The 72,089-nt window shown below is 35.6% G+C and overlaps 1 protein-coding gene across 1 annotated transcript; it reads right to left on the reverse strand.

The window, feature by feature from the left end:
* DMRTA1 (DMRT like family A1) lies at positions 47,397-52,834 on the reverse strand. The gene is made up of 2 exons (XM_013965867.2): positions 51,914-52,834; positions 47,397-48,710 (listed from the first exon to the last, which is right to left on the reverse strand). The coding sequence occupies exons 1-2, from the start codon at positions 52,554-52,556 to the stop codon at positions 47,863-47,865; spliced, it is 1,491 nt and encodes a 496-aa protein (XP_013821321.2). The 5' UTR covers positions 52,557-52,834; the 3' UTR covers positions 47,397-47,862.

Consider the following 72,089-nt stretch of genomic DNA (forward strand, 5'->3'; position numbering starts at 1 on the left):
AATTTCATGGTAGATTTAAAACATCTAAGATGTTTTTATAATTTTTTCAAAAAAGATGTTGTCTCAGTAAAGTTGGATTGAAAACACTGTCTGGATATCTCTTGAGCCCTCGTTAATTATTTTTACTCTGCTTAGCAACAACTTAACCCAAATTCCTAGAGTTAATACATTATGTCTCGTTTCATCATTTAGTCATAATTTATTTTTTAAGCATGTATCATGTATTCTGTTTACTAAATACCTCATTATGGAGGTATTTTGTAAATACCTTCCCTTCCTACCATAGTCTTTATGATATTATATAAATTAGATATTGCATAAGAGGATGTGGTGAAGAATGGTATTTGAGGGTGATAAACTCACTCTGAAAAGAAAGATGACCACATTCAGGTCCCAAAAACATGTGAGACTGCATAATATGAAAACATCAATGCCCTAATGATAACATACAGTAAAATAAAAAAAAAATTAAAGTAATAGCAAGTGCTTTGCACACAATCAACCGTACAGCAGTATCTGTAAACTGAACTCAAATGTAGAACACTTGCCATCTCAAATGATTTGTGAAAAGTCTATATCCAAATACATAGTAATAATAATGATCACACATTGCATGTACACCATTTTTCATTAAAGAGTTTATTTCAATTGCTGAAATTCACTCAACTGAAGGTAGTCAACAGAACACAATTTGTCTAATATTAGCCTTCATTGTATGTAATCAAGGTGTTGATGCTGAACTGCTGGTGTTTATCACATTAGCTGGCAAGGAAATAAACCTTTCCATTATAATGTTAGATTGGATTAATAGTTGATATAAGGAGCATCCTAAACAAACACCCTGTTCAAAAGCAATCTATTGACTAAAACATTCATTTACTGAGCAAATGCAGAGGTTCTATTATGCTCCATGCTAGTCTAATTAAATATAAACTATGTAAGCTAATTAAGATAGCTAGAAAAATACATATTTCAGATTTATTAAAAGAAAAATTTGACAATATTTTAATGGACATCTTAATAGGAATTCCTCCTCTACACCTGACCAAGAAAATACTAATTTTCATGATCATCAGTATCCTCATTTACCCACTATCTATGCAGAGCTTCATCATCAAGAAAATAACCTTATAGCACTGTAATTAGAATGATGATAGTGGTCCAGGACATTCAGAACAGTTGATCAATCATATTTCATAGTTACCACAGTTCTTCATATTTTAATGTTTGTATTGCCTTTGCCTGAAAAACCAACTGGAAAACTCCTAATCTTGCTTCAGTGCTCAGTTCTATCCTCATCTCATGTGAAACTTAACTTGAGTAAAGCTAAGTTAGTATCTTTCTTTTTTTTCACTCTTTTTTCTTTATCTGAATTAGAGACTGCTGAGGCATTTTGCTTCTATTTAAATTGTAGGACAGGAGGACAGGACTTACATATTTTACTGTTTGTGTCCCAATTAAACTGTTTACTTATCTTTGTTTACCGCATATGCAACAGAATGCCAAACACACAAAGGACATGAAATCAATAGTTTTGAATAAATAATCAGTGATTATGCTTTCTGTTAATAATAAAGTTTATGTTTCAGTGTAGTCTTAGGTTCACAAAAAGTAAATGGAAAGAACAGAGAGTGACCGTAAACTTCACACTCCAACACATATACAACTTCCCGCGTTATCAACCTCTATACCACAGTGGTATGCATTACAATCAATGAACCTACATAAACACATCATTGGGCTTCCCTGTTGTGTGTGTGTTCAGTCACTTCAGTAGTGTTTGACTCAAAATCTGGCAAGAATACTGGAGTGGGTTGCTATACCCTCCTCCAGGGGATCTTTACAACCCAAGAATCTAATCTATGTCTCTTACATCTCCTGCATTGGCATGGGGATTCTTTGCCACTAGCACCATCTGGGAAGCCCGGGGTTCCTTAGTGGCTCAGTGGTTAAAAAAAAAAAAAAAAAAAATCTGCCTGCCAAGCAGGAGACATACAATACACAGTCTTGTCCTTTTGGCTTCTTCTACTTAATAATACACATTTAAAATTTTTCCATGTCTTTCCATGCCCTGATAGAAATGAATAATAATCCATTGTTTGGAAGTACTGCAGTTTATTTATCCATTCAACTATTGAAGAATATCTTGGTTCTTTAAAGTTTTGACAATTATAAATAAAGCTTCTATAAACCTCCTTGTGCTGTTTTTGTGTGGATTTAAGTTTTCAATTCATTTGAGTAAATACCAAGAAGCGTAATTTCTTGATCATATAGTATGAATGTGTCTAGTTTTATAAGAAACAAACTGTTTTCCAAAATGACTGCACCATTTTGCATTCCCACCAGCAATAGATGAGAGTTCCTGTAACTCCACATACTTGCTGCCATTTGTGTTGTCAGTGTTTCGGATTTTGGCCATTCTAACATCTATGCAGTGGTATTATCTCATCTTAAATTGCACATACCTAATGACATAAAATGTGGAGCCATCTTTTTAAATACTTTTTGACATCTATATGACTTCTTTGGTGAGGTATCTGGTTAGGTCTTTTGCCCATTTTTAATTGAGTTCTTCATTTTGTTATTGTTTAATTTCTTTTTTTAAAATTATGTTACTGTATTTATCGATTGATATATTTGCAACTATTTTCAACATGCTGTGGTGGTATAAAGAGAAAAGCAAATAGAAACTTTTTTTTTTTATTCCACAAATGCATTTTTTTAAATTTATTTTACTTTACAATACTGCATTGATTTTGCCATACATTGACATGAATCCACCATGGGTGTATACAAGCTCCCAATCCTGAATCCCGCTCCCACCTCCCACCCCATATCATCTCTCTGGATCATCCCCGTGCACCAGCCCCAAGCATCCTGTATCCTGTATCGAACATAGACTGGCACTTCATTTCTCACATGATAGTATACATGTTTCAATGCCATTCTCCCATATCATCACACACTCTCCCTCTCCCTCAGAGTCCAAAAGTCCGTTCTATACATCTGTGTCTCTTTTGCTGTCTCGCATACAGGGTCATCATTACCATCTTTCTAAATTCCGTATATATGTGTCAGTATACTGAATTGGTATTTTTCTTTCTGGCTTACTTCACTCTGTATAATCGGCTCCAGTTTTATCCATCTCATTAGAACTGATTCAAATGTATTTTTAATGGCTGAGTAATACTCCATTGTGTATATGTACCTCAGCTTTCTTATCCATTCATCTGCTGATGGACATCTAGGTTGCTTCCATGTCCTGGCTATTATAAACAGTGCTGCAATGAACATTGGGGTACATGTGTCTCTTTCAATACTGGTTTCCCAGTAGTGGGATTGCTGGGTCATAAGGCAGCTCTATTTGCAATTTTTTAAGGAATCTCCACACTATTTTCCATAGTGGCTGTACTAGTTTGCATTCCCACCAACAGTGTAAGAGGGTTCCCTTTTCTCCACATCCTCTCTAGCATTTATGGCTTGTAGACTTTTGGATCGCAGCCATTCTGACTGGTGTGAAATGGTACCTCATTGTGGTCTTGATTTGCATTTCTCTGATAGTGAGTGATGTTGAGCATCTTTTCATGTGTTTGTTAGCCATCCGTATGTCTTCTTTGGAGAAATGCCTATTTAGTTCTTTGGCCCATTTTTTGATTGGGTTGTTTATTTTTCTGGAGTTGAGCTGCATAAGTTGCTTGTATATTTTTGAGATGAGTTGTTTGTCAGTTGCTTCATTTGCTATTGTTTTCTCCCATTCAGAAGGCTGTCTTTTCACCTTGCTTATAGTTTCCTTTGTTGTGCAGAAGCATGAGTTCTTTTATATTTTGGATAACAGTTCTTTATCAGATGTGTCTTTTACCAATATTTTCTCTCAGCCTGTGGATTATCTACCCATTCTAAATCACTAAGTTTTTATTTAATTCTATAGGACTTATTTTGCATATTTCCTGGTATATTGCCTCATAATTAAGGAGTCTGGGGCTGTGCTATTCTAACATTTCATGGATCTACCATCACATAATTATTCCATAACTAAATATTTCTCAATAATTATAATTTGCATCTTTTATCAACTTCATAATTTGAAGAGTCATTACATATATATATATAATCTTGCTCCCATCTAAATTATTGATTAAAAGAAATGGAACAGCCATAGGACTTCTCTGGTGGTGCAGTCATTAAGACTTCACATTTCAATGTAGGGGGTGCAGCTTTGATTACTGATTGAGGAACTAAGAGCCTACATGCCTCATGGCCAAAGAATTAAAGCATAAAATAGAAGCAGTATTGTAACAAATTCAATAAAAAGATTTTCATAAATAAAACAAAACAAACAGCCACAGCCTTTACTGGTTGTATGTAGCTTAGCATCAACAAGCCTACTAGGCTCCCTTCCATTCAGAAGTGGCTATGTTTTAGCTTGTTAGTTATGTATTTGGAGATGCTATTCCTTCCTCTGATAATTTCTCTCTACTCAAATTAATCAAGCATAACAAATGGGATATAATCAAAATACATCTTTACATTTTACTCCCACTGCCCCTTTAAAATTTATTCAGTAGAAAGTCTCTTTTTCCCTGACCCTAAATTAAAAATCTCTAGGCCCCATGACTTCCTACAGTTACACAACCACTTTAAATCCAAAGTATAGTCTAGATTCAGAAATTAGAACACCCTGTCCCATATAATCAATACACTGAACTTAATTTAGAATAGAATCGTTTCCTTTCTTGCAGCCAAAGCTGACAAGCCTTGGAGAAGGGGAATAGTGGGTTTCTTCTCACTTTTTCTAATTCTTCTCCCACAGTGTGTTAACCTTGACGGTAGTCCTCTGTATTCTTGTAACACAGAGAGAAAGAAGGGAAAACAGGTTAAGAAAAACTAGAACTGGCACTCTCACAACTGAGTCTTGTGGCATCTTGATCTGTGGGATGTTAAAGCTGACTGCATCATGGGACATGTTTGTTTACTGAGAAATCCTACTTAATCTTCACAAAGAGATATGACAAAATCATTCATCATGAGGGATAGTTATAGCAGTATCTAAGCAAAGCAAAGGATGATGAAATAATACTGTAAAAGATCTATATGTGTCTAGTGTCTCCTTTACTAAGCCTTTCTTTGGCACATCTTTAATTCTATATGCTTATCTAAAGTATACTCTGCTCAGAAAAAAAAAAGACCTTTGATATATGCAATTTATGAGATTTTTCAAAAAGTAAAAGAGCCTCTGACAGAGTCATTTTGAATGACTGCATATTTGAGTTGTATGTGCAAAAAAAATATACTTTTTTACACTAAATTATACTTCTATTGGAAAAAGTTTGTTTCAAAAGTAATCACAGCTTCAATTCAATTTTATTACAGGTTATTTGCTTACCATTAAAGGGAAAACAATTTTTCCAATCCAAATCAACAAATATAGACTTTGATTATTGGTCAAAAAGGAGACAAATGATCCCTTCCCCCAAGGATACATTGGACAAAGATTCCTCAAAAAAACCTGGTTTAGTGTTTCAATGTAAAAATTCAGTGGCAAATGTCTGAAGGCATTAATTCCCATAATGCCTCACTGGATAAGAAATGCACTCAGTATCCCTAACCAAATAGTCACTGTGTAACACACACCAGATACTAAATTCAATTTTCTGCTTGGGTAAAATGGAATAATAGTTGGGCTCCTGTTTCTATATATGGCTAAGACTACTGATGACACTCAAAAAGAAATGTTAAAATCTCAAAACAGAGATATTATTGATAATAGAGTAATCATCATTTAAGAGACCCATAAATTTCAGATATCTTCAAGTAACTAGTCTTCAATCAAAAATCACAGCTGATACTAACTTTTAAATTCCAGGCATTCAAAAGCATTCTATAGCAGGCCAGTTCAACCATCTCCCCTTCCTCTATTAGCTTTCAAGGTTTAGGACCTTGCCCGTGAATTATAAACAAAGCAAAACATAATTTAAAAAAACAAAACCTATTATCCTGATCAGAAGAAATGTATCAGTTATATGAATAAAATTCAGAAATCTGCATATGCCAGCTATAAAATCTCAAAGACATTGTGTTAATTATTGCTCAGGTCTGAAAGTGTTAACCACTCAGTCCTGTCTGACTCTTTGCAACCTCTTGGACTGTAGCCCACTAGGCTCCTCTGTATGGAATTTTCCAGGCAAGAATATTGGAGTGGGCTGCCATTTCCTTCTCCAGGGGATCTTCCTGGCCCATGGATCAGACCTGGGTCTCCTGTATTGCAGGCAGATTCTTTACCTTCTCAGCCACCAGGGAAGCCCCATTGCTCAGGTCTAGGTACATGCTGATTATGTTCAATTTTAATTTGGAGTTCAGGAAGTGATAGATACTGCTTCTTATAAACTTAGATACTTTTTTAAAAATTAATATAGCACTTTTATTACTGGAGTATAAAAAAAGAGTACAAGAGTCATAGCTATCTTTGCCTCCATACACTCTAATCTTGTTATAGAGTTTGTCTATAGCCAAAATGCAGCTGTACAGCTAATTTCAGACCTACCAGCCTTGACAACATTCTCTTTCATAAGCATCTGGTGATTAACCATTTGAAAAAGTGTGATTGAATTCCAGATGGAGTTGACTTCATATAGCTCCAGACTAGTCAGTTTAGGAGCAGATATCTTTAGTGCTACTGACTATTGAATCACCTATTTATTTAAAATTATATGGTGCTGGAGGTGTTTGCTTATTTATCTCTAACTGCACTGGGTCTTCCTGAGGTACACAGGCTCTTTGTTGCTACAGGTGGGCTTTTCCTAGCTGCAGTGAACGAGGACCACTCTTTAGTTGCAGTGTGCAGTCTTCTCTCTTCAGTGGCTCCACTGTTGTGGAGCATGGGCTCTAGGGCACATGGGCTTCAGTAGATGCAGCTTGAAGGATCTAGAGTGCAGCTGAGGCATATGGGCTTAGTTTCCTAGAGGCAAATAGGATCTTCCCACACAAGGAATCTAACCCATGTTCTCTGCATTGGCAGGTAGATCCTTATCCACTAGATCACCAGGGAAGTCCTGGAGGTTTTTAATACGTTAAAGAGAAAAGTGAAAAAATCTAAGCCTATTGTTCTTTTCTATAACTACAGTAGTAGTCTAGGAGTAGTTTAGGAGTAATTATAACAAAGACAATATAATGTTGGGTAGCACTCTCCAGCACTGACTTTATGTAGTCATATATTTACACACATGTTCAGAGACAGAATTCCTAATAAGATAATAAATGTTCCACTATTTTCTTACTATATTGAGAAGATGAGTTTATGACCAGAAAAATTTCAAAAGATGTCACTGATAAAATAATTATTGTTGATCTGATCAAAATAATTAAATGTTTTCCCCTTTGGGGAACTCAGCATATATGGCTCAAAATGAATGCTTTCCTAAACAGTCTGTTTCTTCCAAACATTTTCAAGATGGTAAAGGCAATGAGATGGCAAAAGAAAACCAAGGCATCAAAATAACTTTTTTCCTCCTAGAACAAAATAATCAACTTACTACACTTAAAACTGTTAGATTTTGTAAACTTACAACTGGAGAGATCTTGTTCCTACTTTAGAACTTATCCAATATTTTCTGAATAAAATTTTACATTCCAAGTAAATATCACAGAGTCACAGAATTTTGCATTTATAAAAATTTTTATACTTATCTATGTTCATCATATCTGATGTACAAGACTGTGCATATTTTAGAGTAAACAGAGCACTTCAATTTCCGGCCAGATCTTCATACTATGATAACACACACAACACCTATAAGAGAATGTTTTTTCACTATAATTTTTAATTTGAAATTAAAATGATCTTAAAATTGAAATGGATTTTCTTTAACTTTCATCTTTTATTTAAGAAACCAGTACTTAAAACATGTATTAAAATGAATCCACCATAGGTCAAAGCTCAAAATTTAAAGCCAAATGCTCTTTATATAAAAGATCTGTATAATATAAGTGATAATTCATTTCTTTATTAAATCTGTCATGAGTAAGAACTTACTTTAAAGTACTTTTTTCTAGATTCTAAGTCTCTGTTCTAAGTAGATAATATTCTCTTGCTGCTTCACCATTTTATTTAGAATGCGGTTAATGGACTTATCACACACAATCTGGTAAACACATTTGGTACAACTGACCTCCTATCATCCAATATGCAACCATAAAGTACACATAGCTAAGAAAAAACAAAACACACAATTCACATCAGCAGTGGTTTCAATGATTAGGGACTGAACTGCCTTTCAGATGGAAAGAAAGTCAACCATTTTTCATACAACTAATTTACCACATGTAGAAATACTTAATGAAATCCATTTGTTATATGTGAATAATATGTGATCCTACCATAGAAAACATATGTAAATCAAACATTTCTAAATAACTTTGTGAGAAACCTGTATGCAGGTCAGAAAGCAACAGTTAGAACTGGACATGGAACAATAGACTGGTTTCAAATAGGAAAAGGAGTACATCAAGGCTGTATATTGTCACCTTGCTTATTTAACTTATATGCAGAGTACATCATGAGAAATGCTGGGCTGGATGAAGCACAAGCTAGAATCAAGATTTGCCGGGAGAAATATCAGTAACCTCAGATATGCAGATGACACCACCCTTATGGCAGAAAGTGAAGAAGAACTAAAGAGCCTCTGGATGAAAGTGAAAGAGGTGAGTGAAAAAGTTGGCTTAAAGCTCAACATTCAGAAAACGAAGATCATGGCATCTGGTCCCATCACTTCATGGCAAATAGATGGGGAAACAGTGGAAACAGTGTCAGACTTTATTTTGGGGGGCTCCAAAATCACTGCAGATGGTGATTGCAGCCATGAAATTAAAAGATGATTACTCCTTGGAAGGAAAGTTATGACCAACCTAGACAGCATATTCAAAAGCAGAGACATTACTTTGCCAACAAAGGGCTGTCTAGTCAAGGCTATGGTTTTTCCAATAGTAATGTATGTATGTAAGAGTTGGACTATAAAGAAAGCTGAGCGCTGAAGAATTGATGCTTTTGAACTGTGGCATTGGAGAAGACTCTTGAGAGTCCCTTGGACTGCAAGGAGATCCAACCAGTCCCTCCTAAAGGAGACCAGTCCTGGGTGTTCATTGGAAGGACTGATGTTGAAGCTGAAACTCCAATACTTTGGCCACCTGATGCAAAGAGCTGACTCATTTGAAAAGACCTTGATGCTGGGAAAGATTGAAGGCAGGAGGAGAAGGGGATGACAGAGGATGAGATGGTTGGATGGCATCACCGATTCAATAGACATGGGTTTGGGTGAGCTCCGGGATTTGGTGATGGACAGGGAAGCCTGGTGTGCTGTAGTTCATGGGGTCACAAAGAGTCAGATACGACTGAGCGGCTGAACTGAACTGAACTGATACACTGAAATAAACATTAACAACGTACAATAAAATACAATAATGCCTCATTAAATCCTGACGCACAATAATATGAGACAATAAATAGTACAGTTAAGTCTCTCCAGTCATTAAATTAATTTATCCCCTTATAAATATAAAAACACACAAAAGATTACATTGCTGACAGTCTAGGCTCCCTCACAAAGACAAAAATGACCTGAAAGAACCACTTATAATAACTCTTCTGGGAATCCAAAGCTATCATTCTGTATCATGTTAACTCCTACTTCTGTACTTTTCACCTCTTCCATTCTCTCAGCCTAAAATATCTCCTTCCAATGCCAACAAATCTTTCAAGCACCACCTCGTCTATGAAACTTTCTATCATAGTCACCTCCCAGAAAACATGCACTGAAGAATTTGAACATGTTAAAATAATAATATTTAAATTTTATTGAACACTTTGTTTACAAGAACCCAAGTTAAAAGCTTTATGTACATAATTTTATTTTATTCTTACATCAGCCATATAAGTTACATGCTGTTAATATTCCCATCTTACACTTTAGGAAACTGAATCTTAGAGTAATTAAGAAACATGCAGCATCACATAACTAGTGATTGGCAAAGTCAGAATACTAATAACCCAGACAAATCATTTGATTTACACTATCTTAAATTGCAAGCTGATAATTTTTGTCTAAACCTCATATCTGCTTAAAGCATTGACTTTGGACCTTTACATCCCTCACAGCAGGCAGGACATTGATTATCTACACATTTTTTTGTTGTTGTATAGTTTCTAAGCTGTGTCTATTTTGCAACCCCATGGACTGTAGCCTACCAAGTTCCTCTGTCCATGGGATTCTCCAGGTAAGAATACTGGAGTGGGTTGCCATTTCCTTCTCCAGGGGATCTTCTCAACCCAGGCATCCATCGAACCCATGTCTCCTGCATTGGCAGGTGGATTCTTTACCACTGAACCACCAAGGAAGTCGCTGTTGACAAAAAGTATATAGTATATGGCATCCTATTAAATTTAGGTAAGAAAGATGAAAAAAAAAATGTTCTTACTTCTCTAAGCCCTAAAATGCCCTTCTCCCTGGTCATTCCAGCTGCAAACTTCTTAGCATTTCGAATTATCTTGCTTGTTCCATACCTTTCAATTTGATTATGAAGTAAAGTGAGTTAAAATGCACTGTCAACTGAAACCATTTCATGTCCAAGAGAGAAACGGAAAGTATCTGTTTTTACAAGATATAAAATTGTCATAAAATAAGTATAGTCTAATCTGTGCTTGGCTTCGGTTCAAGACTTTGGTACATACAAACAGGAAACAAGTTCGCATAGAAGTTAAGAAAACATTCTCTGGTATCAAAGTGTCTGCTTTCAAATCCCAACTCTACCCTAGGTAGTTATATAATCATGGAAAAAATTATTTACCTCTCTAACCTGCAAAATGAAAACAAAAATAGCTCCTGTTTTAAATCTTAAGATTCAATGATTCCACATATAAGTGATACTATAAGTATTTGTCTTTCTCTGTCTGACTTATTTCACTAAGCATAATACTCTCTAGGTTTATCCACATTGCTGCAAAGAGGACAAGATTGAGACAAACTACTAAGAATAATATAGATGGCAACAAGGATATATTGCACAACACAGGAAATTACAACCTTTATCTTGTAATAACTTTTAATGGAGTATAATATGTAAAAATACTGAATCACTATGCCATACACTTGAAATTAATATAATATTGTAAATCAACTATATTTCAATGAAAAATAAGTTTAACTAAAGCAAAAGAAAAAATTCAATGAGATGATTTACGTATAGCATCTATCACAAAGTAATCTCTCAATCACTATTACCATCAGTATTATAGCACATGTATATAAAAATGTTGTAGAATATGGGCTTCCCTGGTAGTTCAGTGGTAAAGAATCTGCCTTCCAATGCTGGAGATGTGGGTTTGATCCCTGGGTCAAGAAGATCTCCTACAGAAGGAAATGGCAACCCACTCAGGTATTCTTGCCTGGGAAATCTCATTGTCAGAGGAGCCTGGCAGGCTACACAGTCCATGGGGTCACAAAAAGAATCAGACAGAACTTAGTGACTAAACAACAACATAATGATGCTATTTGCTGAAATAAGCACCTTATGAATGAACCACCTTGAATCCTCCAGTACCCAGCTGATCTGTCCGAACTGATACTAAATAGAACAAAAAAAATTGTTGTATTTCTACTGTATTTGTTTTATTTGTATTTGTATTTCAATTTATATGAATATACCACAATAAAGCATCTGCCTGCAATGCGGGAGACCCAGTTTGATTCCTGGGTTGGGAAGATCCCCTGGAGAAGGAAATGGCAATCCACTCCAGCACTCTTGCCTGGAAAATCCCATGGACGGAGAAGCCTGATAGGCTACAGTCCATGGGGTCGCAAAGAGTCAGACACAACTGAGGGACTTCACTTTCACTTTCACTTTCACCACAATTTGTTTACACATTCTGTTTCTAATGGATATTTCAGTTCAGTCACTCAGTCATGTCTGACTCTTTGTGACCCCATAAACTGCAGCACACCAGACTTCCCTGTCCATCACCAACTCCCGGAGCTTGCTCAAACTCATGTCCATTGAGTCGGTGATGCCATCCAACCATCTCATCCTCTGTTGTCCCCTTCTCCTCCTACCTTCAATCTTTCCCAGCATCAGGGTCTTTTCCAATGAGTCAGTTCTTCGCATCAGGTAGCCAGAGTATTGGAGCTTCAGCTTCAGCATCAGGCCTTCTGATGAATATTCAGGACTGATCTCCTTTAGATTGAACATGGTTTGATCTCTTTGCAGTGCAAGGAACTCTCAAGAGTCTTCTCCAACACCACAGTTCAAAAACATCAATTCTTTGGTACTCAGCTCTTGGACACAGCTCATACTACTAAAGGATATTTCAGTAGTTTCCAATTATTGAGTATTAAAAATATTACTGTGGTGAACATTCATATGCATGTTCTTTGGTTAACATGTGCTTCCATTTAGAGCTGGAATCTAGAGCTATATCAATTTTATTACTTTTTCTTCCATTTTCCATTGTCTATGGTGCCAGTGGGTATACCTTTTTTTTAACTTTTTCAGTTTTATTGAAAGTATAATTCATGTTACATATCTATTTCTCAAAAGTTTCCTTGCTGCTGCTGCTGCTGCTGCTGCTAAGTTGCTTCAGTCGTGTCCGACTCTGTGTGACCCCAGAGATGGCAGCCCACCAGGCTCTTCTGTCCCTGGGATTCTCCAGGCAAGAACACTGGAGTGGGTTGCCATTTCCTTCTCCAGTGCATGAGAGTGAAAAGTGAAAGTGAAGTTGCTCAGTCGTGTCTGACTCCTTACTAAATTTCTAATTTCAAATGACAAAACAAAACATTCCTCCAATCCAATTTTTATAGTAATCTCTATAGTTTATAAGTAGACACAAATAAAAAAGGACTCTTTTAAAGTGACATTTTACTAACAATTTCAAAATAAATATGCCCACTTTACTCACATAGGGCAAAGCTAGTGGTTTAGAAGATACAGCTGGAAATTTAGCTTATCTATTATTTATTTTGGTCTCCTTATTTCATTGTCTTATTTTTGTTTCTGTTTTGCAAAATAGGATTTAACTTCAATTTCTTTGACCATTTAATCACATGTATCCCCAAAAGAAAATATTTGTACAAACTACTAAATAAATCTCATTTATAAGCTTTTGTACTTTTAATTATCAGTAGGCAATAATAGCATGTTTTCAATGCTATAGATTTTGGCATATTTTTCCAGTGACCATATTAATGTTGCCTAATTTAGACAATATATTGAATTGGCCCACTCTAACTTAATAACTTAATTACCAGAGCTGATCACCATATATGGCCACACTCAGTACTGGTTGTTACTGCTTCAACATGTGAGTTTTGTAGGAGAAACAATTCAGTCTATAACACTCTCCATAGATATCTGATAAACATCTCTCCAAAGGTAAACATCTCTCCAAAGATACACAGATTGCCATGAAATAATGAAATAATGCTCAACACTACTAATCATTAAGGAAATGCAAATCAAAACAATGAGATACCAGTTAATATCATTAGAATGGTTATTAGAAAAAACAAAAACAAAAATGAAAATAACAAATGTTTATGCGGATGTGGAAGACAGGAATTCTAATGCACTGCTAATGGCAATGTAAAGTGGTACAACCACTGTAGAAAACAGTATAACAGTGCCTCAAAAAAATAAAAATAGAGCTACCATATGAGCCATCAATTTCACTTCTGGGTATATACCCAAAAGAATTGAAATTAGAGAGTTGAAGAGCTATATCTACACCCATACTCACAGCAGCATTAATCACAAAAGTCAAAAGGTGAAAGCAACCCAAGTACCCACTGATAGATTAATGAATAAACAAAGTGTGTGTGTGTGTGTGTGTGTGTGTGTGTGTGTGTGTGTGTACACACACAATAGAATAATATTCAGGTTTTAAAGGAAGGCAAATATGGTGCAAGTTACAACATGGATAGATCTTAAGACGTTATGCTAAATGAAATAAACCAGGCACAACCGGACAAATACTATATGATTCTACTTAATATACACATGCTTAGTCACTTAGTCAGGTTGACTCTTTGTGACCCCATGGACTGTAACCCACCAGGTTCCTGTAACCCACCAGTCCATGGGATTTCCCAGGCAAGAATACTGGAGTGGGTTGTCATTTCCTTCTCCACCACTTATATGAGACACCTAAACAGTTAAATTCATAGAGATATAAACAAAATGGTAGTTGTCAGAGGCAATAAGTTGTTTAATGTGTCTGTTTCAGTTTTACATGAAAAAATCCTGAAGATAGATGGTGATGATGGTTGCAGAACAGTGTGAATGTATTTAATGCCACTGAACTGTATGTTTAAAATGGTGAATTTAATGTTATGTATATTTTACCATAGTTAAAAAATATTTAATCTATACAGCAAATATAAAGGCCACTCAGCAAATATATATTCATACTTGGATTTTTCAGACAAAGTAACAAAAGTTCAACAAGGTAAAGTTGATATCCTTAGCAAGTAAAAGAATCAGGTTTCAAATGTGGGTTATATCTCACACTAGAGACGTGCATGCTCAAATACACCACACTGACCACACTTTCTCAACATGGTTCAAATATTTGTTGGAGAAATCACTGAAAAATTATAAGACACTTTACAATATAAAGGCATCTATTAAGAAAGTGCAATATATTAATGTTTTACTAATCTAAAGTGTTCATTTGAGCTTTTTCTGTAATGACTTTTCTTCTGGACAGCAATGATACACCTAACCTGTACTAGATAGCTTATCATTTCATAGAACTAACATAAAGTTTTATATTTTATATATCCATATTAAGGAGAAAAATACACCCCGCTGTTCCTAATTTTCCTTTAAAAATCAGTGAGAGAGGAGTCACTGAACTGCTTAAGAACATGAATTGCAAAATATCCCATGCTTTGCTCCAGTTTGTTGAAAAATTAGTGTTAATGCTTATGTAAGATATCAATATCAAGCTTTGTGCTTCATTTTCACACTAATAATCCAGACTGCTCTAAGGCTCCAAGGTTAGACGCCCAAGAGACATTGTTTCTTTAGCCAATTTCTGCTTGACATTATAGTTTATAAAACACCATCTGAGATACAAAGATAATAAAATTAATAAAACACAGAGCTAGAGCCTCATATCAGTGTGTTAAGGATTTATGCACATAAACTGCCAAGTACAGGTTTTGAAACAGACCCTATAGACTTCCAGTTGCCATAGTAACTGCACATTTTTATTGAATGTGAAAGTGTAAACAGATGAGCACAGCTCAGGTAAATCATCAGTGATGCCATTGTTGGCCTCTGAGTGGCAGAAAGAAGAAAATGCTGTCACTTTGTAAAATAAAATAATCATAATTTATACCCCTGATTTCTTGGTCTGTGAACATCCCCTCAGAAACTTCTTTCAGTACTACTTGACTAATTACTCATGAAGAGAAAGTTCTAATGAATTATTAATAATTTTGTTATTGAAACAGATTGGAGAATTACACAGCAAATCAGGTAAATATGGCAATTCTATCAAATGTTTGCACTTTGCTATCTCATTTTCTTGATCCTAATCTGTTCTTTCATTCACCCACGAAAGAAGAAGGGTAGCACAGCAACTAAAATAACTTTTCTAAACATAAGCCTTCCTCTGAGATGGTTACAGGTTTTTTTAGGGAAAAAAAATAAAAGAAAAAGGCTTTCAATTGGAATAATTGAAGGAAATGGTGGAGACAGATGCTAAAGGGCTATCACCATTAAAATACTTGAACACAAAACTGATATCCCTACAGTGGTTCTTTCTTTTTTATCCTATTTTATTTTATTTTATTTGACAGTGCAGAGGGCATGGCATGAAGGATCTTAGTTCCCCAACCAAGGATCGAACCCACACACCTTGCAGTGGAAGCACGGTGTCCCACCCACTGGGCTGCAGGGAAGTGCCCGCGAACACTTATTCTTAACGGTATGAAGCTGTTAGAGAAGGCTCTATTTGTTTGATCGTATAGTTGAGAATGAGAAATTTCCTAATTGTTTTGTTTCCTGCATAGGCAGGAAAATATTGCTAAAATTGCAGTACATAGTTTATGAATGCATATGATAAGAACAGAAATAGGCACGAGAATATACTCATTTTTTTTTAACCAGGCATACAAATCTTATGCAAAGACATTCTTTATGTTAACAAAACTGCTGTCACTTACTGAATACTTAATATGAGCTGAGCATTTTGTTAAATGCTCACATACTCTAAAGTTCACTGATTAAAAGCATAAATTCTGAAGTTGATGTTGGGTCTAAATTCTTATTCCACTGTTTATGAGTTATATAATCTCAAGCAAGTTACTTAATCTCCAAATCTTGGCTTCCTTGTTTCCAGAATGAAGATAATAATAGATCTTACTTCTTCAGTGTTCTTCAGTGTTTTCATAAAGGACCAAATGAAAATACTTATGTAAAATACTTATTTACAGTATTAGCACTGCACAAATGTTAGTAAGTTTATATTATTATCTCTCTAAATATTCACAACAGCAAAGGGCAGATATGATTATCTGTATTTCACAAATAAGAAAATTGACGCTTAAAGGATTTAACTAACTTGATCTTATACTTGTTAGATATAAAACATTGATATTTACCTTGTTCTTAAATCTATGCATACTGAATCAATGTAGGAACTAATACTTTGAGATCTGGTTGCACTTCTTATCCTTTCTTTGTCCTCTTGAAGATGCCCTTCTGTCAATCCATAAGTGTTTTATTAAGCTTCCACAATGTTCTATTGCTTTTCTACTCATCAAAGTGATACAAAAGAAAACAATTCATGACATCATGGAGTTTACAATTTATCTGAGAAGAAAATGTGAAAAAATTCAATAAAGGATTAAACTGAATGATTTCATATCTAAGATTCAAGATTTAGCTGCAGAAAGCAGAGGTTTAGGTATATGGGCATCATCAGAGAAGAATTCATAGGATTAAACTGATTTTAGAAGATGAATATGGATAGATAGATAGATAGCTATTCTTAGAGAAAAAAAGGAGGACATTTTGAATGTAAGAAATAGAATAAAGAAAGACATCAAAGTACTTATCAAAAAATAAGTTGGAAATGGATTGTGAAGCCCTGAATTATGGAGATGGAAATGAAATTAAATGATTAAGTGCAAAGATATAATTGGGACTTACCTGACCATCCAGTGGTTAAGATTTGGTGCTTCCACTGCAGGGGACACAGGTTTGATCCCTGGTCATGGAATTAAGATCCTGCACGCCATGGTACACAGCCCACCCCCTCAAAAAAAGATGTAGTTAATAGGAAAAATATAATAGAAGTTAGGAAAAGATTTGATAAAGAAGGAAAATAAAAGAAAATATACAAAATTGGTTTGGAATAGTCTCACTTGGACCATGAGAAGAAATTTCATGTACCAGAGAAAAGAGTAGAGAAACTGAAAATGAAAGCACTTCTACTGGGGATATTTTCAGTTGGAAACTTATTGTATAAAGCTTATTTACTATTGTTGACTTAATCTGAAGATGGTTGAAAATAAAGAACAACAGCACAAGTGATGGCCAATACCTACAAAAACTGTAATTATATGCATACAATGATAATTAAAGATATAATATAGTTTCTGTTACTTTGCATAAAGATTAAATAATCTTGGGAGAATATACTGAGTTGGTAGAGATATTGAAAATTAGAGTAGTCAAAATTCAAGGTAAGCAAATTGCAGGCAGATAAGAGGAAGATAAGAAAAGTAGTTTACAGAAGCCAAAGAAATGCTAGTAGGGTGTCAAGGATGATTTAGATAGAGATTTATCAAGACATTTCTCTTGTAATATCTGTATTCCCCATTTATGAATCTGAGAACAAATGCTTAGAATAACTTCATACACTTTGAGTACAAGGGTTCAGGTTTCAAAATGTATTGATAGTATTTCTGTACTGTCTTCTGCAACCTTGATTAAATCTAGGTCTCTGATATAGGAATAAATTTTATTCCTTCATTTGGAGATCAAGGAAAATCGTACAGTCCTCTGAAAATCATACAGTCCTCTGAAAAAGTCACAGCAAGCTACCTGGACAATAGTAGGTATTCAACAAATTTGAGTAGTATTCATTTCTGCTTTTATTTAAACAAAAAGAGTTGACTGAGGTGGTTATTCAGGGAACAGATACAAATAAGATATAGATATGTGTTTCTGCCTAAAAGATTTTCAATTTTCTGTGTCTAAATTTGGGCTTGTGAAATCTCAGCAGATATTTTATATACCGAAAACAATTCCCACTGCAACCTTAAAGGACGTTTATATGTCACTGAATACATAAAGTGGTAAAATATTATCTCATATTTATCCTTTATCATTCATATGCAGAATTAACTGTAATGCCCTTTCCATGTTTGTGCCCTCAAAAGTCCTCCTCATTCTTGATGACTAATCTTTAACACTCCTGATAAGTCTTCCTAGCCAAGGTGGAGGTTCAACCATTTTGTCCATGAGAGCTTCTCACCCAGTCTAAGCAGTATTCTTGCTCTCTGTTTTGGTATTGCTTAGCATAGACAATTTTAGCCCTGACCTTATACTTAACATACAGTTAATTCACAGCATACATAATATCAACATATGTGTATGCATGTATAACAACTTTCAAAGAACAGTACATTCCCATAAACTTTCTTTTCTATAAAAATGCTGAATTTACAAGAAGATATTGTGAGGGTCAAGAAAATGTCCTGTGAGGTACAAATTTCCACCAAACCCCTCTGTCACATATCTGCTTCAGCTAGGCAAATAATAATTTTCTGTGTCATAAAAGGGTTTTAAGATATATACTCTTTCAGTCCTCTAAAGATCAGAGTATGTCAGGATTATTTTCATCTAAGTATCTTATTGCTTGTGCAATGTACTCGGGTTTCTGGTCAAACAGAATACTTGAGCTTTTCTCCTTAGAGTATGTACTGCATTCTAAAACTGTGCTCCTCTTTATACCAATGATGTTCTGACTAGTTTTAATTATGAAAACAAGGATGCTTTTCTAAGTGAACATAATTTATTTCACTTAGTAAGTAGCCTTATCATGACCAATTACAGTAGAATGATCAACTTTCACAAGACCATCCATTTAGCAACAAAATCAATACCCTTTATATAAATGATTTTTAATTTCTTCTGCTTTTTTAAATTTCAAAGAATAACTTCAAAAATTTGGGTATATTCCCTTTGACACTTAAGTTTGAGTTAATATATATGACTTGAGGCCAAATAATGTCAATTAGAAGTATTGACATTTAAACATGTATGGTAGTACTTCTTAGCATAACCCAATACATATACCAGGAGCTCAAAAACATCTTTGAGAGAAAAGAAAGTGGTTTTCTTATATATGTAGATTAAAGTGTTATATAATAAATTATTTTAGAAATGAATCCTTTTGGAACATTGGTTTAATTTTTGGCTTTTATTATGTTTTCTTCATAAAATGTACAAGTACCAAGATGTTAAATAGAATAGGTTTTATAGAAAAATTCACTTGAGTTATCTATACATGTTCCCTCTCCCAAATAGAAGAGATGGAATATATGTATTTTGATTTCTGAGACTATTTTAAGACCAGTTATAAGAGAAATAAAACAGTTCTAATTACCGCTAAGGTTGAATCCCAATAGTTTGCAGATGAAGATTTTCTGAGCATTAAAGAATTGAGTTCAGGTGCATATCTGTGCTTTCAAAGCCCCAGAGAGAATCAATTTAAGAGACAAATCTCAAGATAACATTTGCTTCTAGTTCTTAACATAGGGCTAGAAAATACATCAGTATGTATGTGTGTGTGTGTGTGTGTGTGTGTGTGTGTGCATATATACACACATATATGGGCCTCACTGGTGGTTCAGACAGTAAAGAATCTGCCTACAATGCAAGAAGGGATTCCCAGGTGCCTCTAGTGGTAAAGAACTCACCTGCCAATGCAGAAGACAAGAAACACCAGCTTGATCCCTGGGTCAGGAAGATCCCCTGGAGGAGGGAATGGTAACCCACTCCAGTACTCTTGCCAGGAGAATCCCATGGACAGAGGAGCCTGGTGGGCTAGAGTCCATAGGGTCCTAAAGAGTAGGACATGACTGAGCAACTAACACTTTCACTTCATACATACATATGTATGTATGTATGTATGTATTTGATTTTATCAAAATTTCTTAAAATTTAGAAAACTCTGATCTTTTTTTTTATAATTTCCAAAGTAATTTTTTTTATTTTAATTGGAAGCTAATTACTTTACAATATTGTAGTGGTTTTTGCCATTCATTGACATGAATCAGCCATGGGTGTATACGTGTCCCCCATCCTGAACCCCCTCTCACCTCCCTCCCCATCCCATCCCTCAGGGTCTTCCCCAACCACACACTGGTTTTGAGTGCCCTGTTTCCTGCATCAAACTTGAACTGGTGATCTGTTTCACATACGGTAATATACATGTTTCAATGCTATTCTCTCAAATCATCCCACCCTCACATTCTCCCACAGAGTCCAAAATCTATTCTTTATATCTGTGTCTCTGTTGCTGTCTCGCATATAGGGTCATCATTACCATCTTTCTAAATTCTATATTTATACGTCAATATACTGTGTTGGTGAAAACTCTGATTTTTATTTTATTTCAAACGTCTCTTTAGGCCCCTTTTCTCCCATCCACATCCTAAGAAATGATAAAATTCTAGCCTTTCTCTAGAAAGGGAAGTATTTTGTCACCAAAAAGAAAGGTGATCAAATCTTGGAAAAGTGTTAAATTCTTGGATACAGAAATATTTCAAATTAAGAAGTAATGTAAAAAATTTAGCATAATGCCTTTTATGTAGTTGACATTTTCCTTCTCATCAGTCTTTTAAAGATATTCTACAATAAAACATGAAGCTAAAATTTTGTATCTGTGTGTAACAGATAAATTTTGAGGAAATCAGCAAAATGTTAAAACCTGCCAAAGATGCCTTAGAAAATGTAAATCATATTTTTGCATATCTCAAAGCATTTGCTAGAATCACTTTTTAACCTCTTAAAGCCAAAAGAGCATTATTGTATTGGAAATAAGGAGAACAGATGAACAGGAAAATATATCACTAATGGTACAACTGAGTACAAATGTGTAGACAGTGATTGCCATAATGAATATTTGCCTAAGACAATCAGAAAAACACCAGCAATCTACAAAAATGTGCCGTTCTGTCTCTAAACTGTTGGATGAAGGCTTTCAAATTTCCTATTATCTTTAAAATCAGATGTTTATTATGCAGTCTTTTCTGCATAGCACTTGACAGGTACCCACCTAACTCCCTCAAGCCTAAGAACATTGCTTGACAGCAAAGAATTCTGAAACTCTAGTCTATATTTAGAAAATAAATGCTTAACCCACCAGTATGGAAAGAAAACTATGGGAACAACTTCCTCTATTATACATTCACACAAGTTTAGAGATATGACTTTATATCACATGGTAACAAAAATCACTCTGTTCTTCCCAAAGTAAATACAGCTGGAATTCTTAATCAGCATCTTTGAAAGCCTAAGCCTGGCTTATATATTTAAAGATGCAGGCATCCTAAAGTTACCACAAGCTAAACGGGATAAGACTTGTCCAGAGACTCTTTAGCTTTTGCTACATGCAAAACCAATAAGGGTCTGCTGATACTGTTATCAAATGCAGTCCCATCAGCACTACACACTTGGCTGGGCATTTTGACAGTAATGTCTTAAAGGAAGTAGACAAGATGGGTTTCTCCTTTATGTGGTAATGAATAATAACGAAGCTTCTTTTATTGGGTTAGGAACTGAGAAAACAGATGAAGTTTGTGACATTAGAAACATAAGAGATGGCATCCATGATAAATTCTCACACTGGGAAATAAATACTCTAACTAGCTGTTTCTGAATTTGGGCTATAATTCCAGTTTGGAGGGCTTTTCATCCTATCACTAGTTCACTAATGGTATTTACAGGCCCAGCAATGCTAATACAAAAAGACTCCCCAGCAGTACATTCTACTTAGAATTTCGCTTATTTCAAAAAAGAAATTGTAAGGAAGCCTTATTCACAACTCACAGAATAAAATAGCAAAACTTCCCTCCCTCCCTCCCTCTGTTGGAAAAGGAGCTCTATGCAGATATGGTGGTAGAAATGGGACTAAAGGAGGAAGAAAATTGTGGCTATCTCTTGGCCACAGCAAACTTGTCTTCATGCACCAGCCTGCTTTTCTGCATTTCTGTTAGGCCTTTCGCTGTGCATTTCTAGCTGATGACTTTTGTTGCTTCTTGCTCAAATTTGAAAAGTACTGTCCACTGCTTTTTAAATCTTGCTCTCACTAATATGCTTTAAAAAGAAGAAGAAGAAGAAGAAGCTAATCATTCATCAAAAGTTGGCAGAAGGAATTTTTGGCTTTTGCAACTACTGTATCTCCCAGCAGTTTGGTGACTAGGTGTCCCTAATAAGCACCATAACAGATAAGGAAACCAGTCCAGAGAGGCTAAAAGATTTATCCAGGACACATGAAAAGCATAAGACAAAGACATGTTTCCATTCACCTTTTCTGAAATCATACCTCATATTCCTTCTACACCACTTCTTTCAAAAGAATGGCACTATACAAACAAGAATAGTCTATGTGGTTTTTGTAGTAATCAAAATTTCTAAAGAGACCAGAATTAGCGAAGTGACCCATGATTATTTTATCCAAAGTATCTCCCTTTTGTCCCCACTCTTCTGTCTGAAGACTTTACTCTTTTCTTGCCCCTTACCACACTGTATGGTCACTTTTCAGATTATTTGCTTGTCTATCTTATACACTAGATCATAATTTCTCTGAGGGTGGGAGAGTATCTTGTTCAATGTACTCACTCTGTTTAGCTTCTAGCACAATGCCTAGGACATACTGGGGTTGTAAGAAATGTTTCTTAAAAGTGTGAATAGTTAAAATTCTTCTAATTTACACATAAAAAACAAGCAGAATTCCTTATGTTTTTTATGGTATAAGTTCAGTTCAGATCAGTTGCTCAGTCGTGTCCGATTCTTTGCAACGCCATGAATTACAGCACACCAGGCCTCCCTGTCCATCACTAACTCCCAGAGTTCACTCAAACTCATGTCCATCAAGTCGGTGATGCCATCCAGCCATATCATCCTCTGTCATCCCCTTCTCCTCCTGCCCCCAATCTCTTCCAGCATCAGGGTCCTTTCAAATGAGTCAACTCTTCACATCAGGTGGCCAAAGTATTGGAGTTTCAGCTTCAGCATCAGTCCTTCCAATGAACACCTAGGACTGATCTCCTTTAGGATGGACTGGTTGGATCTCCTTGCAGTCCAAGGGACTCTCAAGAGTCTTCTCCAACACCACAGTTCAAAAGCATCAACTCTTCGAGGCTCAGCTTTCTTCACAGTCCAACTCTCACATCCATACATGACTACTGGAAAAACTATAGCCTTGACTAGATGGACGTTTGTTGGCAAAGTAATGTCTCTGCTTTTCAATATACTATCTAGGTTGGTCATAACTAGCCTTCCAAGGAGTAAGCGTCTTTTAATTTCATGGCTGCAATCACCATCTGCAGTGATTTTGGACCCCAAAAAAATAAAGTCTGACACTGTTTCCACTGTTTCCCCATCTATTTGCCATGAAGTGATGGGACCAGATGCCATGATTTTTGTTTTCTGAATGTTGAGCTTTAAGCCAACTTTTCTACTCTCCTCTTTCACTTTTATCAATAGGCTTTTTAGTTCCTCTTCACTTTCTGCCATAAGGGTGGTGTCATCTGCATATCTGAAGTTATTGATATTTCTCCCAGCAATCTTGATTCCAGCTTGTGCTTCTTCCAGGCCAGCGTTTCTCATGATGTACTCTGCATAGAAGTTAAATCAGCAGGGTGACAATATACAGCCTTGACGTACTCCTTTTCCTATTTGGAACCAGTCTGTTGTTCCATGTCCAGTTCTAACTGTTGCTTCTTGACCTCCATACATATTTCTCAGAAGGCAGGTCAGGTGGTCTGGTATTCCTATCTCTTTCAGAATTTTCCACAGTTTATTGTGATCCACACAGTCAAAGGCTTTGGCATAGTCAATAAGCAGAAATCAATGTGTTTCTGGAACTCTCTTGCTTTTTCCATGACCCAGTGGATGTTGGCAATTTGATCACTGATTCTTCTGCCTTTTCTAAAAGGACCTTGAACATCAGGAAGTTCACGGTTCATGTATTGCTGAAGCCTGGCTTGGTGAATTTTGAGCATTACTTTACTAGCGTGTGAAATGAGTGCAATTGTGCGGTAGTTTGAGCATTCTTTGGCATTGCCTTTCTTTGGGATTAGAATGAAAACTGACCTTTTCCAGTCCTGTAGCCACTGCCAAGTTTTCCAAATTTGCTGGCATATTGAGTGCAGCACTTTCACAGCATCATCTTTCAGGATTTGATATAGCTCAACTGGAATTCCATCATCTCCACAAGCTTTGTTCATAGTGATGCTTCCTAAGGCCCACTTGACTTCACATTCCAGGATGTCTGGCTCTAAGTGAGTGATCACACCATAATGATTATCTGGGTTGTGAAGATCTTTTTTGTACAGTTCTTCTGTGTATTCTTGCCACCTCTTCTTAATATCTTCTGCTTCTGTTAGGTCCATACCATTTTTGTCCTTTCTCGAGCCCATGTTTGCATGAAATGTTCCCTTGGTATCTCTAATTTGCTTGAAAAGATCTCTAGTCTTTCCCGTTCTGTTGTTTTCCTCTATTTCTTTGCATTGATCACTGAGGAAGGCTTTCTTATCTCTCCTTGCTATTCTTTGGAACTCTGTATTCAGATGCTTATCTTTTCTTTTCTCCTTTGCTTTTCACTTCTCTTCTTTTCACAGCTCTTTTTAAGGCCTCCCCTTCTTTTTTGCATTTCTTTTCCATGAGGATGGTCTTGATACCTGTTCTCCTGTACAATATCACGAACCTCCATCCATAGTTCATCAGGCACTCTGTCTATCAGATCTAGTCCTTTAAATCTATTTCTCACTTCCACTGTATAATCATAAGGGATTTGACTTAGGTCATACCTGAATGGTCTAGTGGTTTTCCCCACTTTCTTCAATTTATGTCTGAATTTAGCAATAAGGAGTTCATGATCCAAGCCACAGTCAGCTCCCAGTCTTGTTTTAGCTGACCGTATAGAGCTTCTCCATCTTCGGCTGCAAAGAATATAATCAGTCTGATTTTGGTGTTGACCATCTGGTGATGTCCATGTGTAGAGTCTTCTCTTGTGTTGTTATGACCACTGTATTCTCTTGGCAAAACTCTATTAGCCTTTGCCCTGGTTCATTCCGCATTCCAAGACCAAATTTGCCTGTTACTCCAGGTGTTTCTTGACTTAATACTTTTGCATTCCAGTCCCCTATAATGAAAAGCACATCTTTTTTGGGTATTAGTTCTAAAAGTTCTGTAGGTCTTTATAGAACCGTTCAACTTCAGCTTCTTCAGCATTACTGGTTGGGGCTAGGCTTGGATTAATGTGATATTGAATGTTTTGCCTTGGAAACGAACAAAGATTATTCTGTCGTTTTTGAGCTTGCATCCAAGTACTGCATTTCAGACTTGTTTGTTGACCATGATGGCTACTCCATTTCTTCTAAGGGATTCCTGCCCACAGTAGTAGATATACTGGTCATCTGAGTTAAATTCACCCATTCCAGTCCATTTTAGTTCACTGATTCCTAGAATGTCGACGTTCACTCTTGCCATCTCGTTTGACCACTTCCAGTTTGCCTTGATTCATGGACCTGACATTCCAGGTTCCTATGCAATATTGCTCTTTATAGCATCAGACCTTGCTTTTATCACCAGTTGCATCCCCAAATGGGTATTGTTTTTACTTTGGCTCCATCCCTTCATTCTTTCTGGAGTTATTTCTCCACTCATCTCCAGTAGCATATTAGGCACCTACCGAGCTGGGGAGTTCCCCTTTCAGTATCCTATCATTTCAGTATCCTCTCATGCTGTTCATTATGATATCACTTGAAATCATATCCTCCAAGTGTAAGAATTATTCAATATGGTTAAACATCGTGGATTTTTAGAATCATAAAGAGCTTCAGAAGACCACTTAATTTAACCATTTTGTGTAACTGATGAAGCACTGGATTTCAAAGAGATTACTCAGCTTACCCACTCACACCCTGAGTCAGAGCTGGGACTAGAACTGAGTGAGAGGTTATCACCTTTATTCATGTATATGTACCTAGCATTACTGAAACAGAGAAGGCAATGGCAACCCACTCCAGTGTTCTTGCCTGGAGAATCCCAGGGATGGGGGACCCTGGTGGGCTGCCGTCTGTGGGGTCGCACAGAGTCGGACATAACTGAAGCAACTTAGCGCAGCAGCAGCAGCATTACTGAAAAGGTCTAGGGAAACTGACTAACAATGTCCCAAAAAAGCAGAAGTTAGTACCCTGAAACAAATTTCAATAGCGATTTTTCTTGTACCTGGAAACGTTTGATTCAGCTTCCAAATAATAGTAATTTACATAAGAAAGTATGATACATTGCTGATGAAAACAGGCATTTTGCCTCATAACTTACTCCACTGTGTTTCAAGATAAAAGATATATTTTTACATGATTTAGTCCCTTCCTCACAAAAAAAGAACAGCATTTCTGAAATAAAATTATTTGGAAAAGTAGGACAGTATAGCAAATAAAGCCATAGATAGGGTCTCTATATACAACTTTATAATTTCCACATCAATTCAGAGAAAATACCTTCTAAAATAAATGAAAATAAATAAATACATTTTTAAAAGTGTTTTCTGACTAAACTTCTAAATATAACATCTTGGGTATTTACAAATAACATCTTCATCTTGCAGTGTAAGCTGTTTATAAATATACACCAAGGATTATTAATACTATTTTGACTTTATACTACTATCTAACAAAAGGGAAAGAAAAAATGTCCAGACTGAAATCATCTGTAATTCACACCACAGCAAGTAGTTATACAGCCCATATGGTTGAAGATTACCCACTGCTGAACGTTCCATGAGAATGTTACAAGGTGATATACTGGAGTTAAGTGCTGTATGCTGGGTGGCAGCTCATTTCATAGGGGCTCAGACCTCACTATATGCAAACGATGTACAGAAGCCACCATACCAACAGAGGTGAAAACCGAAGAATCAAACAAATGTTGCAGATTCCAAGTTGCTCTCCTACAATAACAACCAGCACCAAATGAGTTGCCGTGGTGGAGAGCAAGCTGTGCTTGGAGACTAATTGCTGCACTTGTTAGAGTGTGCAAGAAGGTGTTTATTTGTTTTACATGTGTTTGGTGCCAAGACATCCCGGGGATCTGGAGCTGAAGTGGAAACAGAATGACAGTGTTTAGAAAACTAAACACAAAAACAAAAGGGAAAGAGAATTTTTTTCTGAAAGTAACTTTAGCGTTAAGCCTATGAAAAGCTCTAGGCTCTTATCCTGGGTGATTAATTCTTCAGTCTCCTTCAGATCAACCTGTGGGACCCACGCTGGAATGAAGCATATTAAGTCTGGCATGCTTTAATGTTGTTACTTTTATTTAGATGGTGAATTATTCAAAGCAGGGAATATCAGTCTAAGAACTACCAAATAAAAAGAAATGAACTCAGGAAAAGGAAGGAAGTGAAGCACAAAATGTGGTGTTCAAACAGTTCCACCTGAATGGCAAAGTTTAAAATATGTACTACTGGGAATTTGCCACACTGTATCTTTCCAGCTTCAGAAATAATAAGTAGATTTTGACTGACATTTTTAAAGGTTTAATGATGGAAATACTTCTACTGAACAACCTTGTTTTTCTTCTTTTATACTTCATAGGCCTCCAGAGTCTTCCTTTGGACAGAAATTTGCTACTCCTAATCTAAGCCCAAAATATTTATGGAATATGATTTAAAAGTATGTTAATTCCTCCAAGCAGTGAACATGGTAAACATTAAAAGCAATTATTGTTACTCATTATTTTTCTTTTGATGTAGAGATATTTGAGCACTAATAAACTCCCCAAGGGCAAATTTTAATACACATATTTTTCATATGATTAGCACATTATGTGGATTATTTATTTAAAATAGAAGAATATGAATGATATTCATTATGCATCATATATAATTTTTGAAACACCTGTTTTACATAAATTGTATTATTAAAAAATCAAGGTAATTCAATTAAGTTCCCTTTATTACCTCAAAAATGTATACAAAAAATTTTTGCTTGGTTTGATTCTCTCTTTTTCTATGTATCTCTCCTTCTTCCTCCTTCCTTCTCAGGAATTTGAAAACTTCGCAAAAAGAAGGAAGTGGTAACTCATTTCTCACACAAGTTCAATAATGCAAATCCATACCCACCATAGATTAAAAAATTCATTTTAATGTCATTTACTTTCTATTTTTTACTGCTTCCTGCCACATATAGTGTGATTGGTTCATTAATGTGTAGTGGAAAACATATGTCAAACTGAGATTCATGCATATCATCAGTCCTACACAAAAGTGAATTTCATATCTATGAAAATCTTACAACTTCTCCAAGATCAAATATATTTAACTTTGAAATTATACTCATTTAATGTTTGAAAAATACAGTTTCAACTCTCTCTAAAAAGTGTTAATTTCATGTTTTTATCCAGTTTTCTATACAAATAGCAGAATATGTGTACAAAAGAGCATTATGGCAAAGAAACATCAGTTTATTTATTGAGGGAATGAGGATTCATCTCTGGTTTAATGCAAAATACATCAAGTAAGTCAGCCACATACTATTAGCACAACTATTATAGTTACATGGGAGATAGTCTGCCTCACCAAAGTTCCTGAAACAAAAAAACACTAGAAAACCCAACAAATGAACCAGTTTATGTAGGAATGTGTATGTGTGTGCTTATGATGTTTATCCTGATATTTTATAATTCTAATCCAGTGTCACAGGGTTTACCACTTGCTTTCTATATTCTCTATTTTCATTTCTATGCCATCTCCACTCCCTCCACTAAGCACTCAACTCAAAGAGCAGAGGAGTCACTTAGAGGAACGCTTGTCACTGTCCCCACTGAGAGCTCCAGAGCTCTGACTCAGAGATTTTGCCTGTGGGAAGAACAGACTGTAAAACAGATGGCTCCTAATCTCTCCGATAGGAACTGGCTTCATTTGCAACTGAGCATGGAGAGGTTTAAACCAAAGGATGTTCTCAAGAATAGCAGAGGTTGGAATGGGAGAATATATTTGCAAATTATATATCCAATAAAAGGTAATATCCAAAATATATAAAGAACTCATACAACTCAACAAAAAAGCAAACAACCTGATTTTTTTTAATGAGCTGAGCATTTGAATAGATATTTTTTCCAAATAACATAGAGTTGGCAAACAGGCACATGAAAAGATGCTCAAGATCACTAATTATTAGGGAAATACAAACCAAAACCACAATGGAATATTACCTTACATACTTTAGAATGGCTATTACCAGAAAAGCAAAAAATAACAAATGTTGGAGAAGATGTAGGAAAAGGAGAAATCTCATACACAATTGGTGGTAGTGTAAATTGGTATAGCCACTATGGAAAACAGTATAAAGATCCCTCAGAAATTAAAAATAGAATTACCATATGATCTATCCATTCCACTTGGAATTTATCCAAAGATTATAAAAAGACATTAATTTGAAAAGATATGTGCACTCATATTCATTGCAGCATTATTTACAATGGTGAAGATATGAAAAAAAGCCCTAAGAATCCACAAGAGATGAATAAAGAAGATGTAATATATAAATGTACATAATGTATTATGATACTGTTGGTGGTGTTTAGTCGCTCAGCTGTATCCAACTCTTTGAAACCCCATGGACTGTAGCTTGCCAGGCTCCTCTGTCCATGGGATTTTCCAGGCAAGAGTACTGGAGTGGGTATTCTTTCTGCAGGGGATCTTCTCAACCCAGGGGTTGAATCCACATCTCCTGCATTGGCAAGTGGACTCTTTACCACTGAGCCAACAGGAAAGCCCAATGTAATACTACTCAGTCATAAAAATAGATAAAGTCTTGCCACTTGCAACAACATTGATGAACTTCGGGGGTATCTAAATGAAATAAGTCAGATAAAGAAAGCCAAACATATATCACTCATATATGGAATATAAATAAATAAATAACCTAATCACGACAAAACAAACACATAGACACAGAGATCAAAGCTGTGGGTACTTTATGGGAAGAAGGGTAGAAGGAGGGTGAAATGGGTAAAGGGGTCAACTATATAGTGATGGATGAAAACTACATTTTTGGTGATGAGCACACTGAAGTGTTTACAAAAGTCAAAATATATTGTATATATGAAACTTACATAGTGTTATAATCAATGTTACCCCAATAAATTTAATTTAAAAGAAAATAATGGAGATTATGATGAAAGGAGATTCAAAAGTGAGGAAATTCATGTATCTAATGAAGATATAGCCTAGACCATAAACTGGTTAATCACAGGAGATAACTAGGCAATAAGACAACTTAGAAGAATCCTGCTTGGGTCAAAACAAGTATCAAACACTGACCTCAGAAACTATTTCATCCATTGAAAGAGACATAATTTGATTTGATTAGTTAATAGAGAAATGTATGCCCAGGTTATTTTTTTAATGGAGCAATTAACTGGAAATCAGTCAAGTTTAATAGCTAGATGTGGTCAGAAAAAGAATGGAGAGAGTTCTACCAGTACCATTACTACAGGGTAACTGTAGTCATACCACATCTGTTCTTCCCTGAACAGCAACACTAGAAGGTTAAAATTGGGAGGCTAGAGGGAAAAGACATCACTGAAATAATCCTGCCAATTCCTAAACAATAAGCAAATAACAATAACACCCTTAAAGTGAAAAGAAGAAATCTATACTTGCTACAATTTATTATAAAATATATAATTACTATAGATTTTTATATGTATATAATATAAATTATATATACTTATAAATAAAAAATGGTAATGTATAAAATATATTATTACTTGTTACAATATATTATAAAATTCCAAAAACAAATCAGGAGATATGCAAAGAAACAAGAAAATATGACCCATGCACTATGGTGGAAGAGAGAAATCAGGCAACAGGTTGCCTATGAGACTAATGAGATGTTAGATTTAACAGAAAAAGATTCCAAAATATAAATTTTAAATATGCTTACAGAATTATACTCACAGAATCAAAAGAAAACATGATTAAAGAAATAAAAGAAGATATGATGACAATGTTGCATCAAATAAAGAAAACCAATATAGATACTGAAATTATAAAAAATGAAATTACTCAAAGGAAATAAAAGAGTTAAAAGTACAATAACTAAAATATTAAAAATTCACTAGAGCTACTCAACAACAGACTTATGATGGCAAAAAGAAAGAATTTAAAAACTTGAAAATAGATTAATAGGCATTATGCAAGCCTAAATAGCAAGAAAAAAAAGATAAATGGAGACAGAGAAATGTGAAACATTGAGCATCAAGGTACATATAGTGAGAATACCAGGAGAAGAGAAAAAGTAATGAGAAGAAAAAATATTGAAGAAAGTGTGGCCAATACAGCAGAGTAGGAAGACCTCATGTTCACCTCCTCTGACAGGGATATCAAAATTAGAACTATTCACAGAGCAGCTATCTATGAGAGTGACCTGAATGTTAGCAAAATAGATTTACCACAACTACAGATACATAGAACAAAGCATAGGGAGATGGGTGAATAAAGCTGTAGTTTTAAAGCAATAGAGTTCAGGTACCAAAAAAAGACACATAGATAAATGGAACAGAATAGAGTCAAGAAATAAACTCATGGTTATACAGCTAATCAATCTACAACAATGGAGACAAGAATATACAATGTGGAAAAAGACAGCCTCTTTAGGAAATATTAAGGTCCTTAATTCCCACATAATTTCTTCTTTATATCTTTGTAATCCTTATTTTTGGAATAAAATGCAGTTTGAATGCAATGATGGAAACTTTTTCAATCATGGTGACAAAGTCATCTCTAGCACAATGGGTGTTGGAGTTATACTTCCTGGGTACAAATCATACTTCCATTATTCTGCTAGCTGAACAGTCAGGAAAGCTGTCTCAACATAAAATGAATATGACTATAATAATAATATAGTATAAGAATGTAGTAACTACAATAATTTATCCATCATTAAGTTATTGGTAGGATAAAATTATTGGCACATATTAAACGCTCAGTAAATAATAATTGACATTTTCTCTGCTATCATTTTCATTGTTATAACTTTAATTGTCCCCCTTAGACAAGTAATTTAGATATTCAGAATTTCTCCATATTAAACATATTTTGTTCAGAGATACAAAAATATAATCCAAGTAAAAATGTTATAAAAGTATTTGGACCACATTTCTCTAGCATAATTTAGTCCTAAGTCAAGACCTCCTTAATAACCTATATAGGGAGCTTGAAAATCATTAATCAAAGTGTCAAATACCTTCATGTAGTAATCACAAACTATGCACAGATATTCCAGGTCTCATGTTTCCAGGTCAAAGTTCTCATGTTTCCAGGTTAAATTTAGGATTATATTACATATTCTCCTGTTTTTAAGTTATAATATCAATAATAATTTGCTTATGCCAATGAAATATGAGTCAAAAGTTATGCTAATTTCATCCAAGCAGACACATCTACAAGCCAGAACATAATTCACCATATTTTTTGGTGTTTATTAATATTTGTTATTAATAACTACATATTAATTTTAATTTATTTGTATTCTCATCAACCTTTTATTTTATTTATATATTTTAGCTTATATCATTAATAGTGTACTTATTAATAATTAAAATTAAAATATAAAACCACTAAAATAAAATTTGGTACAATTATTTTATTATTTAAAGGGCAGGCAATTGTAGGTAAAGCCCTTCTAACTGTACTCAAAGCTCAGAAGCCATTGAAGAAAAGATCAATGCATTTTATTATGTAAAAACCATAATTAAAAATAAACACTCTGCATAACAACAACAACAAAAAAAGCCTGAGCCAAAAGACAGAAGAAAACATAAATCCCCAAAATAAAATTCTAACCTCCCTAATATGGAAAGAGTTCTTAATTGAGTTTTTAAGAAAAAGAATAGCAACCCAATAGAAACATGAATATACCAAATGTACAGATGGATCACAGAAAAAGAAATAAGGAAATATGAATGATTTTTAAGCATTTTAAGAGGTGTTTAACTTTATTATAAAAGAAATGCAGATTAAAACTATATCAATATGCTTTTTATCCAAAAAACCCAAACATTTTTAATCTATTAAAGACCAAAATATTTTTGACACACTGTATTAATGACATTCATAAATTGCCGCTAAGACCACAAATTAGCTTAACCTAATGAGAGAAATTTGGCAAGATCTTTCAAAATTATAAATCTAAATTCAATTTATGTAATTTATCCTCTATAGGATATCCTCTACATTGTACACAAACAAAACAACAAATATTCAATCATCCAATGAAACGCTGTTTGCAATCACATAAAATTATCAACACACAGATGGCCTTGAATGGGAATCATAGACTGGAATACTATGCAGTTCATTTTAAAGTGGCAGGGTAAAAAGTCTCTTAAAGTGGCAGGGTGAAAAGCAGTCTTTTTGGGTTTGATACAAAAAATCTCCAGTATACACTGTTAATTGAAAGAAGTGAGATGTTACTTTTTGGATCATATAAAAGAATGATGGGGATGAGAATAAAACTTCGTATCTATTTTCTTATATTTGCATATAGAAACTGTGTAGGTGTACCAAAGAAACTAATAATGGAGACTAAGAAAAGAGAGCTATATATTTCATTGAGCTAAAATGGTTGTCATTGCCAAAAAGCCTTTACACTCCAAGCAATTTTTTGTATATTTATCTTTTGTTACACCCTCTGCTTGCAATTTTCATAGAACTATACAACTCTATGGGAATTAAACATCATAATTTTCCCTTTTGGTCTCCAGATTTTGAAAAGCAGTGTTTCCATATCACAGCCCCAGCAGTGATCAATGCAATCAACCCTACATGTCCCTTGAAGTATGTCCTGGTCTCAGCCAGAAAGGTAATCTTAAATGGCTCTATATTTGAAGAGGGGACAAGCAAAGCATTTCAAAAAGGTCCAGGATATGGTTTTATGTTTCTGACATCAGCCCACCAGGTTTGCCTGTCAGGCCTAATGTGTGCAAAAATGTTTTATCTATATCTGACATTTCTCAAAGTGATTTCATCAGTAGTGCCTCTGGAGGGTCAAATGAAAGCTTGTTCAACTAGAACTTGAGGCAAAGACAGTAGCAAGCCTCAGGCAATCCCCGATCTTGGAATGTTAAAGGTCAGTGTTAAAATTTATAACATATTGTTATCTAATATTAACACTTCCACTGATGTATTCTCAAAGAAACTTACATTTTGATATGCCTGAATCAAAGTTAGTTTCATGATCTGGTTTCTTAAATGTGTCCCTTCATAGCAAACATGAACAGAGCCGTCAATTCAATTGGAATATTTATGCAGATACATCCACAGGTTGTGAATTGGTTGGTCCTTTGGTTCTGAGCACAGGTTACATGCCAGACTTTGAAGAAAAGTTTATTTTTACTGTGACTCTCATTGTCACTGATTTGTTATTCTTTTCCCTACTTGCTCACATATGGCATTTTATAGATAAATGTATCAGGTGAAGGAAGCACAATTTCACATAATATTAGCACTGTTCAGTACTTTTTTTTAAAATTTAAACTAGAGGAGTAGCAGAGTACACACAAACTCTCAAATTCTTGCTTGTATCACACAGGTAAGCTGTCCTTAGGTCAGGCACAGTTATACTGCACACAACATGGAAAAGTTCCAGAAAAGGAATCTGACTCCACAAACCTCTATATAGAGAAAAAGGAAATAAAACAGTACTGCAGGGAATGATAGGCTCCCAAAAACCAACCTGGCTTCCTGGTGAGGGAAGAGGTCCTGTTAGAAATGACAGGGGTAAGGGAGGGGTTCAGCCTCTATTATCATAGTTTTGTTCTCTTGAACAACTTAGACCTGCTGAATCAGCTTCTTGATGAATTACCAAAAGATGGGAAGAAATGTGTTTCTATGCATACCCAGGACCATGGCATCAACTGGGCCACCTAGAGGAAATTTTATATATTTGCATACAAGTGAAATAATAATGCATACTATCCCTTTTGCTTTTATTTATATTGTGAAAGAGTAACTTTATGTAAATTAGTAGCTTAGTCTGCTCAGAGAATTGATCCCTTATAAATACAAATAGTAATACAATCTTTACATAACTCAATCTTACAAGAAATGGGGGCAAAAACCTTATTTATTAAATGGGCCAGGGTGCTTTCCATTTAGTTAAAACAGCTCTTGGCTACAACAAAAATGCGCTTTGTTTCTAGACAGTAATTTGGTATTTTATTCTGACTTGCCAATCTGATAAAACAGTTGGGCATGCTGTCTCTGCTTTAGCACACTTATTGCATCATTCAGTAAGAAAACAGAATTTCCTCTACAGGCAAACAATTATATCTGTGTATTAAGATATTTAATTTGGAACCTGTTTTAAAATATGCTCTAAATGTAATTTTTAAAATATGATCTAAATATAACATATATTTTCCCATTAACTGTAAAATTACATTTATATTCTGTACATATACACATATACTTACATACACTCATATATATATATATATATATATATATATATCTCAGAGAAGGCAATGGCACCCCACTCTAGTACTCTTGCCTGGAAAATCCCATGGATGGAGGAGCCTGGTAGGCTGTAGTCCATGGGGTCGCAGAGTCGGACCCAACTGAGCAACTTCACTTTCACTTTTCACTTTCATGCACTGGAGAAGGAAATGGCAACCTATTCCAGTGTTCTTGCCTGGAGAATCCCAGGGATGGCGGAGGCTGGCGGGCTGCCATCTATGGGGTCGCACAGAGTTGGACACGACTGAAGTGACTTAGCCATATGTATATATAACATATATACCTTAGAAAGGCAGAAAACAATAAATTAGTTTTGTGGTTACACTAATCTAGGCTGAAGTTTGAGTTTTATACCACACACTAGTTAGCATAACTTGGGAGTATTACTTAAGCTTTTTCAGGTTGTTTGCTCACTTATAAAATTGGGATAAGTATTCTTCTCAAGATAATTGAGAAGATTAATGCAATGTAATGAAATGTCTAATGTAAAGTACTCAGCATAGGTAAAGACGGCATCTGCCTGGGGTACTGATCAATAAGGACAGCTGTCACTGGAACACACTGGAAACATGGTACAAGTCAAGTCAAGTTCTGGAAAAAGGCTCCTTGTGTAACCGGATGTCTGTGGTATTTCACTTCCCACAGTAGTCAGCGCCCTCAAGTGGAAACTTTAAAAACATGTCCTTACAGAGTTGACTCTGAGGAAGGTGTAAAGGGCACAGTGCAAGTATGCAAACTGCATGGGTTGGAGATTCCTACAAATATCCATTCCTCCACCAATAATTTCTACATAGTTGTTGCCTAGACCTAATGTCCCACAATTCTTTTATTTTTTTAAAAAAGTAGACATATAGTCGCTAATAATATTTATTGACATATTTTTTACTTATTTTCCCTTTTTCCCAATTACTGCACAACTGAAAATATTTTAGTTATTATTGCATAATTCTCTACTCCTAGAACTCCCACAGGACATATGTTAGAGCCTCTCAATCTATTTCCTATCATCATTTTAAATAACCATTTAGTTTTTTCATCTCTTTCTCTCAGTGCTAGGTTCCAGATGAATTTTTAGTATAATTTTCCAATGAATTATCTTCTCAATACTTTTCATTCCAAATATTTTTATTGGTTTTTACCATATCCAACTGTTCCACAGAAATACATATCAATATGAATTTGTTTCATGAATTAATTTCTTTTTAACTAATCTACTTTTATATCTTTGGGGCCTTTAATAAATCTATAAAGTCATCTACAAATCTTTATCTAAATCTATAAGGTCATCTACAAATCTTTATCTAAATATATAGTCATCTATAAATCTTCCTATTACTTGAATTTCATAGATATATGCTCATATCTCTATTGTTTCTTGAAATGGCTATCTGCCTTGGAAGTAGATTTCCTCATGTGCATTAGGATTCTAATTTGTATGCTTAGATTTAGGGGTAGTTCATTTTTCTTTCTTTTTTATTCTCATTTTTCCCTGTCTAGCAGTTTTGTGCTTGCCTACACTGCATTCTAGGATCTCCAGACAAGAATCATGCATTATACTGGCACCTCAAGGATCCTGTTTCACATTAGTATTGGAGTTATGTCACAGGCCATAACAGAGCATGATCCAGATCCTAGTTCCATGATTATTTTCTCTTTTCTATCAGCTCAACCTAGGTACAACTCTAGGAAAGCATGGCAGCCTTTCTCAGCCTGTTTTACTTGGCAGAGAATATAAGCCACATTTCCTAAGTCTCATTCATCTTTTTTTTTTTCTTCCACTACCCATGAACAGAAGGTAATGCTGGGACATTAGTCCAGCCCTCTATTTATTGTCAGATCCTGCTCTATTTCTTATCTCTTGAGATACTTATCTTGTCTTTGAGCAAAGCTATGTCTTTTTAATTTCTAAATAAATGTATTTTGAATCTATCACTGCTATGTATATTCAACAAGAAGGGTAAAATGGTTTAAACTGTGAATTCATAATTGCTTCCTGACAAGATGTTAAGACATACCATTTTTAAGTCAAAGTAATCTTACTGTAATAAGACTCCCAGTGTGTTCCACCCATGGAAATAATCATAGGTTTCTACATTTATCAATAAAGACTACAAGGATTAAAAATTATAAGACTTAATTTATCCTTATATTTTTGAAAATATTAAGAGTATGTTAGAAAACAAATTTTCAAATCAAAGAATAAAATTTTAATATATGATATATGAACCAAAGTATCTGCTTTGGTTTTGAAAACCTGAAAATGACAAAAACTCAGCATTTTATCAGTCACCAAATTATATTATTCCCGATTATTTAATTTACTAATAGTAATATTTTCTACATGGAGGTAAAATTATATGTATGGTGTGTGTATGTTTCGCTAAAACAGTGAGAGGAAAAAAATGCAATGATGGTTGGCAATTTTAACACCCCACTCTCAGCAATTCATGTAATTATCAGAATAATAATAAAGGAAGAATAAAGAAGAACTAGATAACACAACCAACCAGCAGTATCTGATTGACATATATAGAACACTCCACTAAACAACACTGAGCACACATGTTTTTCAGGCACCCATGGATGAGTATGAATATTATTTTAAAAAAAAAACAACATTGAGCTGAAGCAACAGATAGATTTGTCCTGCGGAGATTTTGGCATTGACTACTCAATCATACTTTTAGGACTGAAATAGGTGGGAAATATAGTAAAGTCATACTTTATTTGTATAAGTGGGACAGCACTAACTCTGATGAAACTATTTCTTGAATCACCATAATGGACACTCATGGCTGTTCAACAAATGTCTAGTCTTGAACCTGTTACGGAAACTTAGGATGATCCCCTTGAGTAGTGACTCTACTGTACTTCTAATAACTTAAACTATAAATCTTTCTCCTAGCTTAATCCAAGAGGACCTGAGCCAATTTACTAGGTGACTATACCCTGGGAAAAGATAAATAATAATTTTTTTGGTGTTTATTGGATAATGGCTATTCCCTTGGAAGCTAAACTGCTACTGCGATCCACCAGGCTAGATAAGGTTTAAGGAAGAGGAATGAGATCTAATCATCACTGACATTTTGTTTCAAATCAGTCTTACAGTTGGTCCAATTTGTACCCAATTACCCAGTGTTTATTTCCTCAACTCTAGAAAGCACAATTGGTCAAGACATACCTAGCAACTGGGAGAATCCCCAAATTGGATCCCTGACCTACAACAATTAGGCTTCCTGTGTATTGAGGATGATTAAATAGGAAACGTCAAACGAAGATATTTAGAACTTACACTCCCACTGAAGTAGTGAAAGAAACATAATGGCACATTCTGGAGAGATTGCCAAGGTTTTTATCCCCACTAGAAGTTTAAAAGATTCTAGTACATCCCCTTTCAATTCATCTATTTGGCCTATAGATAAGGCACATGGATCTTGAGGAATGAGAGTACACTATTATAAAATTAGGTGGTAACTACAACTGCAGCTGTATTTCCAGATGTGTTTGCTTTATTGAAGCAAATCAGTACTGCCCCTTTTCTCCAGTCTGAGCTATTGATCTCAAAAATACTTTTTCTCTGGACTTGTTAAAGTCACCAGAAACAGTGGTAAACTTTAGTATCTCTCCTTAGGGCTCTACCAACCCTCCAGCCATTTTCTATAGTTTAGTCCACTAGGAACTTGTTTGCTTCTCTATTCTACAGGACATCAAGCAAGCCAACAATATAAATAATATCATGCTGATTTGACCTGATGAGCAAAAGGTAGTATACACACTAAATATCTTATTAATATATGCATGCCAGAGAATGGAAGAATAAACACCACAGAAAGTCAGAGATACATTATATATGTGAAGTTTCTAGGCATCAGTGGTCTGGTGTCTGTCAAAATTTCTCTTATCAAATGGTGAATGTGTTTCTGCATCTGATACCTGCTATCTCTGAGAAGTGGATCTCTAAATTTTGGTTGTAAAAAATAAACAATTTGGGCATCTTACTTCAACCTGTTTACCAAATTACCCAATCGGCTGTCAATTTGGGGTCCAGATCAAAAGTAGGTTCTACAACAGAACCAAGCTTCTATTCAATCTGTCTTGCCACTTGGTTCACATGACTCAGCATATCCAGTAGTGCTTGAAGTGCCTATGACAGATGGGGATCCTAAAGGGACCTAAAGCAGAACCTCACAGATAAAACACAGTATATCTCTTTGGGATTTTGGAGAAAAGTTATACTTTCTCAGCAGATTATTCTCAACTGAGAAATAGCTTCTAACTCATTACTGGGTCCTGCCTGAGTGCAAACACTTACTGCTGCTGCTAAGTCACTTCAGTCGTGTCCAACTTTGTGCGACCCCATAGACAGCAGCCCACCAGGCTCCCCCATCCCTGGGATTCTCCAGGCAAGAACACTGGAGTGGGTTGCCATTTCCTTCTCCAATGCATGAAAGTAAAAAGTGAAAGTGAAGTCACTCAGTCATGTCCAACTGTTTGCGACCCCATGGACCTCAGCCCACCAGGCTCCTCTGCCCATGGGATTTTCCAGGCAAGAGTACTGGAGTGGGTTGCCATTGCCTTCTCCCAAACACTTACTACTGGTCATTAAATAATGATGTGCCCTGAAACACTCCTAATGAACAGGATGTTGTCTGCTCCAAAAGCTCCCTGTAGCAGTATTCCATCAAGTGGAAGTAATAGGCTTTTCTCCACAAGTTTTGAAGTCACAAATAAGTTGCACAAAAAGTGGCTCAAACATTCCTGGTTCACGTACTCCTGCCGTACTGCCCCCTCTCTTTTTCTGTAACATGAAGTTGTCTATGAAAACAGAATGAGAAAGTACAATTTGATCTTTATTCACAGACAATTCCCCACACTATCCTGACAGTAGCTGAAGTGGACGGCTGCACTGCACGTGTGGCCCTGAAAGACCCTGAAAGTCCCTGAAAGTGGTAAAAAAAAAAAAAAAAATCTTTTCAATGGGAAGAACTTCAAGCTTTCATACTGCCTGGAAGTAGAGATGAATAGAGGTATACATCTAGAATGAGTTATGAGCAGTGACTAACAGTTTGGCTGGATGGCCAGCAACTTGGAAGAAACATGAAGAAATATGATCTACAGAAGACGTATGTGGAAAGACCTCTCCAAATGGATATAGATAAGAGAACATTTTTGTCCCACACAAATGCTCACCAAACAGCAAGAAAGAGGAAGAGACCTTAATAAATGTATGCACAAGGTAACTCATTCTTTTCCCATTCTTTTATTCCCATAATTGCTCAATTGGCTCATGAAGACAATAATTATATAGAAATATGGAGCTTATGTATGGGCTTAGCAAAATGGATTTCTACTCATCAAGGCCATTTGGCTAAAGTCATTGCTGAGTACCCAACCTGCCAAGAGCAAAGATCAACACTGAGCCCCTAAAATGGCCATTCCCTGGGGAACTAGCCAGACACCTGGTATCAGGTTTGTTACACTGAATCATTCCCATCATTGATGGAGTGGCTCTTTGTTCTCACTGGAAAAGACATGGTTTTGCCTTTCCTACCCTAGTGTTTCTGCTTAAATCACCATCTGTGGGCTTACAGAATGCCATATTCATCTTGACAGTATTCCATACAACATTGCTTCTGACAAAAAAAAAAAAGACAAAAACGATTTTATAGCAATTGAAGTGCAACACTGGTCTAAGTCCCATGCACTTCTCTGGTGTCATTATGTTCCCCTCATCCTGAAACAGCTGGCCTAATAAAATTATGGAACGGCCTTTGGAAGACTCAGTTATGGCACCAGCTGGTGACAGCACTTTATGGGGCTGCAATAATGTCATCCAGGATGTAAGAAATGCTTTGAATAAGCTATAAATATATAGTGATGTTTTTCCTATACTCAGAATTTAGGAGTTTAGGGACCATAGGACAGATATGGAAATAGCTCCTCTCACATTAATGATAAAGATGCAAAAGCAACATTTTCATTTCCTTTCTTATAACTTTTTTGGGGCTTAGAAGTTGTACTTCCAAAGAGAGAAATGATTCCACCAAAGAATACAGCATTGTACTGGAACCTAAGACTACCACTGGCTACTCCGGGCACCTCATAACACTGACACAAGAAGAAAGGGTGAGGAAAATATCTCCAGAATGCAGGAGATCCTCCAGAGTATCACTTAGTCTTCCTGTATTTTGTGGTAAAAGTTAATGGAAAGCTAGAACAACCCAGTAAAGACAGGACTATAACAACAGACAGGAATAAAGATTTGGGTAATCTCAACAAATAAGGAAACACAACTGACTTACACACTAGCAGAGCAGAGAGAATATTTCATGACTAGTTGAAAACAAGAAGGCACTGATAGGATCATTTATTTCTTCCTTGCTTCTAAGTGTCCCCCATTTCCTTATTGTAGCATAAGATTTGCTAATAGTGGTTATAACAGTACCTCAGAATGATAGGATATTCAAGGAGGGTTCTGACTCAGTCAGAAAAGAAATGAGCTTCCCTCATACATGGGTAAATCACTTTGTATCCTCTCTTATGAAAGGACAAATGTTTTCATTGAACAAAGAATCAATTTTAGGTGAAATCATGAATTATGTTTTACCTTTATTGGGAAGTAAATATGGTTAGTATAAATGAGGATGAATGCCATGTTGACAAGGGGTGCACTGGACTGCTGGACTTGCTGATCAACTGTAGTTGCAGGTCCATCACCTGGTACCTGCTTGCAGACCCACAGTATTAGGAGCTGTGCAGAGGCATTAACTTCCTTTATACCTCCTTAACAACACCTTTCCTTGGAACCATTGAGTGACTTGACATGTTAGATCTCACAGATTTCCTGAAAATTTCTACTCTTGAAAGGACCACTTGTCTACCCATACTAACGCTTGGCAGATTAGTTAGTAACTCTCTGATCTACCTATTTCCCTCTACTAAACTTTATCTTCCCAGCTCCTTATGTATGTATTCAGTCGAATTTCTAAAATACCTCTCTAATTTATAAAATAACTTTATATGTTATAATATAAAAAAAAACTCCCTACTGGTACTCTTTTCCTGATTGAATACTGACTGATAAATGTGGCATAAACATAAAACTCATTTGCTGCTCATTTACTCCATATACCCCTCAAAAGAATCAAAAAAATAAAAAACCATGTACAATAATATATTATCAAAGAATGGCTCACCTATGAAATGAACAATCAAACAGCAACAAACAAACTGGACCTAACATTGTTCATTTCTCTAGTGATGTCTGCCTTTGGGGTTCCAGGTTCACTAGAAGCAGATTAAATGTAATCACAGTATCCTTCTTTATGTTCCTCTAAATTCTCTATGTAACTTTTGCCTTCTATTCTCCTTACAGTCATTTTTGTCTTATGCTAGTTCTTTAAACATTTTCATTTTTCCTACTTTTAAGAATCTTTCTCATAGAACCCTTCATTGCCGCCATAGTCATTTAGTATCTTATGCCTCTTTTCTTATATCCCAAGTTTTAGAATCACTCTTCATATATGGCACTCAGAACTGAACACATTACTAAAGCTAATATCTGAAGAACTGATATTTCAGAGTACATGGCACCATCATCTCCCTCCTTTTACATGCATTTTTCATATTAATGTAACCTAAATATCAATTGAACTTTTAGAACAGCCATGTTACATGGTAATCTCACAGTAAATTTACCAATAAATAACATTACTTTTTTTCTCAAAAACTTGTTGCAAACTCAAGTCTCTCTTTCTTATCTATGTGTGTACAGTTGATTTTTTTAACCCTAAGATCTTGAATGTTATATCAACTCACTGCAATAAGAGTTACAGTCTAAGAATCAATCATTTAAAATTTGATTCTGTCAACTGAAAAATCAGTTGCCATTCACAGATGAATGTGGTCCATGAATAAGATAACAATGAATTGTATATCTTTATTTCTTCATTTGTCAGAAGTTTTATAAAAGGTCAAGGACAGGATTCTAAAACATTTGCTGCTTGGCTCAGATTTTTCTAGTCAACAATCTTTGGCACACTTGCTCAACTCTCTTTATATTTCCTGATAACTATAAACATCTAGTCCATTTTTTATTGAACTTGCTGCTAGGATGGATTTTAACATTGGATATTTTTTAAAAACATTTTGACATAGATGTTTTGAAAAGACCACATTTGTGTACCTATTTTAAAACTATTAATGTTCTCATGAGACTATGTCATGTGGTCATTTTGACTTAAGGATACTGTAACACAGTCTTAAAAATTAAAATGTCATTTTTTAAAATTACAAGTTAGGTAAAAATGAGAAATAGGCATCTCTACAGTTCTTATACTTGTCATCCTATTTTCCCCTGAACCCCTCATCGTTAGCATGGAGTTCAGAAAGGGGAAATGACAATGAATTTTTTCTCATTTGAGTAATATTTAGTAAGCAAAAACCGACAAAGGGTATTTTAATGTTTGGCACAGTTGCTCTGAAGTGTTACATCAAAACAGCTTAAATTTTACAGGACATGATGCCAAATAATCAAAGGTATAGCTTTGTAGCGCAGGCATCAATAATGAGATTATTTGGAGATGTGTGGGAATGGGAAGAATGAACCTGAGCGAGACCCTTTCTCCTAAAGGATGAGCATCTATGCTTAAGAATCAGGCTGCCCTGAGTAGACCTTTGACTTTATGAAGCTGATGATGCTTCATCTCCTCTTGTGCTTGCCAGCATAATTCTATTTACACGGTACATAAGGTTCTCTTGTATTATGAAGGCTTTTTAATTTCAAAGACAAATATCTAAGGAGGTGGGAGGGGGGTTCATGTTTGGGAACGCATGTAAGAATTAAAGATTTTAAAATTAAAAAAAAAAATATCTAAGGAACATGCATTTTAAAAAAGAGTTGAATGGATAGGCCACTTTGTAAATAATTTTTTTAGTTCCAAGTTCACAGATAGTAATCTCCAGAAGGGAAGGTCTTAAAATCCCCAGCATCTTTTTGTTTCAGCAGAAGTTGAAGGGAAAAATAGCAGATTTTACTCACATGCTCTTCAGTTGTTCCCCTAACTCTAATCCATTTTCACAGAATAGCTAGATGACAGCTTACACCATGAGACCTATGCATTGAATCAGAGGAATTCCAAATGATCAACCCCGGAAATAGGATTGGGCGATAACTCTGATCCATAGCCATGAGAAAATGAGGGTGATCTCCACACAAGACTCCACTCAAGCAAACAAAACTTCCTCTTTGCCCACATTTTTCACCATAGATCTTGAAGTTGTTTACCTCTCAGACAAATAGAACGGACTTGCCTAAACATACGACATGGAAATAGGTATTCTCCTTCTTCCTTCCCATCCTTAACTAGTGGTTTAGGAATCCATACCTCAAGCTGCATGGATGAGCATAAACCTCAAGATTACACAGAACTCACTGATATACCAACACTGTCAAATACTGCCACCACTGGTTGGTGGGTTGGTTTTGTATACATGGGTAAGAGTCTGTGAGCAGCTTGAGGACAGGTCTCATATCTTGTGCACTTCTTTATCCTCTGATCTAGCACAATGCCTGGCACAAAATAGGTGCTTAATAAATAGCTGTTGAATAAACTAGTATTTTTATCTTTCATTTAATTCAGTCAGTGGAAAACTTGAGCACCTATTTATGTACCAGATACTCGAGGAAGCTGTCGGTGGACAAACAGGCATGAATCCTTCCTTGGACTTTATAGCCTAATTGAAACTGGTAAAGTAACTTCCACTCCTAACAACTGGCAATAGTATTTTAACATAAGGATGGACAATACTACTGCCAAACCTCAATCTCCTCACATTCAAGTTAGTGGTTGGACAAAATGTTCTGTAAGACTGTTTGAGTTCTAAACATTGTAAAGAGTATGAAATGTATAAAGTACTGTGTAAATTAACTTAAGTTTTAAAATTATGAAACTGTTTTAAAAATTTGAAAACTGTCCCAAATGGATGTTCTCCCCAGTTCAAAAGGCAAACGGATACATGCACATCACCATATAGTCCACATGAAGAATCCAGCAACTCTAGCACTGTTACGTTGCTGTATCAGATCTCTACTGTATGGCGTAACTGCTTTAAGAGCACATTTTACCGTTGGTATCCTCTATAGGGTCTAGCGCTTTTAAAATAACATTCAACAAATGAACTAATGTAGTGGAAATACCTCAAAAATCACCAAGTATTCTAGCCTGAATGGCATTTGGGAGATTCAAGAACCCCAAGAAATTGTATTCAAAACTATGTCTGTAAACCACTTTGCAGAGTTCTTTGGTTTTACCAGTCTCAAAGAGATCTGCCATCCAAAACGGTTCCTTCATTTAGTATATATTAATTGAATATCAACTACTTGCCAAGCATTATACTATGATTTAGGCTTGGAATCTAAAACTTTTTAAATAAATAATGAATATTAACTGTATAAAATATTTATAAGATCTGCTTTCTCACATTCATATCATTAAAAATAATGCATACTCTATTACACATTTACATCCTAAATCAGCATCAGATTCTATGCAGTTATTTAATATGATACTTGCTGGTAAAATATACTTTAGAAATATATTCTTATCTGGCTCAATGGAAAAGTCTAAAGATAGAACCAACGGAGCTTAAATGTATAATATACAGACAGATAGTAAGATACACAAGTATATATAAACACACACATACATACACACATACACATAATTTAAGAAATCTTTAGTAAATAATGCTGTCAAATTCTTTTAACCATCTCTAATTCATCAACTATTTCACACCACAGCTGGATTTCCATTTATTCCTAACAACACAATAGAGTTCCAATTCTTTAAAAGATAAATGATGACAAATAAAGAAAATTTCATAAAATTGTTTTGTTCTCAGGGACTTCCCACTGACTAAAATTAACTTTCAAATTCCCTAGATGGAGAACAAAAGTAATTTTAAAATCTCAAGAAAACCTTTAAAATTTAATGACAATTTTTCCCCTTGGAAATCTTTTATCTCCTCAATGCATTAAGCATTATCTATCTAGAATCATTTAATATTCATATGAGCAGCTATTTAAGTTTTCTGAATAAAATGATTTTTACCTTTGAGAATGGCTGCCATAGTCTTGCCACAAACATATGGAAAAGGTTATTTCCCCAGATGAAAGCATAAGCCTACTTAAAGATTTAAATCCTCACCCTCATTAGATATTCATTTTATAATATGAAAATTCAATATAGCGTGATCCAAAATAATCATTTTCAAAAAATGGTTACATCATACTATTAGGAACCATTTATATCTAATTTCTACACCATACCAGAACTTAGCTGCAATTAGTGATAGTGGCCAGGAGATGGAGCATTCTCATTTCCTAAGATTTACTTCATAGACCTTTGTTTAACTCACAAAAAGTTTCCTTTAAACAGAAATGTTTTATTGGCACTTATCGCCAATGGCAGATATGAATGAAAAACAAGGCATTCAGAAAAAAATAATGACTTAAATTTCTCAAAAGTTTTACTAACTACTAATCACTTATATGTGAATAAAATACTTTGAATACCTTTTATCTCTCCTGTGTACAAGAAGCAGAAGGAGGAAAAAAAGTTTAGAATACTATTTAGAATTACCTCAACTTTTCAATTCTTACTTCCGGCTCATTTTATATAATGCTAGACTGCTTCATAATGTATGTTATAATTATATGCTCCATTTTGTCAATGAACTAAAAACAAGTATAGTTTTAAATTAGGAATTTACAACTGATATGTTAGGAAGAAAATTCATTAAAGTAAAAATATTTCCTGAAATGGTTTTATTCAAGGCACATATGATGTTTAAATGTTTCTTTCACTTAATAAATGCTAAAGAAGAGTCTTTAGATCTCAAATCTATTATACTGCTTGTAAAAAAAATAGCATTTTTAAAGACTGATAATCCATTCCCGTACATAGTGAACACATTAATAGATGTGGGTATGTGGGTTATAGTGCATGCTTCTAGAAATACTCCAGAAAGGGAGGTAGGCAGATGCATTACAGGTTGCTCTGATTTGGCCTGGAATACAGTCTGCCACCAGTTACTGAGTCTTTGATGGGAAGGTAAGAAGAATCCCTAATCATTCCTGAAAAGGCATAATCCAAAGCTGGCCTACAAGGCAATGCTGGTACCAACCCAGGAGTCAGATAGGGAGACATGAAACCAGACAGCGCTCTGCCTGGAGAGGAATATGCCAGTCGAAATGGACTGATACCTAGTCTAGGATTTAAGCTGTAGAGACTTGAATCACCTCCATAAGAAGCAGAAGTAGTGTGAAGGGGAGAGAAAGCTGATTTATTTCCTAGAGTTCCAAAACCAATCCCAGCTAAACTAAAATTCGAAACTCTCGGAAAAGCCGTGTTTTCCAATGCTCCTGAATTTGCTAGGTCCCTGGTGTCCAGTTTCTGTTCTTTTCCATTTAGGATCTCTTCAATAGCTTGGACCACATCCCCTTTGCAGAGCTGCAGAATGCCTTCTAGCCTGCTGCGTCTGTAACTTGGGAAAATCTTGGTAAGGATATCAAGAGGGTCTCTTGGTCTAGAGGACACAGTGGGATGGCTGGCTGTAGAATCAGTGAAGTCTTTGGCCCACTCACTTTCATTTCCTGATTCCAAATCAGAAGATGACAGGGACCTGGGACTCTCTTCCCCTCCTGACTGCTCCCCAGGATGAAGAGACTGAATGCTATCATCCTTGTTTGGGTTTTCTGAAATAGATGACCTGATGTTTTGTTTTCCAGCAACATCATTAGACTTAGGAGATGATCTCAGGGTAAACTGATGGGATTTAGACTCCAGTTCTTCTTGTCCACTCTGGCAGGAGTCACATTTACTCTCCTTTTGTCCTGGGGAAGAGGAAAAAAAGGTATGAAATAAAGGGAAAACTTCCAAGAAGAAAGTACTGCCCACTTTTAATTAATGCTGGATAAAATAACTTGTTTACTCATAGTATACTAATAATACTTATTATTCACTGTAAAAGACATTAATGAACAAAAAATGTTAAATATCATTTGAAAATGCAGGTGTTGCAATAGTGGGAAAATGCAATTTATCTGTCATTTCAGGATCACAAAGTTCTATAATATACAAATGCTGTAGTTATTTAGGAATCAGAAGGTGAAATCTATTGTTACCCTCAAACTGTTAACACCAATATTTTATATTATTTGCCCCATTTAGCGATTCAAAATTTTCATAAGTGTTACCCACGTTTTGTTGTTATCCACATGAGGGCTTTTTTCCTACAGTGACAATATGCAAAAAGCACTAAACAAAACAATTGTTCAGATAAGAAATCAGAAAAAAAAGAACAATCTTACTATTTAAATGAACATTCTATTTAATCACTAATGCTAAATTTCAAAAACTGGTTTTTTACTCACATTTCAGGTTCCAACTAAGGTACCTGAATAATGTGAAAAAATAGCAGGATATTTCATTTCCTTTCAAATCTAAACCAATAATGACAACTGCTATACCAATCTCAAATCATATCAGAGCTTCTATATTTCATTTTATGTGAGACACAATAGACAGTTGGTATTTTTCATAATCCTCTGTAAAATATGGACTTTCTCATTAAATCTCTAGGGAATCTCAGTAAATGAGTTTATAATCAAATTGTTTCTAAAAGAAAATAATTTACAGCACTCTTTTCACTACTAGAATATGTATATATTTTCAAAGTATCTTGTAAAAAACATTAGTCATTTGCCTTAACTCACAACTCCCTTTCAATATTAAGGGAAATGTTCCAAAAACAGTTTCACAGAAAAATCTGACTTTCTATCTCAATATGTTGAACATATGAATATTAATAAAACAAGACTATCTTTAAATACTTTTTGCAAGGCTAATGCCAGGAAAACAATAATAAATAATTTTTATTTTGATTTACATTTACTCTTAGATGGAGTTTCTCTATTTCCATTAGAAACAGTAAACTGTCAATGAGGCACTCAGTTTTACTGTCAAACTTTCTCTTCAAACAAGATTTATTAATGTAACAAAACACATATGACCTATAGCAATGATTTGCAATGCTCTTATGTTTTCTCAAACAGCAGTCCTATATTCTAAGCAAATATCTACAGTTTGCTTTATAAAATTAAATGTGTACAATTGAACACATTGAGAATGAAAATGCTGTCATTACATCAAACATGATAAACAAAAAACGTGTTGCTTCTGCAAAATCACAAAGACTCTAGAATTTTCACCTTTAAATAAAACAATAAAAGTCATCTAATGATATAGAGATAGATTGGCCTTGGTCTGCTGCTCCATTTTATTTATAAATATGATTCACTACATATGACCCCTTGAACATGTAAGGTTATCACAATTTCATCTCTATAGTAATTTTTACCTCTATAGTAATTTATGCATAAAACACAATATAATGTAATGAAATACTGATGGCATCAGACTGTCTAGAAAATAAGCTGTCTTTAAAATACTGCAATATCCTTACGTCATTTCTTTTCTCTCAACTCCTACAGCTGATTTTTATCATTGTATGCTATGTATTATACTGTAGTTTTAGGATACATATAGTTTTCCTTCTTTTGAATATAATATTCTTTTGTGTAGGAAAATCTTATTCACCTCTGAACCACTGTTTGCCTAATGAATAAATACACTAGTTTACTACAGTTCATGGATATTGTATAAGAGAAGGCAGTTAATTTAGAAGTGTCTTTTCAAAAAAAAGAGGTCAACTGAGGCAAACAATAAAATAAATGATCTATAAAACATCACCCCCTCAAAAAATTCACATAAGTCAATGCCTAGCAGAAGGTTGCCAGTCAGATCTCACTGTCAATTTAGTTTGCAGAATTTTAATTTTTGCTTCTTTTTATAGCAGTTTCACTTAACAACTTTATTCTTCAGCCCACCTTGATTTTTGATGAGAAATGTTTAAACTATAGTTTGTCCACTGACACAAACTAGAACATGGACAAAAAGTGACATAGGTGAAAACAAAATCATATATGTCTTATTTAAGTAGAGAAAGAGTCTTTTTCAAAAGTAAATGCTGTGATCTGTTAAGAGCTGCAATTTTCACAATTCAGGGAAGTTTTCTAATTAATAACTTAATACATCATTATATTTTAATTTCATATGATTCAACCTATCTTGGATTTATACAAAAACACCAAAATGACATTTTCGTGCAAGTATGACCTACTGTAGAATTATGAAATTTGCTAAAATACAGTAAGATTTATGTTAGCATGAAAGGTTAATTTGGGATAACCCTAGTCAAAGAAAGAAATCTTTTTACCTGACATAGAGGGTGAAGGCAATTCGCAGTCAATAAATAAGAGAAAAAAATTAAAACTTATTGGATAAGAAATCTCTAAGGTTAAAATCCCCAAAGATAAGAAATTCTTGGACTTTGAAATTCATATCAATGGTTTTACAAACCTAAATTTAGAAAACCTAAATTTCTTTCCTATGAGAAGAGGTAAAACTTGAAATGTTAGAGTTTTCTACACTGTTGGAGGCTAAAAAGCAGCTGAACAAAAGAGGTGGAACACTTAAAAATGTTCAAAGAGTAAAAATGCTTTGGTAGATTTCAGTCTCTTTCCCACTTCTAGTTGGTCTGTCCCACAGGTAAAGACTGTACTCCCAACCACAAGTGAGTTTTCCATGCAAGATCACATTAACCCTGGTTTTACAGCTAAAAAAAAAAAAAAAATACAGAGCAAGCTCAATGCAGTTTCTTTCACTGTTTTCACTCAATCTTTGCTCTAAGTTTGTCTCCTCTAGGAGAGAAATTTGGGCACAAACTGCATTCCTAGAATGAGTTCCCCAACTGATCACTGGCACTTCATTTTTTCATGTATCCTATCACCTAAGGGGACAGAAAGCCCCAAGGAAGTGAATGTGATAGGACTCTAAGCAGTTTCCCAGAACTTAAATGCTTCTTTTAAGTTCTTTCTCGCCCTCCTCCATGCCATGGCTGTTTATTTCAAAGATTTTTTTCTTCCTCCAAAACAACCATTTTTCTTTTGCAAAGAGCAAATTAAGATTTACTCACCTTGTTTTTCCTCTATATAATCTGGCTGGAAAATTTCGAAAACAGGGGTCGCCAGACCACTAGCCGGTCTCGGGGCACTCAGTCCCAGAGCAGGCACCGTTGCAGGGCCGCTTGAGGTCGTCTGGGAAGTCTCCGTTCTGCTGCTGCCTCCGGATGACCGACCCCCTGGCCCTGAGGGTCCAGGGTACAGAAGCCTTTGCAGCCCCCGAGCCTCGCTCTCCTCTTGGGCCTGCTGTCTGCGCAGCGCCACCTGTGCGGCCATGACACGCTGGCGCTCGGCGATCAGGGTGCACTTGGCACACGCGCAGTCCCGCCAGCGACAGAAGCGCTTGTGGCCCTTGAGGGCTGACACCACTCCGTGGTTGCGACAACGGGCGCATTTGGGTGTCCGTGGGTAGCCACCGGCCACAGCGCCCACCCCCCTTTCCAGTTCGGCAGGCGGCGGGCAACCTCCACTTCCCGCGCTGGAGGCTGCCCTCAGAAAGAGGCTGGACGGGCGCAGGAAAGTTGGAGGACCAGGTATCCCCGGGGGTACCGCTAACGCCGGGGACGCGGGCGGAGGGGCCGCTACCAGCAGTCCCGGGGCCAGGTGGAGCGGGCCGCTGCGGCTGCGGTCTCTACTGCCGCACTGTGACTGCTCCATTTCCGAGAAGTGTCTGGCGAGGGAGGAGTCGCAACAGAAGAGTGCGCTGTCCGCAGCTAACCCTGCTGGGATGCGGGAGCCTAGAGGGCCCGCCTTGGTCCCTCTGCCTACCACCCCAACACCGACAAAGTCTGACACAATTCCCGCGATGAACTGGGGAAACCGCTTCCCAGAGCTGGAGACTCTAAGAGGCGCAGAAGTCCACTGAGCCTCTTAGAGTCCCAGGGCGCTAAGTTAATGCCTTGTTCTCCGCGCGCCTTCGCCTTCGGAAGCAAGAGACGGCAAGACTGCAGAGGCTACCCCGCCCACTGGATCTACTGGCCAAGGGCTGAAACGGGGGAGGGAGGGCCGCGGCGGGACCTGACTGTCTGGGAGGAGGGGCGGTGGGAGACACAAGAAATTGCCCCTTCACACACACACAAAAGCCCTTTTCTCCCACTTGCTTCTCCATGAATTCCTCAATGTATTTTTTTCTTTTTTGTAAGATAATCTTCTCTCCCTCCCCATGCCTCTTTGTCCTTCGTAAATTAAGCAAGATTTGAAGTTCTTTCCCCAGTTCCTAGCTCCTCCTACGAAAGACTGAAGATTTGAACATGGAGTTCTCCGTTTCTTTCCTTTTCCCAGATGAAGTGTTTAAGATGGTGTGTGTGCTCAGTCGCTCAGTCGCGTCCGACTTTTTGCGACCCCGTGGATTGTATAGCCTGCCGGGTTCCCCTGCCCATTGGATTTTCCAGGCAAGAATACTGGAATGGGTTGTCATTTCCTTCTCCAGCTTAGATTGGTAGCACAGTCAATATTAATGAGAAAGCACAAACAAGCTGCAAATATTACCCACACCTGAAAGATACCTTATTTTAGGGCCTTAGGGCTGCATCAGAACGGTGGGTAAGTATTTAAGGGACCTGATTTCACGTTCAGAATCTTCTCATGCATCTGTTTATTTAGAGATGCAAATTTGGATTCTATATGTCATATTTTGAAATATTATCATCCAAAGAAACCCTAATGAATTTCTTATCTATAACTACTTATAGGTAGCGATTGTGTTAAAACTTTCAAAAATACTTCACATTTCTATTGTAAAGTGTTGGGGAGGGTCATCTAGACCATTCTTTAAACATGCTATTATTAATTGCACACCTAAAATATGCACTTAATGCCTTTAATTGTAAGAAAATATCATATTGCTTTTAAACCAAAAGACAATTTAAAGTAGGAAAGTAAAAAAAAATAAAAAAAAATAAAGCAGGGAAGTCATGAGTGTGTTCCTTAATGGAAAAGAGAGTCAGGGTTCTATCAGTTTTTCAAGGTAATATTCAACTGCCTTAACAGGCAATTCATATTCTAGTACTAAGATAGCAAGTAATAATGAAATTTTTACCATTCCACCTACTGACATCCAGGGAAGACATTGCTAATCTATATGGGCTTTCTCTTACTGGCCCACTTCACACCAACACCGCCATTACCATCCTCCCATATAGGCATCCTGATATTCTATCATAGAACTTCCCCACCCTTCCTAAGTATTAGAACTACCTAGGTAACTATGGAGAAGGCAGTGGCACCCGACTCCAGTGCTCTTGCCTGGAAAATCCCATGGACGGAGGAGCCTGGTGGGCTGCAGTCCATGGGGTTGCTAAGAGTCTGGCACGACTGAGCGACTTCACTTTCACTTTTCATTTGCATGCATTGGAGAAGGAAATGGCAACCCACTCCAGTGTTCTTGCCTGGAGAATCCCAGGGACGGAGGAGCCTGGTGGGCTGCTGTCTACGGAGTCGCACAGAGTCGGACATGACTGAAGCGACTTAGCAGCAGCAGCAGGGAACTTATATAAATACTCTAAACCAAGTATTTTGATTCTTTTTGCGCTCTTTTAAACTCTCAAGGTGAAGATTATATATAACCAAGGTTTAGAACTGCCACTCTGGGAATCTATTCCCAGAGTTCTATTCCTAACCTCTGTGGAATCTACAATACCCAGTTTTCTCAGACTTCTATATCTTTGCTCAAGCCACTCCTGCCTAAAAGCTATTTATTCCCCTATTGTGGAACTCACATCAAATGTATGAGTAATGAGTTTTCAATGCTATATGGATCATTAAAGCACAGTGAATTACCTAGGGAGAAAACAATTCCTTTTTTCTACTATTTTTTAATGATCTTGATTACATAAAAGAAAATGCTCAGCTTGGTATAAATATGACTATCATTTGTTAAATCTTATCAATTATACTGTAAAAAAATTAAAAGCACCTCAACAAGTAACACTGTTTACCTGGAATTTAACACTATTTTTCTTTTTTTATTTGATTTTCAGTTATCTTCCAGTTATGGCAAGTGATATTGATTTTCATCCAGATAAGTGAAAATAATTCTTAAAGTAAACATATTTAAATAAAATATGTGTCTATTGAAATGGAAAATGACAAAATGTGTGAAAGACTAAAAACAAACCTTAAATAGTGGAAATTGAAATAAATTGAGAGAGAGACCATTTCCATGGGTCAGAAGACTCAACATTCTTAAGATAGTTCTACCTAAATTGATCTATAGATAAGTTCAACCTCAGTCAAAATTCCAGCAGACTTTTCTAGTAGAAATTGTCAAACCTGCTCCAAAATTCATTTTGAAATGCCAAGGAAAGACCTGGAATAACCAAAACATCTTTGAAGAAAAAGGGATAAATAAAGTTGCAAGGCTAACAATATCTTACTTCAAGAATTATTATGAAGTTATAATAATAAAAACAGTGCTTTAGTGGTAAAAAGATAGAAAAATCAACCAATATGGCAGAATAGACAGTTTTAGAAAAGACTCACCCAAAAATAGACAACTAATTTTAGACAAAGGTGTAAAGACAATTCAGTGGAGAAAGGACAGTTTTTTCTCAACAAATTCTGCCCAAAAATTTGACATCTGTGTGCAAAAAAAAAAAAAAAAAGTTTACCTTTGATCGGTACCTTATAGTTATAAATATATACTCAAAATGGATCACAGACCTAAATATAAGTCATAAAATCATGTAACACAGGAGAACACCTTTGTGATCCTGGTCTTACAAAGGATTTCTTATCTACAACACCAAAAAATATTCATAAAAAGAACAAATCAATAAATTTTACTTTATCAAAATTAAATACATTTCTTCTTCAAGAGGCACTATTAAGAAACTGAGAGAAAATAGTTGTAATACATACATCTGTTACAGGACATATACAGAATGTATAAAGAAATTTCAAAACTCAGTAAGAAAAAAATATTTTAAGTGATTTGAACAAACAGACATGTCGCCGGGGAAGACATATGAGTGGCAAATAAGCACAACAAAAGATGTTGGACACCATTAGTCACTAAGAAAATGCATATTAAACTTACCATGAAGTACCATTATACATCTATTAGAAAGAATGGCTAAAATTTGAAAGATTAACCATATCAAGTATTGATGAGAATGTGGATAACTAGAACTTTTAAACACTGCTTATGGAAATGTAAAATAGTATAATCACTTTGCAGACCAGTTGACAATTTCTTAAAAAGTTAAACATGCTCATATTATATGATCCAATCATTATATTCCACTCCTAGGTATCAGTTCAAGAGAAATAAAGCAAATGTTCATTAAAAAAATTCATATTAGCTTTATTCATATAGATGCAAATTGGAAAAACCCTAATGTTTATCAATAGTTGGTATAATCATATAATAGAACAAACTAAAGTACATTGATACATGCTATGACATGAATGAGTCTAAAAATACTTATTCTGAGAGAAATACAAAAATGAGAATATACTATATATGATGTGATTTATATAAAGTCCTTGATATTTATAGTCACATTAAGCACATCAGCAGTTCCTGGAAATGGTTATGGAGCGGCAGTGAAAGATGGGCATTAGGGATTACAAAGGATCAAAAGAAAACTTTTGGAGATGATAAATATATTAATTATTTCAATTGTGATAATGACTTTACTTGTGTAAACATACATCAAAACACCATTTGTATATAATAAATATGTCCAGCTTATTGTATATCAATTATACTCTTATAAAGCTGTTATAAAAAATAAAACTCCTTGTTACTTCTGGAAGAAGAATGGAATAAAATAACTTTCTGAGCAAAGACAATCCTAATCTTATCACCCAAAGCTAGAGCAATGATTTTAAAAGTTGTGTTTCTTCTCAAATACACTGGAAAGCCTGAATCTCTTCTTCTCTCACAATAGTACTTTGTACTCTCTCTTAAATTATATATACATTCCCCTCCCCTGCTTTTTACTGCATCTAACAGCAACTTAATATTGTAACTATTCTTATAAATTAAGAAGACGTTAACAGCTGCAATTTAGCAGTGGTTACAGTTTCACCAAGTGAAAAGGTGATGAGAAGAAAAAAGCTTATTTTTAATTAAACTGCATACAAGTATCACAGATATGTCATTTGCAAATTTATTCTAAATAAAGTAAAAGAAAAAATGACTAGTAAGTAGGAAACATAGTGGCAAATCAGAAGGAAGGGAAGCTAATAAACTGAATTTCTCCCAAACTCGAAAACATCTATGCCTCTCCTTTTTAAATTATTTTTGATTTTTATTCCAATTCCTCATTCACTCTAAACTCCTATAGTCAACTGCCATTTTTTGTTGGTTCACTATACCTACTACTCAGCACAGAGGAGTGTAAGTGTGAATCGGCAACTGTAAAAACAGACCTGGCTCTGGTAGTAACTAAGCTATAAGATCTTAGGCAAGACTAACCCAGTCAGCTTCACTTTTCCCATTGGCAACTGAAAACACTGTCATTTACAAGGATATTTCCAAGTCTATGGGTCACTTCATCTGCCAATTCTAGTCTGAAGTTATTTCTCATTAATGTTCTTTGTCTCTGAAGAACCTCATTACTACCCCAACTATGGCCTCAGTCAAAGCATCTCTTGTCTTATAAAGCATCTTGTGCTAACTGGCAGTAAAGGAAAGTTAAAGAGAATATGCTTAGTTTGGCTAGAAGGTTCTGGCAAGAAGACTATGGATTTGGAAGGAAAGGCTTTTAAATCGCTTATTCTTCTGTGCATAATTCACTCCATGCTTCAGGATACATGTGAACACACCTTATATAGCCCAACTACTCCACAGCTTCCCAGAGCCATGTGTGCTATGTGCTCAGTTGTGTCCAACTTTTTGCAACCCCATGGACTATAGCTTGCCAGGTTGCTCTGTCCATGGAATTATCCAGGCAAGAATACTGGAGTGTGTGGTGCCATTTCCTACTCCAGGGGATCTTCCCGATTCAGGGATTGGACCCATGTCTTTTGTGTCTCCAGCATCGGCAGGCAGGTTCTTTACCATTAGTGCCACCTGGGAAGCCCTCTGAGAGGCATGAAAGAAACTGAAAATGAAGTTGTTCAGTTGTGTCCGACTCTTCGAGACCCCATGGACTGTATCCTACCAGGTTCCTCCATCCATGGGATTTTTCAGGCAAGAACACTGGAGTGGATTACCATTTCCTTCTCCAAGAGATCTTCCCAACCCAGGGATTGAACCCGGGTCTCCCACATTGTAGGCAGACGCTTTACCATCTAAGCCACCAGGGATGTCCATATTGGTATGCTAATGTCATTTTTGTGGGTTTTGAGGGAGTTTGAACTGCTCTTCTCTTTCTCTGGGGTTTCTCAAAAGTCAATTGAGTGTTACCATGAGTGAGAGGCTACAGTTTGTTAGAGTGACAAATTTCAGCCCTTGGACTATGACCCATCATATGGGTAGGCAGCCCAAGTCCGGGAAGAAATAATAGGCCTCTTCTTGGACTGTCTTGCCTGGAGTATTGGAGAAAAGATGAACGTATTTGGTGATATACATCATTGGCCAAAAATTGTCACTCCCCCCCAAAACCAATATCTACCAGCAAATGCTCCCTTCTGAGAGTACCCTAGAGCTGGATAGAGCTAATTCATTACCCTAGAGCTGTAACCCACCACAGCATTGTACATCTTAGGAAATAGGACTTCCTTGGAGGATGTCATCTCTGATCCCTTGCTCTCAGATAGCAAGAATCCAGTTGAAGATCATATACATTTTTCCCTCACTATCAAATGGACAAGGACTATAAAAGTGAATAGAACATATTTTCTCTTATTGCTTTATAACCCTTTTCATACCAGTTGAGGATGCTTATGTGGAATCAAGAAATCAAGAAACTAACAAAGGCAGGGAACAGAGAAGTATCTATTTTTTTTCTATATCCATTTCTAAATCCCCCCAACATAGTAAACAATACATCTTGGAAAATAAATAAAGATTGGATGCCACAAGACTTATTTGTCAGTTGGCTGAACAAGAACTATCACATTACTTTTCCTTCATATTCTGAAATTTTTGAGACCTATTTCCAGTACACTAAATAGTAATCTTTTTTGGTTTTAGCTCCATGGTGTTTATATAAAGTGGAGTGTAATTTCAAGTATCATTTACAGTTTACTGTGTTTTCTGTACTTTTGTTTAATATTAAATAAAGTACTTTATGACTTTTTTATTAAAGAAAAAGTCTTATGAAACTTATACTTTCATGCTCACCTTAACTGTATTCCAGCATTTTTTAAAATGTTTTGATCTAAGAACACGTAATTGCTTATGAATGTGATGAATTAACATCAACTATAAGCATTTGCTTATACTCTTTTAAGATTAGAAAAGGTTATGATAATATTTACTGTATATATAACATTTTAATTTAACTTTGTGATATAATTTCCATAGCTTTTGTGAGCTCTAGCAGTCATAATTTCCATTATTTAGTCATACAATAATAACAATTATTCTAATAAAGAACATTTATAATTTTTCACTTCCCATTTTAAATAAGAAAGGTATGAGTATGTAAACTTTAAAATTTTTTTATTATAAATTATCTCTTTAGAATAAATTCCTATAAATGAAAGTAGAAAATTAAAGGTTGTGGATATTTTTTAAACTTTTGACTTATACTACTAACTTTTTTCCTGAAATATGAATTTGAATTCTAATATGAAGTTTATCTTATCATTATCCCATATATATTTTTTTCTTTTAAAGGACGTGTTTTTTCAAACTAGGTAATTGATGCCACTTTCTCCTGTAATAACAATGATAACCCAGAGTTCCATTAGGAAAATAATTCTACAAGGTTTCAGTTCATAGAAAGATAATCACCATTTTGCAGATCTCTTGTTGAGTATGACTGAGGGGGACTGAAGCAAAACATGGCAAAAGTTCCAATCATTATAACATACCCTGATGGTTCTTTAAATAAATTACACACCTTTTGTGAACTAGCTGATTTAAGCAATTCTTTATAAAGGAGTGCTATTGACTTAAAGACTAAATAGAAATCTTGGTGCCATTGTGGTTAATTGCGTAAGCAGGTGTTCAAAACTATGTTCTTTCTTTAGTTTATTCTAATCAATCTAAGCCTACTGTGTAAATAGGGCTCAGAACTTATGAAACTCTTGTTTTGCTTTTTAACTCACAAGATATTTAAAGGAAATTCATGCTCGGGCATTGAGATCAGCTTTGTGACTTGTGTTACACTGAATAGAATCCACCTTTATAAATTAATGTATATGAAACATTTTATCAGAGTTCAGTCTTTTACATAGTCAGTTTAAAGACTGTCTGCTTCACTCGGAAACATGTGAAAGTCCTTTACATGGCTGCTAAAGATCATAACAGAATGAATAGCATATATTAAAAGGTAAAGCATTTTAATAAGAAGTTGAATTAAAAATTGCATCTTAGGTAAATTAATTAAACCAAGTCATTAATGAAAAAAATTCTTCATAAAATGCTATTATCTTAAAGGATCTTCAGTATATGAAGAAGCTCTCCGCCCTTATTATAGCTACTTTTTAAGAGCTGGTTATTTTGTGTCATGTACTATACATATACATATATTATACATATACATAGGCTTTATACATATCATTTAATTCTCATAATCAACTTATTGAGATCAATTATATTATCCTGGTTTTACAAATGAAAAAAAATTATAGGTTTAAAAAGTATATGTCCTCAAAATACTCTAATATTCAGACTCCTTTACATTCATGCTTCTCCCCAGAAGTTAGGCAAATTCCCACTGTAACAGAGACTCACAAAGCAATCTATTAAGTACAGTTTTTCATGATATGGTTACTCAGAAGAGGTGCTTATTGGCTAAGACATGAGCAATCTTGAAACTATATCCATTCTTTCAGTTAATAACAGTTCCAGTTAAAAAGAGGGTATGAAATTTAAAAGAGAGGGAAATTCAAAATTCCATAGTTTAGAAATCTTTAGCAAAGTTTGATGATGGAATTTTTATCACTCTTCACTTTCTTTCTCACATCTTACCATGTAAATAACAATAAGATTAAATCAAGAAAAAAATCTTGCTATTTATTTACGCCATTAGAAATTTGAAACATGTTTTCCTTTCATTCTCAAGCACCACTAAAGTCAGATTAGATACTAAATTTTACTCCTGTCAAGACCTGATATTCAGTTCAAAGGTGGTCTTTTCCCTTTAAGGTAACTATTGTGAGACCTATTCACTATTAGGGAAAAAAATTAAATGTTTCATAAAATAAAAATTGACAAAGAGAAGTTCATATATGCCCTTTTGGAAAGAAAAATAGTTAACTTTTTTTATAAGATACATTTTAATGAATTAGTTTCTACTATATTCCACTGATTGAACACAAATAAGAAATGTAAGTCATTTCCTCAAATATCCTTTTCTTCGTGAGGAATTGCCACAGGATCTAGAAAATAGTTTTTTGTTCATTACTGTTATAAAATATGATGAAATTAACTTTGAAAGGTGTTATACATGTTGGCTTTTTTTCCTATCTTTGCGTGCCAGTGTCTGTCTTCTGGAGCTTTCATTACAAGTATCCCAATTAAAAAGCTGTGTGAGTAAGAAAATGGTTTCCATTCACAATAAGGATTCTAAATAAGAGGTAAATTCAGTAAATCAGTTCCTCCTTGGCTCCTAGCCATTCACATCTTTTAGTTTTGAAATTCATTTCTTTGTGAGCATAAGGTGGTTGTTATGAGGTGTTGTCAGGCCTAATGACAGGGCTATTGTACATGGTAGGAGGTGGCAGTTTTTGATCAATGTCTTCAAAGTCAAAGCTTGGAAAATAATAGCTGCACATCAAAACCCACTGCCATAATGCAGTTAACATTGGGCTCTTTCAGGTGGCCTGAGGGAATGACTTAATTCTCATGTTGAGCTCTAATTAGTCATCTATAATGGTGTATTAAGATTTATGTGAAGACTTATAACTTGAGATTCATTATCAAATGAGATTCAAGAAAATCATTGCAAGAATAAAAGTAAAGAAACCTATCTATTTATTCATGCTATCCTCCCATTTTCCTGAATCCCTCACTGATTGCAGTTCTGTTCTTAAGACATTTTTTACTGACCCAATATCTTTGAAAGAATGCCCATGTTTAAATAGGACATTAGTGCAATTCTTTCAGGATATCCTGCCTAGTTGATCAAGTTACTGATTTAAATCTTTTGTTGTACTTTTTTCTATATTTTTGTTATTTTAGAAAAAGTCAAACATTCACAATTGCTTTAAAATAAGGGGTTTTATGTTGTTTTTAGTTTTTTTTCTTCTAGAACATACAGTTATTGAAACATTTAGGAAGAAAAAGCTATTTCATTCATATACTCATTTGAATAGCACAACTGGAATGTTTATATAATCATATATATATATTATATATATACACATATGATTTCTTAAAGAATCTACAGAGTCACAGGTGGAAAATACACAATTAAAAAGTCAAATAAATCCATAGTTAAGAGTTAAATGTGCCATATGTTTCTTTAATACTGAGTAACAATGGGGTGCACTAAGAAACTCATTAAGTCAATGGAAATAGCAGCTGGGCCCTATCAAGATGTCTATTCACTTCTGAAATAGAAAAAGAGAGAAAGAATGGACATAGTCCAGTTCTCAGGTTGTACTGATAATGTTAGCTTGGTGTTAGTGCAATGCAAAATACCATTCCTCTCAACACCTAATTTGATAAATTTCATTTTAATAGCCTTTCTTTATTTTTTCCAGTAAGGCAAAGATATTTCCCTTTACTTTTTGAACTTTTCTCATTAAAAAATTAAAACTCTGCCAAAGCACCTAATAGTACAGTAGAGTCATGCAGCAGACACACTGAGTCTGACAAATGGCTTTAAATCATTTTTAAAAAAAAAGTCTTAATATGTCTGGTTTGAGTTTATGGACTTCAGAATGAAATGAACATCATAATACAAATTGCTCCCACTAAAGTTTTGTATGATTTAGGGAAAGGTCTTGGTTCCTAAGGCACTGACTTTTCTCCTCTATAAAATGTAGTTTTAGATGCTTTTTCCCCCTGCAGTTACTTTAAGAATCAGGCAAAATCTATGAGAATCTAAACATATGCACATGTAAACACAATTTTACATAGCATTTCAAGCCCTCTTTTAGACTGATCACCATAAAGGATTACTAGTCTCCAGTTCAGTTCAGTTCAGTTGCTCAGTCATGTCCAACCCTTTGTGACCCCATAAATTGCAGCACGCCAGGCCTCCCTGTCCATCACCAACTCCCAGAGTTCACCCAAACTCACGTGCATCGAGTTGGTGATGCCATTCAGCCATCTCATCCTCTGTCGTCCCCTTCTCCTCCTGCCCCCAATCCCTCCTAGCATCAGGGTCTTTTCCAATGAGTCAACTCTTCGCATGAGGTGGCCAAAGTATTGGAGTTTCAGCATCAGCATCAGTCTCTCCAATGAATACCCAGGACTAGTCTCCTTTAGGATGGACTGGTTGGATGTCCTTGCAGTCCAGGGGACTTGCAAGAGTCTTCTCCAGCACCACAGTTCAAAAGCATCAATTCTTCGGTGCTCAGCTTTCTTCACAGTCCAACTCTCAAATCCATACATGACCACTGGAAAAACCATAGTCTCTTACAAGTTTAAAATTCTATGGTTCTATGCTGATATCAGTGTAAAACCTCCTGATTCATAAAGCAAATCTACAAAACTAAAACCAAGTCTCTGAAGTGTCTAGAGTCTACTATGGGAGGAAATGAATGCAGAACTACAGAATCTTAAGAGTTCAAAGTGACTTTGATTAGTTTTCTCTATTAATAGATTTCAATTCATAGTATCTATATTCATGTTTTAACAAAAACAGTGCTCTGTAACAGGATGAGAAAATAAAGCCAAAAAAAGTAATATCTCCAAGCCATTTTGATTCAATAATGATAATTCATATTCCTGAAATCATTTTCTTCTTACAACGTCTTCAAATTTTTCACTGAATTGAGAAATGTTTAACAACTAAATGCATGCATGCGTGCTGTTACTTCAGTCGTGTCCTACTCTTTGCAACCCTATGAACTATAGCCCTCCAGGTTCTCTGTCCACAGGATTCTTCAGGCAAGAATATTGGAGTGGTTTGCCATGCCCTCCTCCAGGGGATCTTCTCTACCCAGGGATTGAACTCACATCTCTTATGTCTCCTGCATTGGCAGACGGGTTCTTTACCACCAGTGCCACCTGGAAAGACCACTAACTATTAAGTGGGGACAATTCAAATATATTTCCACTGCTCAGTCATGTCTGACTCTTTGCAACCCCATGGACTGTAGTCGGCCAGGCTTCTCTGTCCACAGGGTTCTCCAGGCAAGAATACTGAAGTGGTTTGTCATTTCCTCCTCTTCATCTTGGCAATATTCAGCATAGTTCCATGTACTTAAAATTTCCTTCTCTTGACTTCCATAAAACCATAACTTTCTATTTTTTCTCCTGCTTCTCTATTTCTTCTCATCTTATTTGCTCATTCCTCAACTCTTCTTTTTTCACATACAAGCCTGGTATAGTTCACTTGTTTGATTATAATTATCCAAACCCCCTTCCCAAAAGAATGGGAAACAGGGTAGTTTTGTTTCCCTCTGTTGGTCTCAGTGCCTTGATCATGGAATAGATAATCAGTAAACATGTATTAGAGAAATAGAAAAGGCCTAAAAGGGACCAAGGTATGACAAGTCTCATGGGCAAATGAGATCATTTTAGGGGACTATGTAGAATACTTCATTTCACTACAAAAGTGACCATGATATATGATACCTGCAAACAGAGAAGGGGAAGGAAGATCATAGGAAAAGCCTTACACTGTACTGTAAGTCTGAGAATGTTTCTGTTAGGCCAGTAGAGATCCCCATAGAAAAGCCTGCTGGTTATAGGAATCCTTCAATCAGAAATGGTCTGATAATAGTCATTGATTGGGAGAGGTCTGGGCAGAGTCTGACATCAGTATAAACACTTTGGGGGAACCATTCCTTGCAGAAAATTATCTCATAAGGGGAGAGCTGACTGGTGTACTCACTCTCAAGGATACAACAGTCTGAAGATGTTTTGTAAGTCACATCTAAATGTGTTAGGTGAGAAAGCTTGTTACATTGCTCTATGGGCAAGAGGTATAGTCTTAGAATTGATCCCATTATTGTTTGTCAAAACAACTTATAAAATTTTCCCACAATTAACAAACATATAATAGCTATTTTTTATAATGCAGCTGTTTTTCCTTTCTAACCTCTAAGAGTTTACTCAAGTGTTTGTATAACATCAATGTGCCAAAATTTGGACTAAGACTCAGGGATAAGGGAGAACCTTTGCCCTCCCTGAGGCTAGTTCTCAAATTGCTCTTTTTATGCTTTAGATTAAAGCAAGCTTTTTATCCTATGAGTTTGGCAATAAGTATTTCAAACACTGTTTTTAAAGTCAAAATGTTTGATATTGTCTTTCTCAGACTGTTTGTTTTATTTCTTTACATGCTCTTTAACTCTTGACTCTGCTTAAGATGGATGCCTTTTTATATAAATTTCCATTAATCTATTCAGTTTTTATTTTGTGCTAATAACCATGCTAGGTAGTTTAGTTATAGCATCTCATTTAATCCCCATAACATTACTGTAAGATAGTTATCATGCCTGCTATTTTGAAATAACAGAACAAATGTAGAAAGTTGATATATAAATCCAGATTTGCCTTATACCAAAGTTCTTTCTCTTTCTACTATACCCTCTTGTTCATTTAAGGTTATTATGGAAGGAAGGCAAGTTAAGGTGTATCAACAAATGTATCAACAAATTGTATCAACAAATATGTAGTGAAATCATATTGATGCTAGAAAAGTGCAGCTTCTAGTTCACAGCTTAGGACAAGTCTAGGACGAGAAAAATGTTCCCATTTTGAGTCTCTAGACTCTCAACCATCAGATTATAAGTATCAAAAGAATCTTCCTTAAGTAAAGTCTTCTGAATAAGACTCCTCAGAACTCATGGAGATTTCAACAAAGTGTGATAGACATTATGATAACAGAATTATGCTGGCTACTTAAATCTTTTGCTTTACAACAATTATATTTAATTCTCATAAATTCAATAGGAATAGTAGTAATACCAGGATAAAACTAATAGCAGTAGCCTCTTTTAACTTAAAGTTCAACGTCCAGAAAACTAAGATCATGGCATCCGGATCCATCACTTCATGGCAAGTAGGTGGGGAAACAGTGGAAACAGTGGCAGACTTTATATTTTGGGGCTCCAAAATCACTGCAGATGGTGATTGCAGCCATGAAATTAGAAGATGCTTAGTCCTTGGAAGGAAAGCTATGACCAACCTAGACAGCATATTCAAAAGCAGAGACATTACTTTGTCAACAAACGTCTGTCACTAGTAGTGAAATCATCGATATGATTTCACTAGTCAAGGCTATGGTTTTTCCAGTAGTCATGTATGGATGTGAGAGTTGGACTGTGAAGAAAGCTGAGCACCGAAGAATTGATGCTTTTGAACTGTGGTGTTGGAGAAGACTTTTGAGAGTCCCTTGGACTGCAAGGAGATCCAACCAGTCCATCCTAAAGGAGATCAGTCCTGGGTGTTCATTGGAAGGACTGATGTTGAAGTTGAAACTCCAATACTTTGGCCACCTAATGCAAAGAGCTGACTCATTGGAAAAGACCCTGATGCTGGGAGGGATTGAGGGCAGGAGGAGAAGGGGACGATAGAGGATGAGATGGTTGGATAGCATCACCAACTCAATGGACGTGAGTTTGGGTAAACGCTGGGAGTTGGTTGTGGACAGGGAGGCCTGGCATGCTGCGGTTCATGGGGTCGCAAAAAGTTGGACATGACTGAGCCACTGAACTAACTGACTTTTAACTATTACTATTTTGTAGATTTACTGAGTGATTTATTTTACAATTACAGTCTGTCAATGTCAAAATTACTTATGTTTGGTCTGGAAAAGTGCATCTGCCTAATATAAACCTATATTTATATACCTAATATAAACCTATATTTATATGTTTATATAAAAATATATTTATCAAAATTTTTCTAATATCTATTAATGCATTATATTTTTAAACTTTAATTTAAATTGGTCTAATTTCTGAAAAACTGAAGATTACATTCTCTTTCCAACTTTTTCATCTCAGTTCTTGCTAATCTCCTCAGACTAAAACTATCTTTAATCTGTAATCTCTAAGCATCCACACTAGATATACAGAACAGAAGGAATATCAATTTAAAACAAAAATATAGTAACTTATCCTTCAGTAATTAAGGATAATAAATAGAGGCAAAGTAGGTAGATTAGTTAGGGATGAATGAGTGTAGAATAATATTGATAGTTGTGTCTCAAGGTGCTCAGCCATTAATATAATTTTAGAGAAATAATATTTATAACTTATTTTTTGTAGTCTTATAATTCCTCATTCTAAAAATCATTAAAAGATGTTGGAATTTCGTGACAATCTTCTATTTCTTTTCAGTATATTTAAATGTTGTCGGGATAATCCTTTTACCTCTGGAAAGTCGAAGAAAACTGTGACTATTTTAACAAAGAAGAAAGACTACTCAGATGAGAAGGATGATTATTATTTGAGAATACCATAAGTCAAAAAGACCAAGTTCACACCTGACTATCATCCACCATTAGAAAACTTAATAGAAAACAATAGCACAACTCCCCTCGATGGATGTCCTTCTCAGGTGAAAATGGAGAGTTACATAGATATTAAATGAGATAACATATATATCAAAATACCTAGAGTCATGCCTGATACATGTAGGCATTCAGAAAATATGAGTTGGCTTAATTACACACAGAGTGCTAGTCACGCTATTCACACTATATGGAACACAGATAATTCTTTGTCATATTCTCTAAAATGAGAAAAGTCTGGTAAAACTAGAAATATCAGCACCATAGAAGGGCATTAAATATGAATAATCTGCATTTCATTATATAAACTTTTGGATGCTTCTAGATTTCCATTCTGTTAAAGAGGTTTGAGGTCATCATTCCACTCTAACAAATAAAAAGCTGAACAAACTAAAAATCCAAAAACTTTCCTTAGGTTCATTAGAGAAACAAGATCGTGGGGTAAACTGCTTCCCCTCCAACGAAGAGACAGACAGGTAGAATCGGAGAATCACAACGTACTAGAGCAGGAACCTGTGAAACAGAACCTTCCCTGGAAGAAGTACAGGGTTGAAAACCCTGAATTGTAACTGAGAAACTACAGGAGGCTCAACATGAATAAGGATAAGAGTTAAAAACACCAGAAGGGCCCAGCACTTTTGTGAGTTCAGCTGCCAGGAGCTCCACCAGGATCTCAACAGCGACTATCAGGGGAAAATCCCCAACGCTGCCAGCAGCAGGAGGAGGAAGTAACCATATTGAAATACATCAGAGCATTCATTCTATTCTTCACAAGGTTTGAACAGCAAGAGAAATTGTTTTAGCAGAACCTAAACTATTGGGGTAACATCAGAGTGTAACCTGATATGAGACCTGATAAGAGAATATCAACCTAGGATAAGAGAAATATGCACTATAGCATCATTTAGCCATTCTGTCTCACCTAAGCAGGGCAGGGAGGAAAAGCACCTGTGAAGATCACAACACAAAGACAGAGACCTAATTTTATAAGACTATAAAACCTTTCCACACTTCCCGCACATTACCACCAAATTACCAAAGGCCTATTTACTATAATTCTTTCTTTCTAATGCATTATGTCTGACTTTAAAAAACAACACAAAATGACAAAGCATACTAAAAACCAAAAACACAGTTTGAAGAAACAGAGCAAGCATCAGAATCAGATGCACATATGGCAGGAACATTGGGATTATCAGACTAGGAATGGAAATCTTAATTTAAGTTAGCTATAATTAACTATAATTAATATGCTAAGTAAGTAGACAGCATGCAAGAACAGATAGGGAATATAAGGAGAGAAATGGAAATTGAAAGAGTAAGAAAGAAATGCAAGAGGTGAAAACCACTGTAACAGAAATGAAGAATGTCTCTGATAGGTTTATTAGTAGACTGGACATGACTGAGGAAAGACTCTCTGAGTTTGAAATAGGTCAATAGAAACTATAAATCAAAGAGGGTAAAAAAGACCCCAAAAAAGGAACTGAATATCCCAAACTGTGGAAAAACAACTAAGGCTGTAACATGTGTAAGGGGAATGTCAGAAAAAAAAAAAAGAGAGAGAGAAAGAAGAGAAGAAATATTTGAAGCAGTTATGACTGAGAATTCCCCTAAATTAACATCAGAGACTAAACCACAGATCCCAGAAGCTTAGAAAACCAAGAAGGACAAAAGCCAAAACAGCAAAAACAACATCAAAAATCTCCCCCAAAAGCAAAAACAAAAACAATCCTACACTTAAACATCATATTCAAACAGCAAAAAATCAAAGATAAAGAAGGTGGGAGGGGGGTTCAGGGTTGGGAACTCATGTACACCTGTGGCAGATTCATGTTGATGTATGGCAAAACCAATACAGTATTGTAAGTAAAATAAAGTAAAATTTAAAAAAATGAAAGAAAACATCTTGAAAAGAGTCAAAGGAAAAAGACACCTTACATACAGAAGAGCAAAGATAAGGATTATACCCAAATTCTCAGAAAGCATGCAAGCAAGCAGGAAGAAAGTAGAGTGAAATATTTACAGTGTTGAAATTAAAACAAAAAATGTAGAACTCTTTATCTTTCAAAATTATCTCTCAAAAGAGTAAGAGAACTAACAACTTTCTCAAATAAATATTGAGGGAATGTTTATAATTTTTTATACTTAATTAATTTAACAGGTAATAATTTGTTCAAACGCTGGACTGGAAGAAACACAAGCTGGAATCAAGACTGCTGGGAGAAATATCAATAACCTCAGATATGCTGATGACACCACCCTTATGGCAGAAAGTGAAGAGGAACTAAAAAGCCTCTTGATGAAAGTGAAAGAGGAGAGTGAAAAGTTGGCTTCAAGCTCAACATTCAGAAAACAAAGATCATGGCATCCGGTCCCATCACTTCATGGGAAATAGATGGGGAAACAGTTGCAACAGTGTCAGACTTTATTTTGGGGGCTCCAAAATCACTGCAGATCGTGACTGCAGCCATGAAATTAAAAGATGCTTACTCCTTGGAAGAAAAGTTATGACCGACCTAGATAGCATATTCAAAAGCAGAGACATTTCTTTGGCGACTAAGGTCCGTCTAGTGAAGGCTATGGTTTTTCCTGTGGTCATGTATGGATGTGAGAGTTGGACTGTGAAGAAGGCTGAGCACCAAAGAACTGATGCTTTTGAAATGAGGTGTTGGAGAGGACTCTTGAGAGTCCCTTGGACTGCAAGGAGATCCAACTAGTCCATTCTGAATGAGATCAGCCCTGGGATTTCTTCGGAAGGAATGATGCTAAAGCTGAAAGTCCAGTACTTTGGCCACCTGATGCGAAGAGTTGACTCATTGGAAAAGACTCTGATGCTGGGAGGGATTGGGGGCAGGAGGAGAAGGGGACGACTGAGGATGAGATGGCTGGATGGCATCACTGACTCGATGGACGTTGAGTCTGAGTGAACTCCGGGAGTTAGTGATGGACAGGGAGGCCTGGCGTGCTGCGATTCATGGGGTCGCAAAGAGTCGGACACGACTGAGTGACTGAACTGAACTGAACTGAACTGAATTTGTTCAAAATAATAATAGCAGCAATGTTTCTGACTATTAGAGTCTATATGTAAGCAAAATGAATGACAGCAATGATTCAAGGTTAATAAGAAGGATGAATTAGAAATATTGTGTTATTAGAAGGTATCTGAAATACCCTGAAGTGGTATACTGTTACTTGAAAGTGACTTGGATTAATTATAAATGTATATTGCAAACTATGGAAACCATCTTTTAAAGTTCTTTAAAAAGTTAAATGACTATGCTTAGGAAGGAAAGAAAATGGCATCATAAAATTTTTATTTAAAATCACAAAAGGCCAAAACTAGTACAAGATAAAACAGGAACAAAAACGAAGAGTCATACAGAGAAAACATTACCAAATATGGCAGATATTAATCCAACTATATCAGGAAATCACTTTAAATGTTAATGGTCTAAATACACCCCACAAAAAGACAGATTATTATATCGGATCAAAACACAAGAGCCAATCATATATTTTCTACAAGTCTGCCTTAGGGATTTCCCTGGTAGTACAGTGGTTAAGACTCTGTGTTCCCACTGCAGGGGGCATGGGTTCAAATCCTGGTCAGGGAACTAAGATTCCACATGCTGTATGGTGTGACCAAAAATTAATTAATTTTAAGAAAGAAATCCACTTTAAATATAAAGACAAATATAGATAAGGAGTCAGAGAAGGCAATGGCACCCCCACTCCAGTACTCTTGCCTGGAAAATTCCATGGAAGGAGGAGCCTGGAAGGCTGCAGTCCATGGGGTCACTGAGGGTCGGACATGACTGAGTGACTTCACTTTGACTTTTCACTTTCATGCATTGGAGAAGGAAATGGCAACCCACTCCAGAGTTCTTGCCTGGAGAATTTCAGGGATGGGGGAGCCTGGTGGGCTGCCGTCTATGGGGTCGCACAGAGTCGGACACGACTGAAGTGACTTCACAACAGCATAGATAAAGAGTAAAAAGATGAAGAAAGATACACTGTGCTAACACCAATAAAAGAAAGCTGGAGTAGCCATAAAAATAAACATAGTCATCCCTTGGTATCTGCAAGGCATCACTTCCAGGATCCCTTGCAGAGACCAAAACCCACAAATGCTCAAGTCCCTTATATGAAAGGATGCAGTACAATGAATACAGTTGGCCCTCTTTATCCACCTGTCTTCCATCTGGGGAATCAATCAACTCCAGATCGATCCCTGGTTGGTTGAATTCCTAGATTCACATATGTGAAACGCAGTGATATGGAGAGCCAACCATACATTCATTTTGAATGTTTCTTCAATTCCAATATAATTGTTTTTGATACTTTAAAAGACTACTCAAACTTCTGCTTCCCTCCTTGATTGAATAACAAGGACTGGTTTACCCTACCGCTTGACACAAAACAAAGATAAAGGAAACATTGGTTTTCAGACAATGGGCAAAAGAATGAACACCCAGAAAGTCAATAAAATAACTGG

This window comes from Capra hircus, chromosome 8, assembly GCF_001704415.2.
Source record: "Capra hircus breed San Clemente chromosome 8, ASM170441v1, whole genome shotgun sequence".
Taxonomy (NCBI): domain Eukaryota; kingdom Metazoa; phylum Chordata; class Mammalia; order Artiodactyla; family Bovidae; genus Capra; species Capra hircus.

Bases quoted from the DNA above. Each gene is read 5' to 3' on its own strand.
- DMRTA1 (XM_013965867.2), bottom strand. From the start codon at position 52,556: ATGGAGCAGTCACAGTGCGGCAGTAGAGACCGCAGCCGCAGCGGCCCG. The intron at 48,711-51,913 runs GTGAGTAAATCT...CCTCTTCCCCAG, and splicing joins TTATATAGAGGAAAAACAAG to GACAAAAGGAGAGTAAATGT.